At 40.1% G+C, this 72,089-nt stretch overlaps 1 long non-coding RNA gene across 1 annotated transcript; it reads right to left on the reverse strand.

Annotated features, from left to right (window-relative positions):
* Positions 1 to 24,482: 24,482 nt before the first annotated feature.
* Positions 24,483 to 36,582, reverse strand: LOC309387255. Its single transcript, XR_014174567.1, has 4 exons — positions 36,246 to 36,582; positions 34,922 to 34,976; positions 25,845 to 25,916; positions 24,483 to 24,906 (listed from the first exon to the last, which is right to left on the reverse strand). It is a non-coding gene; the product is annotated as an uncharacterized lncRNA (long non-coding RNA).
* Positions 36,583 to 72,089: the final 35,507 nt, after the last annotated feature.

Below are 72,089 nucleotides of genomic sequence, written 5' to 3' on the forward strand. Positions count from 1 at the left end.
GAAGCTGGAAAAGGAACTATGCGTGGAATTGTTTGATTCAGTGGCTAAGACACTGAGCTTGTTGATCAGAAAGGTTGGTAGTTTGGCAGTTCAAATCCTAGTGTTAGCGTTCCAAATATCATGCAGAATTAAATCAGAGTCCAAGGCAAAACTATCCTTAAAGTTCCAATTTAATAAGTCAGACATGTTGGCAACAAACTGTGGAATCCCAAATCTGAAAACCTCCCAGGATTCCACCCAGTTGAAAGTTCATGATCTTTTCCCCACACCCATAAATCCATCACATGGTCCAATCTTCTTCGGCCACGCTGGCATCTCCACCCAGCTGGTTCCGGTCAGGTGCAGAAGTGCAGAGACAAAAGATGACCTTGGGCTTCTAGAAAAGAATGACAACAACACATTCCACAACTCTACTCCATTCTATTCCCCCCTCCCAATTACTACAGTAATGAAACAGCATAATGAAATAATAGAGAGTGTGGCAGGCCAAAGATCCTAAAAGGAACATAACTACAGGCCTGACAGGCGGCCTTTCCTCAGAAGAAAAACGTTTCCTAAAAGGGAATAACATAAAAGTTAACATAACAAAATTAACCACCTCCCCCCCCCCCCACCCCCGGGATCCTTTGGCTTATCCGGAAACTTCTCATGGAATTGTTTTACTAACTTCTCCACTTTTAGGTTCCAATTGTTCACCCAAGTAGCTTCAGACAAAGGGTAACCCTTCCAATGCACTAAATACTTTAAGTGACCCCTATTCAGCCTGGAGTCTACAATTTTTTTCACCTCAGATTGTGTTTCCCCTTCTATCACTACAGGAGGAGAGAAAGCTTGGGTGGATGCTCTTATGCTGGACCCAATTACTGGTTTCAACGAGCTACAATGAAATTCTGGACCAATTTTCCCTAGACTTCTGGGTAGACTGAGTCGAACTGTAACTGGGTTAACTATCTTCACTATTGGAAATGGACATAGAAATTTTGGACCAAATTCCTTGCTAGGCATTCTTAATGTCATGTATTTGGTAGATATAAAAACTTTGTCCCCCACATGGAAGGGGGTTTGGAGCGAGCAATGTTTATCAGCTTGCTTCTTGTAGGCTTCTGTCACATCTGCTAGTGCCTTCTTTGTATTTTCCCAACCTTTCTTTAGTGTGTCCATCCATTCATTCAAAGATATGGAGGAGGGAGGTTCTCTAGGCAGCTCAGGCATGGCATCAAATTCCATGCCACTGGTAATCTGGAAAGCCATTAATCCCGTGCTGCTGTGGACCGCATTGTTGTATGCCACTTCGGCGAAGGGTAGCAAGTCCAACCAGTTAATAATAATAATAATAATAAATAATAAATAATAAAAATAATAATAATAATAATAATAATAATAATAATAATAATAATAATAATAATAATAATAATAATAATAAATTTAAATTTATTAGCCGCTCCCTTTCCAGACAGGACTCGGGGCGGCGTACAGTGGAACATATAAAGCATAAAACATGTACAAACACATAAACATACTCATATACAAAGACATACATGCACAGAGGAGGTAACAAATTACATCACATTTAGACAATTAAAAATCACCATTAAAATACCCCATTTACAATAACACAATTAAAAAATTTAAAACTTAAAACAACTGTCAGGAGGAATAAGGCAAAAATTTACGGTTGAGCTAGGCCAGATAATTGAAAGAGGTGGGTCTTCAGCTGTACATGGAAGGATCGGAGATCGGAAATAATCCTGATGTCACGGGGGAGGTCATTCCACAGGGCTGGGCCCATCACAGAGAAGGCTCTGCTCCTGGGTGTCGCCCCCCGACGCTGTTTAGCGGACGGCACCCGAAGAAGTCCCTCTCTGTGTGAGCGGATTGATCGTAGGGATGTATGGGGCAGGATGCGATCCTGCATGTAACTAGGTCCTGTGCCATGAAGCGCTTTAAAGATCATAATCAAAACCTTGAAACGCACTCGGTAGACCACAGGAAGCCAGTGCAGCTCGCGCAGGAGAGGTGTTACAGGGGAGTATCTAGTCCTCCCCATAATCACCCGCGCGGCCGCATTCTGGACCAACTGCAGTCTCCGAGTGCATCTCAAGGGAAGCCCCATGTAGAGAGCATTGCAGTAGTCCAGGCGAGACGTCACTAGCGCATGGGTGACTGTGCGTAGGGCATCCCGGTCCAATAAGGGGCGCAATTGGCGCATCAGGCGAACCTGATGGAACGCCCCCCTTGCCACGGCTGTTACATGGTCATCCATGGACAGCCGGGCATCCAGGAGGACGCCCAAATTGCGCACCTGTTCCATGGGGGCCAGTTGCACGCCCCCAATGGCCAGAGATGGAAGCCACTGGTTGAACCGGGAGGCCGGAAGCCACAGACACTCCGTCTTGGAAGGGTTGAGTTTTAGTCGGTTGCCATCCATCCAGACCCGTACGGCCTCCAAACACCGGGACATCATTTCAACAGCCTCGTTGGGGTGGTTTGGGGTGGAAATGTATAGCTGAGTGTCATCAGCATACAGATGGTATCCCACCCCAAAACCACGGATGATCTCGCCCAGCGGTTTCATGTATGTGTTGAACAGGAGAGGCGAGAGGACCGACCCCTGTGGCACCCCACATGTGAGGGGGCTCCGGGTCGATCTCTGCTCCCCTGCCAACACACGTTGCGTCCGGCCAGAGAGGTAGGAGCCAAACCACCATAAAACGGTGCCCCTGACTCCCAGCCCCTCTAGCCGGTGCAACAGGATACCATGGTCGATGGTATCGAACGCCGCCAAGAGATCTAATAGGACCAGGATAGAGGAACAACCCCTATCTCTGGCCCTCCAGAGATCATCAACCAACGTGACCAAGGCCGTCTCCGTGCTGTGCCCGGGTCGGAAGCCGGACTGGCACGGGTCTAGATAATCATTCTCCTCCAGGTGACGTGGGAACTGTTGTGCCACCACACTCTCTACAACCTTCGCTAAGAAAGGAAGGTTGGAGACTGGATGATAATTGACTAGATCCGTTGGGTCCAGGGAAGGCTTCTTGAGCAGGGGCCTCACAACTGCCTCTTTCAAGGCGGCCGGCAGAAACCCCTCACCCAACGAAGCGTTCACTAGGCCCAGGAGCCAGTCGCGCATAACCTCCCAGGATGCCAGTACAAGCCAGGAGGGACACGGGTCCAATAAACATGTGGTGGGTCGCAGACGTCCACGCAACCTGTCCAAATCCTCGATGGCAACCGAGTCAAACTCCTCCCAAAGCGGTCCCTCAAGACTCGCCATGAGCGTCTCAACTGGACCACTGAAAGGGGCCCATCCCATCCGGATTTGAGCGACTTTGTCCTGTAGATATTTCCCAAACTCCTCTGCTCTGCCCTGTAAAGGGGCTTCCCGCGGTCTCTCAAACAAGAGAGAGCGAGTCACCCGAAACAGGGCGGCAGGGCGGTTATCTGCGGATGCAATAAGAGCGGCACAATATTGACGTTTGGCCGCTCTTAATGCCACAAGGTACGTCCTTAAATAGGTTCGTGCCTGTGCTCGGTCAAATTTGGAACGGGAGGATCTCCAACGACTCTCTAGGCGTCTCTTGTGGCGTTTCATCACCCTTAGCTCCTCGGTAAACCAAGGGGCCAGGGTGGTTCGTCGCCGCAGGAGAGGCCGCAAAGGCGCCACCCGGTCCAGGGCCCCGGTAGTCGCACTATTCCATGCGTCTACCAGGTCCTCCACCCGGTGGCGGGTCAGGTCCACAGGAGGTGGCCCAAGCTCCGTCTGGAACCTATCTGGCTCCATCAGGCGCTTGGGGCGGAACCATCTAATACCTTCCGGTTCCGTCTCCCCGCAGCGGGGGGTAGCACCAGGGAAGTCAAGCCGGAGAAGTGAGTGATCTGACCATGACAGGGGAATAATAGTTGGATCCCCTATTCCCAGATCACTCGTCCACTGGCCAGAGACAAAGACAAGGTCCAGCGTGTGGCCTCCCTCGTGAGTAGGGCCCTGAATTAATTGGGTCAGGTCCATGGCTGTCATGGAAGCCATGAACTCCTGAACCCCCTCAGACGCTTCTCCCATCGACGGCAGATTAAAATCCCCCATCACTAAGAGTTTGGGGGTTTCAACCGCCACCGATGAGATCAGCTCGAGGAGTTCGGGCAGGGCCGCTGATGTATAGCGAGGAGCCAGGTATACTATCAGCAGGCCCAACTGCCTCCCTGGGCCCCATCTCACAACAAGGGACTCACACCCGGATGTCTGTGGCACAGTGAACTCTCTCGGCTCCAAGTCTTCCCGGATAATCACCGCTACCCCTCCGCCCCTTCCCTGGGCCCGAGGCTGGTGAAATGCTCGATAACCTGGCGGGCACATTTCCACGAGGGGTAAGCCTCCCTCGTGGCCCAACCAGGTCTCGGTTATTCCTGCGAGGTCCGGCTCCCCCTCCAAAATTAGATCGTGGATGAGGGGGGCCTTATTGACAACGGACCTCGCGTTGCATAACAGCAGTCTCAGGCCTTGGGTCTGTAGATCCTGACCACCTAGTATGCAGGGGTTGGTACAAACGACCGGGTATGACCAAAAACCCCGGTCTCCCAACCGACTACGCGCTCTTAATCTGTCCTCGCACCTGCCCCTGCTGTTGTCTTGCTGATAGTCCACATAACACCAGATGTATTGTTCCACCACCGCATTGGCTCTCTCTGCTGCGCAGTTCATGCTGGGATGAACCTCTGAGCTCAGTTCTTGCGTGGACCCAATGGATCTCAGGACTTTTCTCCAGAACTTGGCTGTGAACTGGACTCCGTGGTCTGAAATGATCCTCTTGGGTACTCCGTGCAGGCAATAAATGCGTTTCACAAACATTTTCACTAATTTCTTTGCGGACGGCAACCCTGAGCAAGCGATGAAGTGCACCTGCTTGGAAACCAAATCAATAACTGTCCAGATTACTCTGTTCCCACTGCTGTCTGGGAGTTCCACAATGAAGTCAATTGCGACCTCTTCCAATGGTCGGTTAGGGCTGGCCACTCGTTGTAGTAGTCCAGGGGACTTCTCGGGCAGTGGTTTCATCATTGCACAAGTAGCACAGCTTTTTACGTAATTTTCCACCTCTGATTCCATCTTTGGCCACCAAAATTGACGCCTGGTGAGGTGGAGCGTTTTTAGGAATCCAAAGTGGCCTCTTAGTTCCACCTCATGGCTTCGCTGTAGAACTTCCAGCCTCAACCCCGCAGGGATGTATAGTTTGGACCCCTTCCAGGCTAATCCATTTTCCATCGTTAGGATTTCCTGGTTATTCTTGAGCCACTGGTCTGTTGGGAGTGCCAATTTCATAGCTGTCATCACCTTATCCTGGCTTCGGTTACTGTCATACTGCAGTTTTCTCAACAAAACATCCCCCAACAAGTTTTTGGTACTTGTTGGACCCCTGGGGTTTTGGTCTCTGCTGCAGGTGCTGCAGGTTCTGGGCTCTTGGGTTCAATCATCCCTGACTGGCCCTTTTCCTCGACTGGTGGTAGCGGCCCAAATGCAATCATCAATTTCCTACCACCGTCTTCCCACTTTATCGTAGGCTTCCACTTGTCAAGCCATGCAAGCCCCGAGATTATTTTTTCTGTCATCTCTGGAGCCACAATGAATCTGAGAAGCTCATAGTGGCGGCCCACTAGTAACTTCACCAGTTCAGTTATTAGCATAGCTGGGACACCTCCAATTAGTGTTCCATCTACCTGCTCAACCCGAATGGGACAGGCTAGAGCTCTTGTGTGTATCCTAGTTGCTTGACAATTGACATGCTGATTAAGCATTGAGTGCAACCAGTGTCCACAATTGCTTCAACTTCCCCTTCCACCCACATCTCAGGTACTTGGAGGTTGACTTGGAAGGCGAAGGGGTGGATGGGTGCACTCATCATTGGGTCATCTTTGGCATTTTCCTCCTTCGAGGCCTCCCCATTGGTAGGACTCTTCATCCCTCACGTTGGGGATCCTCTTCCAGAGGTTGTTTGCCCTTTTCCTCCTCTGAGGCCTCCCTCTTGGTAGTACTTTTCGTCACCTTAGGTTGGGGATCCTCTTCCAGAGATTTTTTGGCCCAGATGACTCTTTTCTGGTGGCATCTGGGGTCTTCTCTTTATTGCCGTGGCAGTTGGTGCGCACTTTTGTGGCATTGGGGCTGGAGCCAAGCACTCTGACACTCTGTGGCCAAGTTAACAGCAACGGTGGCATTTTATTTGCCCCTACGAGGAAAGGAACCTAGTTACATCTCTAAACTTAGGAACCACCTCTTCACATTGTTCCGTTATCCATCCTGTAGCTTCCCCCTTGGTAATCCCTTCTTCCATTGTTGAGCACCTTTCTCTGTAGGAAGGTGGGGTAAGAACCTGTTGGGGCATTGCAGGTGCACATTTTCCTGCCATCCATCCTGCAGCCTTCCCCTCATTCATCCCTTCTTCCATTGTTGAGAACTCTTCTCTGTAGGAAGGTGGGGTAAGAACCTGTTGGGGCATTGCAAGGGAGACTGGAACTGGTGGGGAGGTCAATCCCTCAGTTGGCCACTGCCCAGTTATCTGCCATGGTGCCATCTGCTGAAGGAGGGCAGATGCCCACTGGTATCCCTTCCATCCATGACCTGGGATTAAGACCCATCCTGGGGTTGCCTGATTCATAGGTTGCACTTCAACCAACAATGGCTGGCAGGGGAGGGTTGTGTGCCAAGGCCCCTTCTGCTGGCTTGGAGGAGTTATGGACCAAGGCCCCCTCTGCTGGCTTGGAGGATTTTCCTATGCTGATGGCCAAGGAGTTGCCCACTGGCATCTTTTCCATCCATACTCTGGGAAGAAAGCCCAATTTGGTGGTGCTTCATTCACAAGCTGCAGCCCAATTTCCGGTGGCTGGCAAGTGAAAGATGCTGGCCAAATCCCTTCTTGCTGGCTGGGTTTAATTTCTCATTTTGATAGGGAATCTGTCTTCAACTCAGTTGCAGGGTAATGGGTCATTTCATTTATCGCTGTTTGGAAGGAGTCAAAATCTCCACTCCAGTTTTTTTTCCAAGCCTTGCTTCCAAGCTGTGGGGGAAGGAGGGGGAGCATGCACTCACGTTTAGTTGTTCAAGTTGATCTGGGACTTTCATTCTCACTCCGTGCTGTGAATTAGTTTCCTCCTCCAATCACATCTTCCCAGATGCTATTTATCTGAAATTTCTCTCTCCCACAAATTCCTTTGCTGCTTGGGAGAGATGTAGAGAAGTGTCTCATCTCAGCTTCTTATCTCAAAAAGCTTTCTCTTAATTGTTCGCTGATATTTTATGCTGACCTGGTCAGCGTTGGGAAATCAGCACCCCCTCACCAGCCCCCATGCCGGGGTGCTGGTGATTTATTTTAGAGAGAGATTTGGGATAATGTCAGCGTTCCAAATATCATGCAGAATTAAATCAGAGTCCAAAGCAAAATTATCCTTAAAGTTCCAATTTAATAAGTCAGACATGTTGGCAACAAACTGTGGAATCCCAAATCTGAAAACCTTGCGGGATTCCACCCAGTTGAAAGTTCATGATCTTTTCCCCACACCCATAAATCCATCACATGGTCCAATCTTCTTCGGCCAACACCCTACCCTGCTCATGCTTAATGACAACAACACATTCCACAACTCTACTCCATTCTATTCCCCCCTCCCAATTACTGCACTAATGAAACAGCATAATGAAATAGAGAATGTGGCAGGCCAAAGATCCTAAAAGGAACATAACTACAGGCCTGACACCTAGTACAGGTCTCCTGCACGGTAGGGTGTTGGACTAGATCAGTGGTGGGTTTCAGTCTATTTTACTACCGGTTCACTCATGCGCTTGCTCACATGCATGTGGTCACGCACGCATGATACTTCTGCACATGCACAGAAGCATCCGGGCAGGTGGGCAGAGCCTCCCACCGCCACCACTACTGGCTCGCCCAATCTGAGGCAAATCGGCAGAAACCCACCTCTGGACTAGATGACCTCCAAGGACCCTTCCAACACGGTTACTGTTTTAATCTCTTTGTAGGCCTAGTGAGTCAATCAGCTCTTGGGGTTTCAACGACAAATGTTCATTTTAAAAAATAGCAGTGAAACAACTGCAGCTGCCATTTTCACTATTTTTTAACTCGCCTATATAAAGAACTGCTCATAAATAATACGGATGTATTCAAAATTGCAGAAATGCATAATATTTAACTTTATAACATATAAAGGCTATATCCGTTCCTGTTTACTTAGAGCAGTGTTTTTTAAACATGGCATTGTTAAGATGTGTGGGCTCTCAGAATTCTCCAACCGGCATGTTTAAAGTTGTCTTTAAGCATGCTTACAATGTCACAGCCAGCACACATCTTAAAGTTGCCATTTTAAAGTCTGAAAAACGCAGACTTAGAGGTTCATTGAAACTTAAAAGGTGACCAGGGGATCCCTAAGCAGCATATTTATATTTTATTTATTTATTTATTATTAGCGTTTATATACCGCCCCCTCTCCCGAAAGGGACTCGGGGCGGTGTACAGTCCGTATTAAAATACAACAGATTACAACGTAGAAATAACTATATAAATACATGTATAAGAGGAGGGTAAAATATGCCAAACTGTACAGCTAATAAATAAATCAATACAAAAGTTAAAATATCAAGTTAAATTTAAAACAATATCCCCCTACAAACCAGTAAGAATGTGTATGCCAGGAGGTAGACGTTAAAATTATGCCAAACCAGCCAGTCGGAACAGGTGTGTCTTCAGTTTCTGTCGGAAGGAGCGGAGGTCAGTAGTGGTTCTAATATCGGGGGGGAGGTCATTCCAGAGGGTTGGGCCCATCACAGAGAAGGCCCTACTCCTTGGTGTCGCCCGTTGGCATTGCCTCGTGGACGGCACCAGGAGAAGGCCCTCCCTGTGAGAGCGGATTGGCCGCAGGGATGTATGTGGGAGAATGCGATCCCGCAGGTAACTAGGCCCTATGCCATGGAGCGCTTTAAAGATGGTGATCAGAACCTTGAAACGCACCCGAAAGACCACAGGTAGCCAGTGCAGCTCGCGCAGGAGAGGTGTTACGTGGGAGTACCTAGTACTCCCCATGACTACCCGCGCGGCTGCGTTCTGGACTAGCTGCAGTCTTCGGGCGCGTCCCAAGGGAAGCCCCATGTAGAGAGCGTTACAGTAGTCCAGGCGAGACGTCACCAGTGCATGAGTGACTGTGTGTAGGGCATCACGGTCCAGAAGGGGGCACAATTGGCGCACCAGGCGAACCTGGTGGAACGCCCCCCTTGCCACGGCTGCCACATGATCATCCATTGACAGCCGGGCGTCTAGGAGGACGCCCAAATTGCGCGCCCGTTCCACAGGGGGCAATTGTTCGCCCCCTATGGCCAGTGATGGAATCAACTGGCTGAACCGAGGCGCCGGTAGCCACAGCCACTCAGTCTTGGAGGGGTTGAGTTTGAGTCTGTTGTCCCCCATCCAGACCCCGACGGCTTCCAAACACCGGGACATCACTTCGACAGCCTCGTTGGGGTGGCTTGGGGTTGAGATGTACAACTGAGTATCATCAGGGTACAGATGGTACTCAACCCCAAAACCACGGATGATCTCACCCAGCGGCTTCACGTATGCGTTGAACAGAAGGGGCGAGAGGACCGACCCCTGCGGCACCCCACAAGAGAGTGGCCTCGGGGTTGACCTCTGCCCCCCAGTCAACACATATTGCATCCGGCCGGAGAGGTAGGAGCCGAACCACCGTAAAACGGTGCCTCCGACTCCCATCCCCTCCAGCCGGCGCAGTAGGATACCATGGTCGATGGTATCAAAAGCCGCCGAGAGGTCTAATAGGACCAGGATAGAGGAGCAACCTCTATCTCTGGCCCTCCAGAGATCATCCACCAACGCGACCAAGGCTGTCTCGGTGCTGTGCCCGGGTCGGAAGCCGGACTGGCGTGGGTCTAGATATACGGATTCGTCGAGGTGACGTGGAAATTGCTGCGCCACCACATTCTCAACAACCTTCGCTAAAAAGGGGAGGTTGGAGACTGGACGATAATTAGCTAGCTCCGTTGGGTCAAGTGAAGGCCTCTTGAGCAGGGGCCTCACCACTGCCTCTTTCAAGGCAGTCGGTAAGGAACCCTCGCTCAATGAGGCGTTCACCAGGCCCAGAAGCCAGCCTTGCGTCACCTCCCAGGATGCCAGTACCAACCAGGAGGGGCACGGGTCCATTGAACATGTGGTGGGTCGCAGCCGTCCACGCAACCCGTCTAAATCCTCGGGGGCAACAGAGTCAAACTCCTCCCAGAGTGGGCTCACAAGACTCACTGATGTCGGCTCGTCCAGTCCACTGAGGGGGGCCCATCCGCTCCGGATCTGAGTGACTTTGTCTTGCAGATATTCCCCAAACTCCTCTGCTCTTCCCTGCAAGGGTGCCTCCCGCGTCTCCTGCGACAGGAGAGAGCGGGTCACCCTAAACAGGGCAGCAGGGCGGTTATCCGCAGACGCAATGAGAGCGGCACAATGTCTACGTTTGGCTGCTCTCAATGCCACAAGGTAGGTCCGTAAATAGGCTCTTACCTGTGTTCGGTCAGATTCGGAGCGTGAGGACCTCCACCTGCTCTCTAGACGTCTCCTATGGCGCTTCATCACCCTAAGCTCCTCGGTATACCAGGGAGCCCAGGTGGGTCATTGCCGTAGGAGAGGTCGCAGAGGCGCAACCCGGTCCAAGGCCCCCACCGTCGCCCTATTCCAGGCGTCGACTAGGTCCTCCGACCGAGTGCGGGTCAGGGCTACAGGTAAAGGCCCAAGCTCCGTCTGGAACCTGTCCGGTTCCATCAAGTGCTTGGGGCGGTACCAGCTTGAACAAACTGGCTCCGCCTCCTCGCGGTGGAGGGTAGCGCCAGGGAAGTCCAGCCGGAGACATGAGTGATCTGACCATGACAGGGGCGTAATCTCTAAATCCCCTATTCCCAGATCACTCGTCCACTGCTCAGATACAAAGATAAGGTCCAGTGTGTGGCCGCCTTCGTGTGTGGGGCCCTGAATTAGTTGGGTCAGGCCCATGGCTGTCATGGAAGCCATGAACTCCCGAGCCACCTCGGACGCTGCTCCCGTCGACGGCAGGTTGAAATCCCCCATAACCAGAAGTTTGGGTATCTCAACTGCCGTCTCCGAGACCAACTCGAGGAGCTCGGGCAGGGCCGCTGACGTATAGCGAGGAGCCAAGTATACAATCAGCAGACCCCACTGCCTCCCTGGGCCCCATTTCATACCCAGCGACTCACACCCGGGTATCTGAGGAACAGTGAACTCCCTCGGCTCCAGACAATCCCGTATAACTACCGCCACCCCACCACCCTTACCCAGGGCCCGAGGCTGATGGAATGCACGGAAACCCGGTGGGCACATTTCCACGAGGGGTAAACCCCCCTCGTGACCCAACCAGGTCTCCGTTATCCCTGCAAGGTCCAGCTCCCCCTCCGAGATCAGCTCGTTAATGAGGGGGGCCTTGTTGGTCACGGACCTTGCATTGCAGAGCATCAGCCTCAGGCCCTGGCTCTGTAGTTGAGAATGTTGTGACATTCCTATTATGCTAGTGTTTTCTAGTCATATAAAATTTGCACTATTATTTAAAGAGAAATAACCATATTAGCTACTTCCATTTTTTAAAACAATGAAGTGTATTTAAAGATTAGAAATAAACGCACTGAGAGAAGTACATGGCTAGGATCCATATTCCTAAGTATTAGGGTTTTTTCCCAGCTTCTTTTGTAACCTCTTGCATATCCAAGGTTCAGCGTTTGATGTGATCTAACAGGTTCGGGAATCCATCCATATACGGAAGCACTGCTGTATAAAATACATTTTATGAAAGATAAATTTAGGATCAGCTTTTGAAATTGCAAATAATACATTTAACTAGTGAGCTGTCAAGAAACAAGGTATGATCACAAAAGTATTATTCACCATATAGGATAATCTTATTTACTAGGGAATTATGATGCTGTTTGCTTGGTCTTGCTAGCAGGATAGGCAAGGCAACTTGGTGTTTTCCAGATGTCTTAAATTATATTGTTATAAACACCACCTAATCTTGCAAATATACAGACATTTGGCAGCTATACTCTAAACATTATCAAGAGGGTATCAGGTTGTCTATCTCTAACACAAAGCATATTCTTAATTCAGATTTTAATCTTGTATGTATGTATGTATGTATGTATGTATGTATGTATGTATATATGTGCTGGTCTTATTGTATTCGGCTCTTTTCCCGTGTAAGATTGAGATTGTTTTGGCAACGTTTCGGTGAGGTCTCACTCGCCATCTACAGGCTGGTGTTTTCGGCTTCATGTTTGTGTAAGTAAAGCGTGGTCAGAGCTGCCGTCTTTCTATAAATCTTGGTGGGGGTGTGTGGAGTGTTGCCTTTGTTTCAGTAAGTGGATTGATTGGCTGTGTAGTTGTATCATGATTAGTAGATTGGTGTTGGCTGTGTGTCCGTTGTTGTTTTGTATTGTAATGGCCTGGGTGGTGGGTGGGGCTCATTTGTTGACTAGGGCTGGTTTCCAGATGTCTGGTAGGAGGGAGGTATCATCACGTTTATTCATGTTGTGGGGGTGTTTCTCTATTTCGATAGCTTCCATAATTATTCTCTTGTTGAAGTGTTCATTTTTGGAGATTAATTTGGTTCCTTCAAAATCAATTTCATGTCCTGTAGCTTTAAGGTGCTAATACGTTTGTGAGAGTGTGTAATCAGTTTTCAGGTGGTCTTTGTTGGCTAGGCATTTGGTTCTGGAGATAAAGGTCTTGGCTACAGAGTTGATCTGTGCAGGGTGGTGATGGGATTGTGATTTTAGGTAGCGGTTGGTGTGTGTTTTTTTCTCATAGATGGTGTGTCCTAGGGAGCCATTGGGATTTTTGTAGATTAGGATGTCCAGAAATAGAGAAACACCCCCACAACATGAATAAATGTGATGATACCTCCCACCTACCAGACATCTGGGAACCAGACCTACTCAACAAATGAGCCCCACCCGCCATCCAGGCCGTTACAACACAAAACAACAACGGATACACAGCCAGCACCAAACTACCAATCATGATACAACTACACAGCCAATCAATCCACTTACTGAAACAAAGCCAGCACTCCACACACTCCCCACCAAGATTTATAGAAAGATGGCAGCTCCAACCAAGCTTTACTCACACAAACACGAAGCTGAAAACACCAGGCTGAAGATAGCAAGTGAGACCTCGCTGAATCGTTGCCAAAACAATTTCAATCTTACACGGGAAAAGACCTGAATACAACAAGACCAGCATACCTACACCCGTGAAAATCTACGAAAACATATATACATACATACATACATCACAGTGCATAAAGTATGTACTTACATGGTAGACATTTATGCACTATACAGCAAATGTTCACACTATCTAGAGAGATCTTATGTCATGAGTTCAGTTGCTACAGTATGTGATAAAAAACGGTATCCATTGTGGCATCAGTTAAAAAACAATACGTTTGATTAAAAGGTCCTCTGAATTTATCCAGTTCCTCCATCACTTAACATAACTTTCATCTACAGAAAAGAAACTTTCTTAGTGAAGAAAGAAGTATCTGAGGTTCTCAGAGAGAGAACTGTCTTTTCATACTCTCCCTTAACAACTGCTTCTTTAGCATCTTTCCTCTCAACGTCTTAAAAGAGCATCTTCATCTTTCTTGATAGTAGCACCTGAGAGAATGCAGCTATACGTAGGTGTGTCCACTAGATGGACCTTAAGATCCTGGATACTTGTTGACCGAGACAAAATGTTTTGTTAATTGATGTGTTTCTTTTTTTTTTTTTCCTTGAAAGAGAGAGTCTCATTTCTTAAATAATTTCTAGAGATAGTTTCCTGATTGGCTTTAGATTTTGGCTGAAGAGACTGCTCAATGCCAACTTGTGATTGTGGTCCAAAGTAGCTATTAATTTGGATAGCAAAGAGAGTACAAAGTTACTAAAGTCTTTTCTGAATTTTTGAGTTTGATATCAGAAAGTGGCAAAGAATCAGACAAATTGTGGGTATCTAGGTTTCAACTGCAACTGTAATCTTGCCAATGATTTTTCACCATTTTTCTATCACTGAAAATCTGAGGGAGATTTTTGAACAGTTTTTTTTTTTAAAAAGGCAAAGAGGACTGGATGGCATGCATAGCATATATCGAACTCCGATGATCAAACTGGTCAGTCCTAGAGGAGATCAACCCTGACTGCTCTTTAGAAGGCCATATCCTGAAGATGAAACTCAAGTACTTTGACTACCTAATGAGAAGGAAGGACTCAGTGGAGAAGAGGCTAATGCTGGGAAAGGTTGAGGGCAAAAGAAAGGGACGACAGAGAATGAGGTGGCTGGATAGAGTCACAGAAGCAGTCGGTGTGAGCTTAAATGGACTCCAGAGATGGTCGAGGACAGGAAGGCCTGGAGGAACGTTGTCCATGGGATCGTGATGGGTCGGACACGACTTTGCACTAACAACAACAAATTTTCTCCCTCCTTCCTTTTTCCCCTCTTTTCCTTTCTGGGCTTGCCCTGAACCCCCACCTGAGCCTCATTTGCTGAATGACTGACTTCAGACCCAGCTGCCTGGTCGTAGTGAGGGCTGGTTGGGAGCCACAGCTGCCATGTTTGGCTCAGCTCTTTGGCAGTATAGCAGATCAGCAATTTAACAGTGGCAGCAGCAACAGCAACAGCAGTACTCTGGAACCAACCCAAACGCCCCATTGAAGCACTGCTTGATGGGCAAGCAGGGGCAGTTTGGATCTTAGCTACTTAGGAGTAGTGGAGCTTGAACAGCAGCTGCAACTGCCATGCTCAGCTCAGCTGCTTGGCACAAAGTTCCTTGGTAGTGACAGTGGAAGCAGCACCAGTGACAGCTTTACAAGGTTGAGACCTGGGTTTGATTTGGGGTTCTGGTTTGTTTGTCCGTGAGGACTGTGGTGGCAGTGATGACAGTGCCCGGTGGAGGAGGATGAAAATTAAAATGACTCCAACTGGACCCAACTTAGAGCCTTTCTTCTGTCAGTAAGAGTGGCAAAACGGCATTATTTCTCCACCCTAATTGTATCTGCAGAATGTTGCCCTGTGGCCCTGTTTTGGATCACCAGGACCTCTTGGGATAGGAAGGCTTGGGTGATCATCTTCAAGGCTATGCAAAGAAATTTGTTCAATACCTGATGGACAAAGTGCCTTGAATTCATTCCTAGTTGAAACAATGCATGGTGGTGATGTATGAGATGCCTGGGAAAAATATCTTGTTCAGGTATCTGGTATCAGTTCGATCCTGTTGGACCTGAGAAAGTGAAAATGGAAATGTTCAGTGTACAACCATCTATCAACTGGATCCTTGACCCTCCTGGTTGGTGAAAACCTCCAGGACTGTGACTAGTAGGTGGGTCTAGGCCATAAGTTCACTACAGGAGGTGATGTTCCCAGGACTTTTTAATGAGGCCCTGGTTCGCCTCCTCCTTAAAAAAGGTTACTCGATGCTACAGTACCTGCCTGAATAATTTTCGTCCAGTTTCCCATCTTTCCTTTTTGGTGATAACATAAAAGGTAATGGCTTGATAGCTTGAGGGGTTTGGATGAAATTATCTGGACCCCTTTCAGTCATGATTCAGGCCCAGTTATGGGACAGAAATAGCATCGGTCACACTTGTGGATGATCTTTTAGAGAGTGGAAGGAGTGCTCCTTGACCTCTCAACTGCCTCCAATACTATTGATCATGGTAGCCTTCGGGGTTAGCTACAGAGTCCGGGGCTGGACAGCAGTCTGGTGCTGGTTTTGCTTCTATCTCCAATGTTGGTCCCAATCGGTGTTCATAAGGAGTGAGAGATCCAGCCCATGGCTGCTCTTTTGTGGCATGCCTTACAACTCAGTACTCTCTCCATTCCTTTTTAACATTTGTAAGAAGCTGCTGGGTGAAATTATCCATCAACATGGGTTAAAATATCATCAGCATGCTGATAACACACAACTTTATATCTCCACCCCTGGTGAATCAAATGATGCTTTCACTGCCTTCGCATGGTTCCTGCAGCCTGTGGTGGCCTTGATTTGGGGGACAACAGGCTTCAGCTGAGCTCTGGCAACACCAAATGACTTGGATATATGGAAGATCTGAGACTTCAATATCCTAAATTCTGGATGGGGTGGCACTACTCCAGACAGACCCAGTCTGCAACCTGGGAGTCCCTGGACTCGTATCTCATTCTTGAAGAGCAGGTGGCAGTTGCAGCTAGTAGAGCCTTTGCACAACTTTGGATTGTGTGTTAGCTGTGGTCTTTCCTTTGTAGACCTTCTGATCAAATCTTCAGATACTCTTAGTGCCAGAAATCAAAAATAGCGAATTGACAGTGATACTCTTGAGTTCTTGGAATAATTTCTTGCACCCATCCCCATTTATTTTCACCTTCAGAAATAGTTGTACAGTAAAAAAAAAAGTTACCTTTGATTAGGTTCTTAGAGATTAGAAATTTCTGTCACATAATAATATGTTAATTTTAAGATGCAATCTTACTATGGCTTTATTTTTGGTATTTATATTTGTAATGCTTTTGAATTTAGTGGAGAAAGAATACACAAATATTTTAAACTAATAAATATAGATTAAGAAAAAAAAACTCCAAAATTTTGGTTACTCTTAGAGCTTGCATATTTATTGAACAAATCCTACTAAAAGAGCTAAAATACATTGAGTGTTAGTGCATTATTAAAGATCACACTGTTACAAAAGCCTACATTTTCAGCAGTACACAATTGCAATTATACATAAATGCCACAACTGCTGAATACTGTTTTTTGTTACATGTATATACAGCACAATTGACTTATCTAAACTACTAGAAAAAAATGTGCACAAGAATGGGGTAGGAGGAAGAGGGAGAGAAAATTAAGAAGTACAGTGCATGCATTGGCATTTAACAGTCAGAAGCTAAATGGTTCTGGACCAAATCTGCCCAGTAAAAGGAAGAGCCGAAAGACAGACGTTATATAAAAAATCAAGGTGGGCTCCCAGACTGTGTCTAACACAACAACATTCCATGAATAGATGACACTCTTTTGTTTTGAAATTTGTTTCCTAATTTCCTGGGAGCAAGAACAAAATTGTAAAATCCACATACTGGAAATACTGTGGAAATATCTTGTCATTTTAAGAGTTCCCATTTCTGCAGGTTTAAAAACAGTTAATTTAATCAGTTTTTAAGATGGTATTAAAAACATGCTAAACCCCCATTTAAAAAATATGCCTAATGTATTTTTAAAAAAAGACAAGAGAAGACCCTTAAAGATCATAAAAAATTATTGCTGTTCTTCAACCAAATTATTAAGCAGAATGGCGGAAACAAAAATTGTAGTAAATTACAGTTTTGTGATTGCTCCCACTATCAATGCAAGATTGTGAGCGTACCCAGGTGGGAACCAGTTCCTTACTTGCTATATTAGGAATTACTCACCCTACAACACTGAATAAGAAAGCCACACTGAAGACACAAAGAAACAAGTCAGTCCAGTCTAAAGAACGAGAACAAAGTACCAACACCTTCTTAGAACATGGAAATTAAAAATAACTCCATCAGAGCTACCTTGCCAAGGAGCATGTTTAAAGTCCAAAATAGCACCATTCATCAGTGTCTCAAATCCCGTGGCAGCATCTCAGTCACTTACCACAAGGAAACCATGAGTTTCATACTACTTCTATACATCAAAAGAGTACATGGATAAAATATAGAGATATACAGACAATTGATGAAAATAAACTACTAGGTTTGTTACATCTAAAATGAAATAAAAGGGGGACTCTAAGCCTCTGCAAGAAGCAGTTAGGAATCATGGAAAATGGAGAGGCAGCAGTTTACCAGTTGCATGTGGTCAGTTGATTTTGGCTAGTGGAAGACATTGCTGTGGTAGAACAAGGCCTGAAGGCCCACCTGTAGTGTTTGTAAACTTGGGTTCACAGTGTGAAATTCTGAGAGCTTTTACTTGAGTCAGAATGGTTAAAAACTGGTTTATGGTACATATATTCCACTGTAATTCTCTAAAGCAAGGCTCAGAGTCCCGTACTTTTCTTCTTATGATTTACAAAAGAAACAATTCCTGATATATGACACCATGATGACCTCATCAACACCCATACACCATATTTAATACAAATGAGGAGTAATGATTAAAAAGAGAGGTAATAGATTTTGTTGAAATGGTGTCCAGAGCCATTCACTGGTGTCAGGAACAGAGCTGCCTCATTCTTTTTGCGGTTAACTTCCTTTGGGATGGGAAGATTGTCCTATATAAGAGGGGGAGGAAGAATAAATTAGTTGCGTTTCTACAAAGCCTCCTCAATATAAACTCATATCTCACAATCAACTGCAACACGTTCTCCCATCCAAACATTAGTACCAACATTAAAATGATTTCCATTTCAAGCATATCAGGAGAATCTCAGCTCAGAATGATCCATTATGAAGCCAGAAAAGATGTTCTTATAATTCCAATTAGAACATTTTATCTATGAAATAGTTTATACAGTTAACCAAAAAAATATGGAGAAGTGCTTTCATATTAATTTTTTAATGTGTTCTTTTAAGTTTTGAACTTTCTGGGTATACATAATGAAGTACTTTCTTCTCATTCAGATTAAGCAAGTTCCTGTAGTATATATGTTTCTTTATTGGAAGAAGATATAGAAGCAGAGTTAAAACTTGGAAGAAAGACAGATAGACTAAAGATTTGGGCAGTATGACAAAATACTGTTATGCAGTTCCTATTCAGCTGTAAAAACAACTGCAATCCTGAAATTCTGCCATAGAATCATGAGATAAAAATCCCATGTGACTATTCTAGGATCTGCAAATACAGTTCTGTTCCATATGGCCATTTATACATGCCTCCTCTGTGAAAAACAAAAAGGGCCTCTTTATCTAAGTTCTGATTTTTAAAAATCCATTTATTATTTTATTGTTCCTTCATAATATGTGGTGTTCATAAAACTGAATGACTTGAGCTGTTTTCAAGAGACGTCTTTGGTCAATTAGTTTCTTTGTATAAAATTTGACCAAACACCATTGATGATAAAGTCCTATTTTACATAGTCTGCTGACAGTTTAAATTGATGAAGTCTTTAATAAAATTACGATAATAAACTTGTTTGTACTTAATGAAGCATAGTGGTGTTATTTTCAAACAAACCTACTAAAGATTGCTTTGTAAGTGTATTAGTTGGTATGAAAAAAGGTTCAGATATCAGAGGGGTAAAAAAAAACCTGAAAGAGCTGGTGATGTTTTCTTCACCTCTTCTAAACACAGGACATCGTCTAGAAGACTGGCTACAGAGACAGAATTACTGGGAATAGTTTAGCTAATTTCCAACTCCTCCATTCTATTATTTGTCTGGTTTGTCCAGTCTAGTTTCTGCAATTTCTGATATCGGATGCTATTCCAACTGTATCTTTTAAAGATGAGATCTTGTTGTGGTTGTCTTCTCAATTTAACCATTATTAATAGGCAGTTTTAAGACATTTCAATTAGTATGAAGAAAAGAGTTTGTGAATCTTATTACTATGTTTGGCATGAGTTCAGGATTGATTCCATACAGCAGAAGGTACAGGGGTAGGATCTACAGTTACACTTTAGAGAGAGGTTAGCTGTGTTTCTTCTTGGAAATTTGATTGTTTAGGATGTGTGTTGGAAGGAGATGTGTTGATTAAAGAGGCCAGGGTGATTGACCTGCCAAATTACTAACACCTGCTATATACTGGGGAGAGAATGGTATAATTGTAAGTCTGCTACCTATGTAAGGCTCTTGGACATTAAAACAGAAGGATAGTCTAGTTGTGAATGGATCTGCAATGGTAAGGCAGGAAATATGAATTTGCCATTACAGGATAAGGGAGACCAGCAAATCTGTGTCAATACACAGTTCCAGCTTAATTTACATCTTATTACTTGGCTTACTTGGCTTACTTGGCTTACTTTACATCTTATTACTTGGCTTACTTGGCTTACTTTACATTTTATTACTTGGCTTACTTGGCGTCAAACTGTTGTTTGTAAATGCCCCCAGGTACAGTAAGTTTTTTTAAAAAAATTCACCATTTGGTGGTAAACGAATCTGCAGATTTGGCGTCTATTACCGTGTTTCCCCAAAAATACAACAGGGTCTTATTTTCTTTTTATTTACAAAATATGGCCTTGGGCTTATTATAGGGGAGGGCTTATTGTTTTGGGGTATCCAGGTGGCTGCTCCCTTGCGAACTGGCTCCCGAAGAGCCGGGCACAGCCTCAGGGGCGAAGCAGCCATGAGGTGACCAAGCTCATGAGCAACTGCCCGGCAAACCCCCTCTCCAGCCGGACAGAGTGCCATTCACTGACCTAGGTGGTATCCCTAAGGCGCCAAGCCATGTGGCGCTCTGCCCGCTCCCCAGCTCCTGCGGCTTGGCACATTCGGGATACCCCCTAGGTCAGTGCAAGAAGTTCTGCCCGGCTGGAGAAGGGGGTTGCACAAGCGCCTGTTCCACCCCCAGCAGGCATGCCTCCTAGTCTCAACATGTCCGGGCCCAGCTTTCCCTGTAGTAGGCACCGCTGCCGCCAGGCTCCGAGTATAACATCTTCTCCAGTTCCAAATTCCCAAACTTGGCTGCCGAGTCTTCCAGCAACGGCCGCTCTAGGAGTGCGCTCTGTGGTTGTGGGTTGGCTGCTGGAAGACTCTCTTAGAGAGTTCCAGCAGCCAGCCCACAACCATAGAGCGCACTCTTAGAGCAGCCGCTGCTGGAAGACTCGGCAGCCGAGTTTTGGAGTTTGTAACCGGAGAAGACATTATGCTTGGAGCGCGGCAATGGCTGCTGCAGGGAGAGCTGGGCCTGGACATGTTGAGGCAAGGGAGCAGCCGCCCGGCAACTTCCCCCTCCAGCCAGGCAGAACACCACTCCCCAACCTAGTGGTATCCCAAAGGCGCCAAGCAATGTGATTGCCTTCCCCCCCCCAGCTCCTGCGGCTTGGCGTCTTCAGGATACCGCTATGTCGGTGAGCAGTGCTCTGCCTGGCCAGAGGGGGGTTGTCCAGGGGGTTTATTTTTGGGGGTGGGCTTATATTTTTGCCCACGCGAAAAATGTGGCAAGGCTTTATTTTCAGGACAGGTCGTATTTTCGGGGAAACACGGTACTGAGAACTGGTTGGGTACACTCACTGAAATCTGTTCTCACAGGCTTTGATCCTTTATTAGCCTCAATGCCAGAGCCAATGTGTGTTCCTCTTTAAAGACACTGTATTTGAAGCCAGGGAGGGTGCTCTTGAGAAAGTGGGATGTGAATATCTTAGATTAGGTCAGAGGGACAAGCTAGAAATGGTATTAATATATTGGCTATTCTACTTCCCAGAAGAATCCTTGAACTATTTGACGAGGTCTTTGGGCTAGATGCTAGGTCAGGAAGCACTCAGGAGTTTATGGCCTCCATGAGAACTGTAGACTTAGCCCAACTAATCTTTAGCATGAACCATGCAATTCCTATCAGCTCTTTACTGTGGTCAAACCACCTTCTGATCCAGAAAAGACAGGTGGTTGCCACTATGACTGACTTGGACCAACGACAGTGATCTTCCTGAGTCACCTTATTGTTTCTGGTAGGTACTTGGGGAGTTTTCCAGTAAACCTATGAGCAATTCAGAAGCTAATAATGGAAGGGAATCCAGGACCTTGGTGAGCTTGCTCTTAAACAGTCTCTCTCCATACCCTAATCCCAGTTGACACATTAGTTTCTGGGATTCTGGGAGATACAGCAACAGAAGCGATGCCTGGAGTGTAGTCTGAGGGAGACAAGAAATGAACAGATTGACTATTCATTTTTCATTCAGGCACAATCAGTGGCTGTAAGAGAAATTAACTGCCATTACTTTTCTTATTTCATTGGCAGGTTGCATATATAAATAAAGTAACCTGTTATATAAATAAAATTTTGTTCATGTCGCTGGATCCTTTCCAACCCTTATAATCTCTGATTCTGATTCAAAGGCTGCATTTGGAGAAGATTGCTTGTCCAATTTCCCCAAGATTCAAAAGTCATTTTTGTTGCCCTGTACACTAAAGGGAAGTTGCAGCAGCTAACTGTCCCTGGCTGATTTTCAAAAAACTAAACAGGGTCATACCAGATGAGTATTTGGAAGTGACCATTCAGAAACTATAGTACTTGAAATTGAAGACAATCTGGAAGAATACAATGGAAAAGCATTATGATACGTTGACAAATTAACTATGTAGACCCCGGGATTTATGCTATAGAGAGACTTTATCTTCTCTGAATGGCAGATGTTGCCTAGAAACTTTACTGTATACTCAAAACTTATAGGTCATTCCTTTGAATTAAAGCTTTAATTCTGACATTACTAGGCTCATCTGTAACATAATTTGCCTGTGGAGCCTAAGCCTTAATTATGGAAGTGTAACTGAATTCCACAGAATTGTTGCAATGGTAGCATTCCTCATTTACCCATCCTGAAGAATAGACACAATTAGAGGGAGGGGAAAAGGAAGCTGAAAAATCACAGAGAAACAGTAAGGTAGTATACAATTGTTTTTCCACTCGGTTAATCCAGAAGCATGTGTGCAATGTGATTTTTAAATGAACCTCTTAACCTCTTCAAAATACGACACTTCAAGGAGTCCAATCCTGAATAAAATAATAAACTAAGGAATTAGCATGACTAGAAAGCCTAATATAAATTGGGCAAGACAGGTGGAAGGAATTAACTCTGAAGCTCCTCACAGAGGAAATGTTGCCTTTTTCCTGCAACTATAACCATAAGTGGTACATGACTCATTCATCTCCTGCTCTTTTAAACATATTCTATAAACTAAAGGCAAGAAAACAATGCACAATACTTAGAATCTAGGAACCATCTGTTCTTCCTTTACATTCCTGATGCATCATGCCAAGACATAACCTTGCTGTATTATGATGGGAAGGATCCAATAGAGTCTTTATCAATGGCCATTTTTGCAGCCAGCATGAAATCAGGCCTGTCAACATAGTACATTAACTTTCTTATGTCCAATTATGTCAAATTTCCAACTTAAACAAACGTAAGGTAATCTGATGCTTTATAAACCATATTAAGTACAGGTATTCCTTGAGTAATTACCACTCATTTGGCAACCATTCAAAGTTATGGCAGGTATTTTATGTCCTATCACCAAAGTTATAGCTGTTGCTGAATTCTGGGAGTTGAAGTCCACAAGTCTTAAAGTTCCCAAGTTTGGACACACCTGGTTTATATAGTCAAAGTTTTCTCTTTATATAGGAACGTCTGGCAAAGAATATGGAGAACTGAAGATGACGATGGTGGGATGAGGAACCAGTGAATGGACCAACTCTTCACAATTCCTCTCAGGGCAAAGAGAGAACCGGGATCACGCACATTAATCCAGTTTTTCCTTACAAGGAGACTACAAAGCAGAGTTCTCCTGCACGTTAGAACTCTGGCAGACGAAGGATCAGTATTGCAATCAAAACCACAATTTGGTGCCTTCCAAAGTATATGCGTCACAAACTTCCTTTCTTAATGGTTTTTGGAAACTGCTTGTTAACTGCTTTTTCCATATTAGGAACCTTTATAATGACAAGTTCCACCATACCAAATGAGTTTCCTTCAAAGAAGTTTTATATATAGTTTAAGGAGTGTTTCTTTTTCTTTCTTTCTTATCATATTTTCAGACTATAAGACGCCCCAGAATATAAGACGCACCAAGAATTTGAAGAGTTAAATTTTAAAAAAAGGTTTTGCACTCTGCAGGCCTCCCAAACCCTCTGGATGCCTCATTTTTTCTGAAAAACTGGGTATGCAGAGAGTTTGAGAGGCGTGCAAAGTGCTCCTGGGGGTTGGGGGGGCGGGGCAAAAATTAGTAGAAAATGGCCCATTTTTCACTTATTTTTGCCCTCCCCAGCCCCCAGGAGCACTTTGTAGGCCTCCCAAAGCCTATGCGCATCCATTTTTGCGAAGAGGGCAGGGTTTCGGAAAGGCACAAATGCTGTATTCAATGTATAAGACGCACCGAGATTTTCACCCTCTTTTTCGGGGGGAAAAGGTGCGTCTTATACTCCGAAAAATACAGCAATTTGTTTTAACACAAAAGAGTGATCAGAACATTGATTTCAGAAAGTTACAAACACACTAAAAAACCAAATGTTTTGAAATAAGATTTTGAAACAAATTGTAGGAATCCTTCTCATGAGAAGATGTTGTTGTTTTAAAAATATGATAAGATGGGTTTTGGAAGATTCAACACTAGAGGGTGGAGAAAACCAGAAGGAACTAAAGATTACAATTGAAGAAAAGCACTTGCATTTGATTTTCTAATACAAAATAGAGCAAATACTTTAACATTGATTGCACTGAAGGATATTTGTGAACAATGGACCCACAAGTTCATTTGAAAAATGTCTACCAATATAAATAGATGGTGTGGACTACTGAATAGGACTAATACTGATTTGAAAGTGGGTTTAAAAATCATGAAGTATGGGAATAATGTGAAAAGAGTAACCACACTACACATACAGATGAAACCAGTTGATGGCTCACCAAATCAAAACAGTGACCTGGATAATTTTCTTATTTTGGATTTACAAAAGAGGATTCTTAAAAGTTTTGAAGAATTTTGTGAGACGAGACAAAGAAAGAAAGAAAGAGAAGAAATCCAGTTTTAGGACATTATTTATGGGGATTAATGATCAGGATTATTAAAAGTAAAGGAAATGAATAATAAAGTTGGTTTATGTGATGATTAAGGTTAAAATAGATAAAATATTATCTATGGTAAGCCTTAATGGATTTTGGCTGAACAGAACTGAATGACTGATGCTTTAAAGATTTGTTTATAGATACCTGTATGGTAAAAAAAAATGAAACACATAAGTGCTTTTAAAAGAAAGTTGAAGATACAACAAAAGAAAAAGCAAAAAAATCATTTTAACAATAATTAAAATTCTATACATAGTTTTCTAATTTAATTATTATTTAAGAATATATCTATCTATCTATCATCTATCTATCGATCTATATATCTATCTATCATCTACACACAGACACACAAACACAGACATACACACTCTTATATAACTATCGTTTGTATTGGAGTCCTCATATTTCATTATATTTGTCCATATAAAGTCTACATCTATAATCTCCTCATAGGTGACAAGGGCAATCAGTCCTCATCCACTGAGGCCCATACATTTATCTTTCCAAAATGCAAAATTAACATTTTGGCATAAGGGCACATAGAATTCATCTACATTATCCAATTGTCAAATCTGAAGTACTAGTTATGTAGTTCGCAAAAAAATGTATCTTTTGTTGCAGTTATGTTTATATAATAAATAAAATGGAGTCCAACAAATGCTAAATATTATTTTTTGTTGTTTAAGTCATGATTTTAGATTTATTGACACTTTTTCTATGGAAGTTAAAATACTTTACCTTTGTCTCTTCATACAATACATTTAAAGTTACCCAGAAGACTAATAGTTACTATTCATCTATAATACAACCACAAACCTATGTTTTAGTATTACTAAGATTTAAATTGGTTATAGATAAATTACTTGAGACCAATTTTAATGGTAACATACAAATATGCAGTTTTCAAAAATGTTTTTGAATTGTTTATACGTGTAGTTGTCCATGTACATGTATATGCTTACACGCGCACACACTTTCAGCATTCATTCTTTAGAAATCATAAAATAATCCCAACTAATACTACACTTTAAGGCTTTTTACTTAATGAAAGATTTTAAGTAATATATAAACATTATAAATACCTTAATAAATCCTCCATGTCCATGGCTCATTGGAATATGTTTCAGGCTGACTGTGAGCCTTGGATGATAAACCTATAAATAATGACATAAAACAAGCAGTTGTCATGATTTGGATAATTGATCATTAAAAGCACAAAGATAACATCTGTAAGGGCCTAGCCCTAAAGGATATGTCTTAGGCACTAAGTGTTTGATTCACACTTCTCATGCAAATACCAATGCTTTTTTGTTTAACTTGGTCCTGTTTTTCTCTAATTTTTCACTAATCTATAAACAGGCTAAGGCTTTGCATTAAAGCATTAGTACAACTGATGCTTTGTATCCCAGGTTCAAATAAGTCACTCGCAAGTAGAGCTGAGATAGACTGACTTGAATCCTGGACAGCTGTTGCCAGTTAAAGTAGATAATATTACATAAATCTACAGACATCTCACATCTTGGACATACACTTTTTTAACTCCTCCCCTCAGGACACCACTATAGGGCATTGCATCCAAAACAACTAGACAGTTTTTTCTCTCATGCCATCACTCCTAAACACCTAATTCCGACAGCACTCTCTTATTTTTAAGAATATTTACCCTAGCAATAGGGCTGCATTACTATTACCTTCTCATCTTTCCTATTATCTTCTACTATTGCTATCTTATGATTATAATGCTTTGTTATCTGTTGTTTGTATGTACACTGACAGCTTATGCACCAGAGACAAATTCCTTGTGTGTCCAATTACACTTGGCCAATAAACAATATTGTATAATTAAAAATTACTGTTTTAACCAACATGCTTTGTATAACCCAACAAACATTTAAAGCCAGAGTTGTGTTCCTTATCCATTCTTTGCTTTGGGAACATTGAATATTAATTTATTTTAACTCTACTAATGACTTTTAGAAAGCTAGCTTGGTGTATGATTAAAGGGAACAAGCTAACACACCACATAAACATAAGGAAGCAGGGGAGACTTGTAACTTTCCCTGTTGGCTTCCCCACTGATTATGCTTGGGCAGGGCAAGAAAAGCTGATCTGTTTTTTATATCAAAAAGCCATAAGGAGAAAATTAACATAGTAAAGGGTTAAAGAGAAATGTAGTGGGGAAAATGGAATTGTCCTTCCAATGTTTACAGGATGGAGATTTCAAATGAATCCTGAAGTCCTTTAGTCCATTATAGTTGTTTGATTAATATTCTGGGGTAAACTACAACACATCCTGTAGCTCTATGTGCTTCAAACATCTTCAGTTACCCAAGAATTAGCTTACAATACAGCAATAATGGATTGATCTTCTTCTAGTCATATTCATCTATAACCGGTGTCATAACTTAAATCCCTCTGTATGGTATATTCCTGAATCTTCATTTTTTGTTTTGTTTAATGAAATGTATTTCATGCTCTAATTTAATATTGCTTTCAAATGCAACTAGGAAATTTATTTGACATACACATAAATATAGCCATCTATCAGAAATGTTCCAATTTATCTTTCAGTCCTATGATTTATGTCAACTACTAGAGGGGCCTAATTCTATTTCTATAGTCATTCAGAAGAATCCAGAGCTAGAACTTCATTGACTTTTCTTCACTGTCATCCAGCTAGATGATAAAGAAGAGCTTTGCCAGTTTGGGGAAAGTAATTACAAAGAGTAATAATACACATCTTTGTTAATAAAAGAACTTTAGACTTATAGATGTAGGCTGCCATGACACTATCCTATACTGACTTCACTTGTTGGAAATTGCTCTTTTGTTCTAGTTCTGCCCTCTACCTTCTCTCTAGAGCTTCCGAATGAGAATCCCAGGGAGACAGGGAATTAGGCTTATCTTTCAAGTGCTAGTTTGGCATCCATGGATGTGTTCTGGTAGTCTGCCTGTCTATCCTATATAATGGTTGTAACATACCTTACCCCTAGGTTGTAGATAACTCCTGTTTTTTCTTCTTGGGCTAATGGTTTAAAGATTTTGGAGGGTTTAGTTGGCTTGTTTTGTATTATAATGTCATGTGGTTGCAATAGTCTGTTGTTGTTTTCTGAGGTGTTTTTGATGTACAGCAATGTTATCTTTTTCATTGCTTGTATCTTGTCATGCTTAGGAAGAATACGCAGTATATGCAGTTCCTGAATTAAGTATGTAATCCATTTCCTATGTCTGTCCTTAACTCACATTTTAAGTCAGAATTCATACTTACAAATGGGCTGTCTATTACTGAAAATAGGGAACAGATTTCTCCTCCTCAAGCTGATGAACCCCTAAAGCTGTGCAATGTTTTCATGAACCTCTGAAAATAGATTGTATATTGAAAATATGCAGCTTGTTGATATATCAGATGTTGTTAACCTGGGAACTGCCTGTAGTTCAACTGTAACAAGGAGTTAGTACAGTAGATAATTATCAGTTGATTTCAGTTTAGATCTGGAGGCCAACAATCCACAATTGAGTACCATCTATTGTATGTTCTTAATCTATTGCTTGATCTATTCCTATAAGGTAGTCCTCAACTTATGACCACACTTTCTATCCTTAAGTTCCAATGATTACTAAATGATTGGTCCTGAGTCAAGGACTAGTTTAAGCAATTGCCTAAAATAGCTCCAAAATATTAATCTAATATTAATCTAACCTGTGACATTTAAAGTTCAAGGGCCTTTTTTTGCAGAAGGAAACTTTATTTTGTTTTATTTAATTTTTAAAATCCACCAAAAGTTTAGTGGTAAAGCTGTGTTATTTTTGCTCCTTTTAGGAACAGAGTTTGAGATGCGGAGAGAGATGCAATACTGCAAGATAATGGTAAAGTCGTTCTTGACTCTAGGGGGCTGTGCTCATCTCCATTTCAAAGCCGAAGAGTCAGCGCTGTCCGAAGACGTCTCTTTAGTCATATAAGCCTGGCATGACTAAACGCCGAAGGCGCACAGAACAGTTTCTTTCCCACCAAAGATGGTTCCTATTTTTCTACTTGCATTTTTTACATGCTTTCGAACTGCTAGGTTGGGAAAAATGGGACAAGTAACGGGAGCTCACTCCATTATGCAGTGCTAGGGATTCAAACTGCCAACCTTTCTGATCTACAATTTCAGCGTCTTATCCACTGAGCCACCGTGTCTTATCCACTGAGCCACCACAATACTGTAAAGATGTCTAAAAAAACAGTTACAAAACAATCAGAGCAACTCATTCTGTAGATCTCAACTCATATGTTGGCAATCAAGATCATAATTAATGGAACAGAGATTATAACTTTCTTATAAAGGCCAGTTAAAAGCCACTCTCTTTTTGAGAGTCAGGTACCTCATTTAGAACATTTTATAAAGTGGTAATCTCAGCAAAAAATTATCCTGTATTTGAAATTGGTAAGAGATCTCCTCCAATACTAATCTATACCTTTCCCCCATCCTCAATAACCTGACTATATCTGAATATTGAAAGGTTCATTTTCTTGTTATTTATTTTACACTGCATATAGTCTGTTTCAATCAGATCTGATTCTAAGGCTCAGATTTAATCAACTGATGAATTAAATTAGACAAGGCAAATAAAATTATCTACAACTTCAGTGTGTCTGTATTTACCTATGAGCTGATGGTAAACTTTTAAGGACAAGTATGCTTTCTGATAGTAGCTCTCCTTAGTAGAATTAGGCCATTGTACCTTTTGGCTCAATTCTGTCTACTTTGTAGTAGCAATCAATGCTCAGCAGCAAGTGGCTAATCATTTTTGGACCAAAAGAGTGAATGCCATTGCAAAATGTCTCCATGATGAATGCTTGTTTCATTTCCATTGGTTCCTCTTCTCTGGCTCTGCATTTTCGCTTACATTTTTCTACTATATGGTTTTTCTTGCTTCTTTGCATCCAATATTTGAAGTCACGAAAAATCCGTATTATCAGACTGGAAAAATTCCAAGTAATAAAACCAGTATACATTTCCCCTCAATCTCAAAAGCATCATTCATATTTTTTGCATTTTTGTTTGTTGAATGTGAATTTCTCCAAATACTGCATGTTAATGTGGTCTTGTGTGATGGACAATTTCCAATGGATCAGGCCTATTGAGAACCAAGACCGATCAGGTTTTATTAAAACCAGTCACTAAACCTAGCAGTATATGTAGTTTTACTGGCAATCAGGGTTTGGATATAAAAACGTGATTGAAGAATATTAGACCAAAAAAATACCAACACCAAAGAATAGCAGCCAGGGATGAAAGTCAAACCACAGACAATCCACATCTGCATAATTGGAAAAAAGGGTTAAAGCTGCAGACTAAGAACTGGAACACAACACAAACTCGGGTGAGTCATAAGTTAAAGCCTAAGATACATAGTTGCACAAATGTATCTATCATTTATATGAGATTGGAGGACCTAGTATTTTAAAGCATAATCTTTAATTTCTGGGAAGAAAAAAATACTGAAACCTGAAAGCAAAGCATTATTGCTATTAGTACTTAATGAAGATTGTTTAAGAAATGTATTTTATATATCAAAGTCTGCCATTAGTACTTGTGTTTCTGTCCAAGAGCACAAGATGAAATGTATGAATTGTGTACTACTTTGCTTTGGATGCTTGTTGAAATTGTTGTGTCTTTCAGATAAATGCAAAATAAAACCATGTCAAAAAAATCAAAGTACACTTTTGCATTAATATCTCTACCAGACAGAACCAAGAACGGCAAGGAAACAGTGAATTTATGCCAACGCTTGGGCAGCGGCAAGGCTCAGCAATTAAGACACCGGGTTTGTCGGCTTGAAAAGCCAACAGCTGGGGCTCGAGAGCCAATTGCTGCATGATGGGGTGAGCTTCCATTCTCACCCCAGCTTCTGCCAAACTAGCAATTCAAAAGCATGCAAATGCAAGTAGATAAATATGTACCACTTCAGTGGGAAGGTAACAGCGCTCCATGACATCATGACGGTGGAAATGTCTTCAGACAGCGCTAGCTCAATGACCTTGATAGAGATGAGCATGACCTCCTAGAGTCGGCAATGACTAACAGAACAAAATCCGCAGGGACTCTTTTACCATTTTTTATACCAACACTTCCACCTGCATATTAGGACTTCCTGTATTTTCTTTTAATTGAACTATATAATACAATACGCTGGCCTAGGAACCAAGAGACAATGAGTTCTATCCCTCCATTAGGAATGAAAGCTAGATATGTGAATTTGGGCCAATCGCTGTCTCTCAGCCGAACCCACCTTATATGATTGTTGCTGTGCAGAAAATAAGAGGCAGCAGTCTTAGGTATATTCACTGCCTTGAGTTACATATAAAATAATTTCTGGTTTTTATAAATAAGTCTAAGCCTTGTTATTTGGGTGGTTTGAACCATTTGATCCAGAAGGTTCCAGGCTCCTCCTGACCGTGAGCTCAGCTACCGATGTTCTGGACCCATGTCCCTTCTGGTTAGTTAAGGCCTCCTGGGAGGTGGTAGATCTCTTGGCCCATATTGTTTCTAATACTGCCTGCCTTGAAGAAGGCAGTAGTGTACTTCTTTCGCAAGATGCCTTCCTTGGATCCAATAGGGTTAGAAAATTTTCATCTAATCTCTAACCTCTTCTTTATAGGGAAGGTTGTGAACATTGGTAGTTGGTGCTCAGCTCCAAAGGGACCTGGATGAAACCAATTAACTGCACTTTTTTGCCTGGATACAGGCTAGATCGCAACACTGAAACGGCATTGGACATGTAGATGACTTTTGGAGCTCAGGAAGGATATAATGCAACTATTCCGGCCTTCCTGGCCTTCACAGTGGCTTTCAATACCATTTACAATGTTATCCTTTGGGACCAGCTTCAGGGGTTGGGAGCGAGAGGCACTTTTTGCAGGCGTTTCAGAGCTTGAATCTTTTGTCTTTCTTTTTAACATCTACATGAAATTTCTGGAGCAGCTCAATATGCTGATGATACCAAGCTATATATTACTCCTTGCCAGGTAGGTGATACTGTCATAAAACTGGACAAGTGCCTGGAGAATGGGCAGAAAGAGCAGAAACTGGCTTCAACTCAACACCAGCAAGACAGAGTAGCTCTGAATCTTTGGCCTCCCACAGTTAGGTAATATGTTAACTTTTGACTGTGGATTGGGTGGCACTACCCTAGACTAAGCTGGTCTGCAATTTGTGGATCCACCTAGACTCATGACTCCTAAGCAGGTAGCAGGTGTAGATAGGCAGGTCTTTGTACAGTCACCTTTTGCTCCAACTGTGTCCTGTTCTGGATTCTGATTCCTTGCTTATGGTAACTCAAGCTTTGGTCATGTCCTATCTAGATTGTTGTAATATGTTCTATATGGGGCTGGCTTTGAAGATCATCTGAAAGTAACAACTGGCCCAAAATATTGCAGCATGATAGGTACCTCCAGGTTCATCCATCTTACAATCCTGTTGCGCAAGCTGTCCTGTCTCCCAGTTTCCTTCTGGGTGCAGTTCAAAGTGCTGGGTATTAACTTTAAAGCTTCATATGGCACAGGACCAAGTAATTTGTGGTGCTGCCTTCCCTAAGGACACATGCCCATCCTACTAGATTGAATAGGGTGGGGACACACCCAGTCCTCTTCCTTAAGCCTTTTGGGACACAGGAGGTATGCTTTCCCCATAGCAGCCTTCTCACCACTTTTAACCTTTTGAAAAGCACTGAAAGCTGTTTTTTCTCTCCAAGCACCGGGATAGGGTGAGATTGCTGAGATGAATTTGTGGGCTGCATGGGAAAGTTTAGCTATGGCCTTTTGGTTTTAATATTTTTATCGTAAATATATGCTATTTTATTGTTTGGTTGTGAGTTGCCCAACGTTTGGTACAGGTGACTGTATTTAATTAATTAATTAATTAATTAATTAATTAATTAATAGCAGGATTTAAAAAATCTAACAACTGTAATAAATAAGAACAATAATATGGCTCTCACAGTGTCTTGGAGATGTTTCTGAATTCATCCAGATTTTAGGAAATGTCTATTAGGTGAAATATGGACTAATATATGAAGAGATCCTCATGAATTCTAGTGTTCCTTGGTCCTTTGGAGGCAACTAAACATTTGCATGAAGTTTTTGTACAGATAGAGAATAAATTTGCTGATTGATGACCAAAATAAGAAGAAACTTGAGCTTGACATAGAATTAAAAAATGTGAATAAGATGTCAGGTTTAATAAACTAGGCAATTTTATAAATTCAATTTTTTATGATGTAGAATTAAATTGGAACCCTGAGATTATCTATAAATAATTCTAATGCAATAGGTATGTTCTAGTTCTAAATAACTCTTTTTAGGATATGAACATTTCTTTTAAAGAAAAAACTGTTCTACAAAAATAAATTCTTGAAAATTGTATGGCATTAGCTAATATGCAGCAATGTCAGGACAGATACATAGCTGTGGTTAGTTTTATTACATGCATGTTCAACTGACATTTATTAACTCCTGGTGGGTAGTTGAGATTTTGTCATCCCAATTTTAATTCTTAGTAGCCATTTTGCTTTCACTAAACTAAGAATCTTGTCTAACGGGGTAACATAAATCCAAAAAATGTAAACTGAAAGAATTTTAAAATAACCATAAAATATATCTAACGTCACCCAGTGGAATTCTGTTTCTGCAATTTAAGTTTTACTTATACTGTTCCTCCTGCAGCTTCATTAATTCCCAACAAATAAAAAAGTGAATCTTTTTTAGGGAGTGGGAGGAGAAGCATTGAAAGGCAGTGTGAATTAGAATTCCAGCTGCCAGAGGTGCTGACACCCATTGGCAAACAAACTTAGAGATAACTTAATATTCACAGGCAAGTTTGATTTTCAGTTTTCTATTGAAAAAATGTATTAAATGATAAGGAAAAAACCTCCCCAAAACGGAAAGAGCATGTACAAATTCTTGAAAAGTATTCTTCATTATGTTTTCTGTAAAGTTGGACCTGGAAAAAAAAATCTACTACATTTTCTTAGTTTTATTACATTGTAGCACAAACCAGTCCAGTTCCTATTTGTTAAGAAAACAAGTGTTTCAAATATGACAAAAGTGAAGTATGCATATAATTGCAATGTCATTCCTACTTCACATAAAAATATTTTTAAAATTCCTTGTTTACCTCTATCTTGTATAAAGTTTTGTGACAATACAAATACAATACAAATGCAATACAAGTCAGATTTAATCTATTTAGCTCATGGCAAAAGTAAGTTAATTTAATAGTGTCTTCTTCTGATGCTAATGACATTATCACTAAACAATTAGTTCAGCAAAAAGATTGGCTTAGCACTTCCAACTTTTTCCAAAATGGCTTACCAAATTTTATAATAGGTATTCCCTTACATTGCTATTTTTACAAGGAAAGTAGGAAAGTGGACTATCTATACCATTAGATAATTTATATTACTGATATTTCATTCAATTACATTGATTAGTGCATATGATACTAATTCTTGGGCCACTTTGTTTTGATTTTATTATTAATATATAATAATCAGAATCCTGGCATCAGAGATTGCAATAAAAGTTCCTTATGAGCACCTATTTAATATGAAAAAATATAAAAAAGAAGAAATAATCTTAGTAGTATTGCATTATAGGAAGGGAAAGCACATTATAAATGGTATATTTTCATACAAACATTAATACACCATGCAGATAATTTAGTCTACTTTGGAAATTAAAATTCATTTTTTACAAAAGTATGTCAAATATTTCTTGTCAAAAGATAAAACAATTCTTTTCAAAAGATAAAGCAAATTGTTTTTAGCAAAATCATCATATATCAGATATTTCTGTTGTCAACTATGATTGTTTTAAAAAATGTACTGTACCAAATATTTATATGCAATTTAGGTTTTTTTTTAAAAAAATAACCCTGTTGCATGTTTTAATGCATATGATATATTGAAAAAAATCCCCTTCTTCAAAGACCCCTAATTTTAGGAAGGTAGGCTGCAAGTTTCCATTCCTAAAAATGAAAAATCTATTCACAAGGACTTTTCAAGTACATTATTCATTGTATGGTAAGTCCCCAAAACCTCAATCCATGCATTTTAAATATGTCTATTAAGATGTGTTAAAATAATATGCCAATTTATTTTTTTAATTAAAACTTACCATTCTTGCACTCTTTTAAGACTCAGAAATTCACTGTCAGCAAAATGAAAATTCTCTGCAAAAGATTGAAAGAAGAAAGAAAAAACTCAACTCATGCCACCAAATAGGAGGCAACTTGTCCAATGACTTAAGAAAACATAACCTACTAGTTAAGAAAAAAAAACCTTATAAAATTCTTTGCTCACATATCCTTTCTCCATCCTGATCCCTTAGTATGAACTGTATAGTGGATATTCCACAGGTTTAAACATAGCACAAAGGAGTTCAGGCTATCTAGATCTGCAAAAATAACCCCTCCAACCCAAAATAAATGTGTTATAGTTAGCATATTAGACCCACACTTCTTTGAAGTACAGCATGAATTTAAATTATATCTACTTGAAAAAAACAGAGAAGGCAAAAATAGTGCTTTCTGTGTCAGCTGCATAGCTTCTCCATTGTTCTCAGACATACTACCAGCTGTCTTCCCCCTCATTGAAGATTGCAGGATTACAGTCACACTTTCAAAACATAATAGCCTAGAGAGGGGATATTTTTGGAAATGGCACTGCATTACATAACCTACCTCAAACCCTAAATACATGCTTACACCTTTTCTCTGAGAAGACTATGAACCTCAACAAAAAATTTGCCTCAGAATTCATTAAATTTGCTGCAAAATAATCAGCTGATTTACAATTTGCAGAATAGTTACATTGACCTCAAAGTGATTTTCCTTTTAAAAAGTAACGTACAGTCTGAAACTTCTATTTTATCATATCCAGTTTTTATTAAGCAAAAACCTAAACGGGCTTGAACAAATGAACATAAGGTTGGTGGGTTTTATTAGAAGAAATGGGAGAGGAAATTCTACACCAAATGTGTTTTCATTAAAAAATCATATTGATTCTGATCACAATTCATGGAATCTGCACTAAAAATGCATAATTGGGAAAAAAAAGAAGTATTCCAGACTTTACTGCTGCACATTCAAATTTATAGAAAGCTGTTGCAGGAAGAATTGCCTGTTTCTAAAAATACACCTAAGGCAACCATTACTATCCAAGCTTCTAAATCCTCCCTTTGCATAGAAAGGCAAAGAGTTAAATCTACATATGTTGTACTTTCCCCTTCTTTATATAGCCTTCTATGGAACCACGAAGCAAGCAAAGAATAAAAAAGGGGAAATCCCAACGGCTCCACTAGAGTCCCAATAAAGTAGAGAAATGGTAGAAAGGATATTCCAGAAAGGAAAGGAAACCAGACAAAGAAAGGGAGGGGGGGAGAAACAGGGAAGAAATCTTTTCAAAAAATTCTGCATTGGGGATAAAATGCACATACTTACGACAAATTCCCCTTCTCACTTTCTCTCCTTTCTACATGATCTGAAATACAAATGTGAGTTTAAAAGGGGCAGCATGCTATAGAAAAGAATTTATAGAAGGGGGAAGAGAGAAGGCTGGGTAAGGGGTGTGGGAAGGAATGACTGCACCTTTTTCTGAGTGCAGCCTTGGAAAACGGGGGAGGGGAGAAACGGGGTGGGTGCAGCAGCAAGAGGGGAAAATCTCGCTCTGTTTCAGGATTTGGTTGTCTATGCTGGTTATATTGAACAATGAGCTAATTCTGATGGTAGCTGGCCCAGCGCCAAGCTGTCCTCTGCTCTCTAGAGCGCGCGCCCTTGTACACACCCTCCCCCTTCCTTTCGCTGCTGCTGCAGAGCCAGACTGCTTAGTCTGCAATAATCTGTATAGCCTCCCCGTCCCTCCTTTCCTTCTCCTCCTCCTGTCTAGCAGCCCTAGAGCCACCCGACCAATCGCTAGGCACGGACCAGGGAATGCGCAGGGCAAGGTTGGAAGAAAGGGGGAGATCTCGAGCCTAGGTCGCCTTCCCCCCCCCCCCCCCCCACTTCTAATTATTGTGTCAGAGGCCCAGAACTACCTCTCTACCCGAGTCCAAGGCTGGGTCAAAAAGAGAACACCCATTGGTGAACGTCGCTGTCCATCAGCCCCCTAGCTCCCCAAGCCCCTACCCCCTTCGCCGCTGCCGCCGCTGCTTTCCAGACAAATAATAAAGAGCAGAGCTGGCCGGAGGGCTGCCAAGCATCAAGCCCGGCCAAAGAGCTGCACAGCCACGGCTCGGCGCCAAACCTGAGCTGGAGGGGTGCGGGGAGAAGGGGAAAGAGGCGGAGGAGCACGGCCACATACTGTAATAATAAAGCGGCGGCGGCGGCGGCGGCGGCGGCAGAGGGCATCTGAGGAGACCGGGAGAGAGACCAGAGGCAGCATGGGCTGCCGTCTTGCCTGTTTCCCTGACTGATATAAAGGGGGGGAAATGGTGCCCAAGACGGCTGGCCGGGGGCGGGGAGAGCAGGCGGAGCGGAGTAGATTCGGCGCACTGACCCAGAAACGCACCGGATCGTGAAAGGGAGACGAGCGGAGAGGGAAGGGGCGCACAGACCCTCACACGGGGGGGGGGGGGGGGAGGAGGCAGAGAACGTGCATAAATTTCACGCGAGATTGCATGCAGACCAGATTCGCGCGGATACGGGGGAAGGGGGATTATTGATTTAACTTCAGTTCGTTGAACAAGCCACAGTGGTTGGGTTTCCACACAAAAGCCATAAACCAGGTTTGGCAAAGGCTTTGTTCACATAGCACCCTCCAGTAAAGCAAAACAACGTTTTTTGTAGTCCACAGTGAGAAGTGCATACCCAGCTGTAGATTGGGTTAGACTGACATACATTCAGTTGCCTTCACCAAAGTGATCAAGAATCACAACCTAGGTTTTCCAGGAGGTAAAGGAAGCAGCAGAAGAAGAGCTGCCAAGAACTGAGGCGAATTTAAGGGTGAGCTCCCGTTATGTGTCCCAGTTTCTGCCAACCTAGCAGTTCGAAAACATGTAAAAAATGCAAGTAGAAAAATAGGAACCACGTTTGGTGAGAAAGTAACAGCATTCCATGCGCCTTCGGCATTTAGTCATGCCGGCCACATGACCACGGAGACATCTTCGGACCGTGCTGGCTCTTTGGCTTTGAAACAGAGTTGACCACCGCTCCCTAGAGTCGGGAACAATTAGCACATATGTGCGAGGGAAACGTTTACCTTTTACACTATGCAATAGTTTGGGTGGGAACATTTTGCTATTTCAAGAGTAGGCAGTTTGGCCACAATTTGTGCATGTACAGTGCACTTTTCTTGTTCTGTTGGCATTGCCAGATAAATTATGTTTTTGTGATGTCATAATGGGATTTACATGTCGAGCAACTATCAGATTAAAAAATAACAATATTTTTTATTAAATATGCAGGTAATTAAAGGATACTATCTTTAAAATTTGTCTTATTGTGCAGTTGCCTTGCCGTGTTCATGGAATTTCACAGGTGTGCAAAGATGTATTTGAATTTTAAACTTCTGAGTGAATTCCCACTGCCTCCATTTTTTTTTCTGCCTGCCTCGGAAGCTATTTAAAAAAAAACAAGAAACACAACAACTTGTAGGTTGTTTTAAATCTGAAAAATAATTAGGGAAGGGGTGACTAGTGCCCTTTAGAAGAATCAAAGACAGCAAAGTAGAGGAGAAATGGTTCTAAAGTACATATGCCAAGAGAATGCAATTCTCCACAAAACGATAGAAACCAAAATGATGAATTTTCCTGGAGATATGCTACCCAAATCTGAATATGAGCTTTCTACCTGAAAGCTATTATGGTCAGTATTTAAACTTGATACAGATGAATATTTGAAAATACTGTGCTGCAGTATATTCACTGTGGTACTTTCAAATAAGTTTATGAGTTTATGACAGAATACACTTGATATACCTGAAGATTCTGAACTAATAAAAGTCACATACAAGTAGTTCTCAATTTATGACCACAATTGAGCCCAACATATCCATTGCAGCTGTTAAGTGAGTTTTGACCCATTTTATGACCTTTATTTCCACTGTTGTGAAGCAAATCACTGCAGTTGTTAAGTAAATTTGGCTGCTCCCATTGACTTGGCTTCTGGAAAGCCAGTTGGGAAGATTATAAATGTGAATCACATGACGACAGTGCAGCTGTCATAAATAATGCCTGAATTTTTATCATGTTACCATGCACTTGCTGCAATTCTTGTAAATGTGAAAACCATAAGTCACTTTTTCTAGTGCTGTTGTAACCCTAACCAAATGAATGGTTGTAAGTCAAGCATTACCAGTATACATAGAGATATAAAATATGCATTTCAATAGTGAGCCAAAAAGTCATGCAGTCAAAAAGTGATAGCTAAGAGAGAATATGTGATCTTTCTGTCCATGATTGATTGATTGCATGCCATAAAATTATTGTTGAATTTTAGCAGCCATATAGTTAGATTTTCTCTGTAATGATCAGTCCCTATCTTTCAAATTCCCAGTGGTGCACACATTGCTGCTATGACTGACTCTATCCATTTTGCTGCTGGTTGTCTTTTTCTTGTCTTTCCTTCCACCTTTCCCAACATTAGAGCGTTCTCCAGAGAGTTAGGTCTTTACATAATCTGTCTGAAGTAGGATAATTTGGGAGCCTGGTCATTTGTGCCTCCAGTAAAAACTCTAGGTTGCATCTTCTCTATCACCATCAGTCTCTACAAAGCTCAAACCCACACAAGATGAGCATTTGGATCATTTACAAGTACAGGTAGTCCTCAACTTACGATCACAACTGAGCCCAAAATTTCTGTTGCTGAGACATTTGTTAAATGAGTTTTCCCACATTTTATTACCGTTCTTGCCACAGTGGTTAAAAGAATAGCTGCACTTGTTAAATTAGTAATCCAGTTGTTAAGTGAATCTGGCTTCCCCATTGACTTTGCTTCCCAGAAGGATGCAAAAGGTGATCACACGATCCTTAGCAGTTGTAACTTTGAACGATCTCTAAACAAACTTGTAAGTCAAGGATTACTTGTATACAAATTGAAAACAATCTCTCTAGAATTTTATGCAGTTCACAACAAAACAGTTAAAACATTGTTCTAATGCAACACAAAACTAGAACACAATATAATGTCCAAATAATATATTTATAATAGCAAAACAAAGATATGACATATTTTACACTGAACTACAATTATTCCAGAAATAATTTTATACCAAAAGCCACTGACGTTCACCACAAGAGACACAAATATAACATGACAGCATATAATGCTTAATCATAATTGTTAGCTAACTTTAAAAGATGGAATATCGTACAGATAGAAGGTACCACCAACGTAGGCCTTAAATTTTCATAAATCCCCTTCTTTAAATTTCTTTATATTACTGGTCAGAGCAGTTCAGAATCTCACAACTGGACTCAAAGATAAGAGAAAATAATTGGAAGTGGTCTGAACAATTGAAAGCCACCACTGAGGCTTTTCTTTCATGCTATTCTTTTACACCACTAGTAGAATGCCAATGTCCCATTTACTGGCTGTTTATTAGAAATATACCAGTGTGAGCTCAATTTTTGTTTTTTCTTTAAAAAAAATATGGTATTTTTTCCTTAGAAATAAATTGTAATTACTGCCATCATTTTAACAGCCAAATTGTAGCATTTATCCAGATCATGCAAGGGGTTCTTCTGAGATTTTTTAAGCCTACATCTATATGCTTTTAGCATTTAATTTCAGTCAGATACCAGAGCATTACAGCACTTGGAATGAATATATATCTATTTAAAATACATTTCCAGATTATTACTTAGATATTGTGCAACAACAATGTAGCTATGACTCATTCTTTTCATAAAATTAAACCAGAAATTTCAAAGGAAAATTTTCTGTTTTAAGATGTCCATGTAATTTATTAGTATTTATTTGTTATATTTATATCCTGTCTTTGTTTAGGAAGTTCAAGGAGACATACTTAGTGCATCCTCCTATGTTTTTCTATATAGTGTAACAACAACTATGTAAAATAAATTGGGCCAAGAGGTAGTGACTGCTCCAACATTATCTTCTGAACTTTCATGGCTGGAAGTGGATAACATAGGGATCTTCCTAATGTCACTCCAACAATTATGCTACTGGCTCTGAAACTGAATTTCACAGTTATTACCTTGTGAAATAATACTTCTTTTTCTAGGTAAGGATATCTTTGTGATTTAGAGTGCTCTCTGGAATGGACTAAGTATCCTAGGCAATGTGTAGTGTTTTGTACCATCACTGATGCTGAACAATGCAACCCACCCCCTCACTTCCCAACCTGAAGCCAAAGAATGGCTCTATAAAAAGAGAGAATAAATGTATGAGTGGTATGGAAAGTGAACTGAGCAGTCTTAGTTAGGGCAAAGGTGAGAGAATTCCTTTCTATATACAGGCAGCACACATTTATACTATATGTACAGATAGTCCTCAACTTACGACCACAATTGAGCCCAGAATTTCTGTTGGTAAGTGAGACAATTGCTAAGTGCATTTTGCCCCATTTTTACAATCTTCTTGCCACAGTAGTGTTGTTAAGTGAATCAGGCTTCCCCATTGACTTTGCTTATCACAAAAGGGGATTAAATGCCCCCAGGACACTTCACCTATCATAAGTATGAACCAGTTGTCCAGTATCCAAATTTTGATCACGTGACCGTGGGGATGCTGCAATGGTCGTAAGTGAAAAATGGTCATAAGTCATTTTTTTCAGGGATGTTGTCACTTTGAACAGTCACTAAATGAACTATTGTAAGTTGAAAACTACCTGTATAAGAGCTATAAATTAGATGAGTGGTTCTTAAACTGGTTGACCCAAGTACCCATTGTCCTGAGCTGAAAAAATGGCATTTCTTCCACAGAAAAAGTAGACTGCTGTTTTCACAAGCACTTCAGCAGTGGCAGGAGGAGGAGAAGAGGAAGAGGAAGAAGAAACAACTTCATAACAGCAAGTTTGATAGTGGACAGAAGTAATTGCCTCCCACTCTCTCTGGATTTGTTCAGATGGAGATTAAATGATTCCTCAGGATATGTTTTAATGTTCCTTGCATCAAACAGAAAGTTGGATTAGATGCCCTGAGATGATCCCTTATGACTGATTCCATATTTATTTATGGAATTTATTGAATGTATTCAAATATGGGTATCGAGAGAGGGTGACTTTCAAATTATAATTGGAAAGCAGAATTGATAGGGATAGGCACTGTTTGAAATTGATTCATAATAAATGACTGAAAACAACTTTTGGACACTTCAAGACTTCCATTGTGAATTTACTCCTGAAAACAACATCTTGTGTGTTTGTCTATGTGTGTGTGTGCGCACACACCATTTCAGACAATCTCGTCTTAAAAACCATAACAAGGACCATAACACTTACTCTGAACTTTTGTGAAGTTTGTTCAGTGACAAAATGCATTGTATTCCTTCTGAACTTGCCTCGGGGAAAGTCTTATTTTTCTATGATGGGCTGATTTTGAGTCAGTCATTTGGTGCTATGTCCTAGCAAATCCCAGCTGACCTCCCACTCCCAGCTTCTGCAAAAGTAGTTAGGGAGAAATATGCAGTTGGAAACTCCTGTTTCAAAACTAATGCATAGTCTGGCTCAAATTTCATATTTTTTCTAGTGCTGTGCAGTAACACATAATTACCACAATTCCTTCAACTGTTGTTATTTGAAGTCAAACTTTAAAACAGAGAAAGGATATTAATAATTGTAAGTTATCAAGAGCCACATAACCAAGCAATGAGCACTTATTTTGGCTTTGGAAAAGCACTCCATGAAGTTTATAAGTGTTTTTAATTGTACAGAATAGCTGCCAGAAACATTCCAGGAAACTTTTCATGCCAAGAAATTAAGATCTGCTCAGTTCAGTCAGTCATGTGCATTCTGAGCTATAAGGACCAGTACTGGAACAGAGTTCTAGTTAGTGCTTTATGGTACAAACAAAGACCATTTAAATGAATGATGTATTTAGCCTATTTAACCTTTTCCATCAGAATTCCAAAATGTTCTGGCTACAAGGCTAAACAGTAGAGATGGATGGCAGATGGGAACAACATAGATAAGGTGCCCTCGTTCAAATGAGAGACAATATTGAGACAATATCCCATTCTTCAGAGTCCTAGAAAGCCCAGTAAGAATATAGAAATGAAACAACAGTTAGATCCTTGGCCATTTGGAGATTCTTCTGTGCCAGAGGAAAAGAGCTTGTTCCAGCAGCACTTAGGCTATCTGTGGCCAAAACTGAGGATCGAGAATCGATCTGCTGAACCCGTTGACAGCCATCAGTCAGCAGAAATAGCCTGCAGTACTGCATTCTAACCACTGCGCCACCACGGCTCTTCATAATAAGTGACTGAAAACAACTTTTGGGCACTTCAAGAGTTCCATTGTGAACCTATTCCAATTAAAAGGAGAAAAACTAACACAAAGTAAAAAAAAGTGCAGAAATGAAAAGATGAAAATGAAAAATAGAAAAGAAAAATAGGAATATAGTAAAAAAAAGAAATATATAAAGAAATATTTCCCCCTTCATAACAAGTATAAACAATTTTAGTAACATCACTTTCTCTTAAAATACACTATCTCTTCTTGTTATATTCTATCCTTTATCTATAAATAAATCCTTCAAGTTCAATAGTCCTGATCAGCAAAAATCCATTAAGTGTTACCAGTGATAACAACATATCTATTTTAACTTTGATCAAATAAGCCAACTTTATATTCCCTCCTTTTACTTCTAACAAATTTAAACTTTAGTCCCTTCAATAATGTCTTAGAACTTGATTTCTTTTCCTTTTTTCTTTGTCCCTTCTCACAAAATTCTTCAACGCTTTAATGTCTCTTTTGTAAATGCAACATAGGAAAAATGACTATACCAGTCATTCTCTTGACTTGTTATTTGTATATACCTTTTAATTATTAAGACATCATCCAGTCTCTTTTTTATGACTAGTAAAGCATCCTTTCATATCATTCTTTTTTATATAATTAAACCATATTTTATTACTGTTATAAAGCTTCTACATATTGATTTATATTTTATCACCAAAGATAAAGTACAAAACAGAAAAAGGAAAAATAGATTAACAAACATCCAACGCGAACCAAAAAAAAAAGATTTTGTGTACAAAAATGGGGGGGGGAGCCAAATATCAAATAGATATAACATTAAACATTTAAAAAATCCACTGGATGAATGCTGAAAGATACATCAAAAAATAATATGTTCTTCTCCTGTTATGTAACAGGTCTACAAATTATTATAAATTTTCCCATCTGTTTAACAAAAATGCTACATTAGATAAACAAATATCCCAGATGTGGAAATCAATTTGTCTAATAATCAAATTGACCCAGTATCTGTTGATGATATATATGTATAAAACCAGTCAATAGATTGCCCTAAATGTAAAACTAATCTTCAAATCCCTCTATTATATGTATATCCCTTTTAATTGTTAAGACAGCCAGAATTTTTTATGGCTAGTGAAGCATCTTTTTTCACATGAATCCTAAAGCCTGTTATTTTTAAATCCACTTTCAGATCAGTCGCAATCTTGTCTGGTAAAACTTGTTCCTTAATCATCATATCTTTGAAAAATCTATAGCGACAGACACTCTAAAAATTAACTTCTAGATCCATTGTTCAAAAATATTCTTCAGTATTTCTAATTTCAAAATATATTGCTTCATTCTCTACTAGTGAATCAAAGAATTTCCCTTTAATTGTAGTCTGTGGTTTCTTCTGATTCCCTCTCATGGCCAGCCTTCAAAGTCTCATCTTATTATTTTTTTCCGAAAGAGATTTCAAAACAAAAGCATTTTCCCATGGGAATTTTTTTTATAATTAACTCCAAAATCTTTTCAAATCCATATGGGACCTTAGTCCAGGGAGCCATGGTGATGTAATGGTTAGAATGAAGTATTGAAGACTGACTCTCCCTGTAGCCAGGAGTTTGATCCTGTCTAGCTCAAGCCTTCCATCCCTCCAAGATCAGTAAAATGAGGACCCAGATTGTTGGAGGCAATATTCTGAATCTTTAAACCATTTAAAGAGAGTGGCCCCAAACCTTTTGGGCACCAGGGACCAGTTCCATGGAAAGAGGGTTTTCTACGGACTCGGGGGACATGGCTTCATGTGGATGGGCTTTGCTTATCTGTGTGGCAGGGGTGGGTTCCAGTAGAACCGGTTCCAGTTCCTTCCCCCTGCCCGTCCGCACCACGCTTGCCCCGCCTGCTGCTCACTGATTGACTGGCTCACCAATCGCCCCACCCGCCTCTAGGAGTCCTATCTAAACCTTAAAGCCTTAAAGATGTCAAGTTTGAACATCCCTGGGGTTTTTTTTCTAAAGGGTTAGGATTGCAAGGGTCTTGTAACTTGACAGCTTTAAGACTTGCACACTTCAATGCCAGAGTTCCTGAGCCAACATGACTGGAGGAGGAATTCTGGGAGTTGAAGTCCACAAGTCTTAAAGCTGTCAAGTTTGAACACCCTGGTTTTTTTTTCTAAAGACATTTAAGTGAATTTTGCCCCATTTTATAATCTTTCTTGCCACAGTTGTTAAGTGAATCACTGCAGTTGTTAAGTTAGTAACAGGGTTATTGAGTGACTCTGTCTTCATACACAACACTAAATGTCACCCTGGATTTTCCTGTCTCCAAAGTTGCCTTCCCTCTCTTTAGAGGATTGTCTTATACACAGTGACGTGCAGTCAGGTGAGGCAAGTGAGGCACAGCCTCACCACTCTCATCATGAAAAAAAAAAGTAAAAGGAAAAAGCTGAGCTAGTTATTGCCTCACCGTGGATGATTCTGCTTAACTGTTAAAAAAAAGCTGGAAAAGGTACGTGTGGGTTGGAGGGAGGGGGAGGACTTCAAACTTCATCCTCCTGGTGCTGTGCAGGGCTTTGGGCAAAGGCTGGAGGGAAGGACCCTGGCTCGCTTGTGCTCTCCCTCCCCAAGAGTAGTTTGATTGCAGGCAGAGCCACGTTGTGGGGCCAGTGTGTGTGCTACAGCATGGCTCTTTGCCTGGCTTCCTGCCTCCTCCTGTGGTCTCCTCACTGGTGCTCTCCCTCCCCAAGTGTAGTGACTTCCTCCCCAGGCCCCCATTCATTTCTCTTTCACACACACACAGAGCTGGATAAAACTATATAAAAATCTAGCCCAGCTTCACTGATTACAAGTTTGAAAAGGCAACGTGGCTCCGCCTGCAATCAAACTACACTTGGGGAGGGAGAGCACAAGTGAGCACTGAGGAGACCACAGGAGGAGGCAGGAAGCCAGGCAAAGAGCCATGCTGTAGTACACACACTTCCCCCCAGCCTCTTTCTTTTGGAAGGCTCAGATCGGCTCCCCTCCGGCTTCTCTGCCTCTCCTCTCACCCCAGCCTGCCAGCAGGAGGAGGTGGGTGGGCTTTATTGCGTTCCAGGCATTTCCCACCCAGACAGCAGGCTGCATTTGCAATGGTGGAGGTGTTTGGGAAAGGCAGCAGGGGAATGGGGGTGATGGCAGAGGAGCTGCTTTCAAGCCACTGGAAAAGATATCCAATCCAACTTTTGTGTGTGGGGGAGTTTGTTTGAGAGTGAGTGAGAGAGGGAAGGGGTAGGAGAGATGGTCCAATCCAACTTCTGTGTGTGTGTGTGTGTGTGTGTGTTTGAGAGAGGGGGAGGAAGGGAGAGAGGGAGGAAGGAGGGGAAGGAGAAGAAAAAGAAAAAGAAAGAAGGAGCAAAGGAGAAAAACAAATGCTGTCACTTTAAATTGGAACTGAGCATGCCTGGCTGTGGAATTCTGGGAGTTGAAGTCCACAAGTCTAAAAATATTTGAAACCCAGCACTGTGTCAGTGCCTCACCAGTCATAAACCTCACCGCACGTCACTGCTTATACATGTATTGTGACAGCAAGAACTATAATTTGTGTTATCCTGCCTATATGGCCATTTGTGAGTTGCAGCTACTATCATTCTGCTCCAGTTTTGAAGTTACAAAATAGCTTTTAACGTAATAAAAATAATAAAAATATTGTCTTCAAATCTTGCCATATTTACATGTTAACATTTGTCTGTGTGATGCTAAGGGAGAGTTAACCTATTTCACAATATAAAAATAACTTCTAATACAGATTACATTTATGCAGATTATTTATTTATTTATTTAAAAATTATTCATCTGTAGTAAACTCTATAATCAGTCTGCCTTCCTAACAGCCTGTTGTGAATAGGAAGATGCAGTTCAATTTAACTTTTTTATCCTTTCTTGTCATGTGTCTGTCATGATTATTTGGCAAACAGAGCGTGCATGCAAACACACACACACCCCGCTTTGCATTATTATATGCTAAATCTAATTGACCTTGGTTATCTGAAAACATAAAACAGGGTTGGACCCAATTTATATTTGGAGGAGAGATCACCAGACTAAAATAACTTGCTGAAAAAAACAACTCAGAAGTAAATTGCAAATTATTTTTCTACCATTCCAAGAAAACAACGGGATATACATATCCATTTAGTCATCAGGAGTTAAAATTGAAGGTCATCTTCCTATTTTTTCCCCTTTCTTACAATTTTGGATGATGGGAGAGAATCATTAGACAACAAAGTTGGTCAAAAGTTTTCCCTCTTGAAAAACTATAATGACTGTATCATATAGGAATCTTGAGAAATATGAAATTAGCTTAATGATTATAATGTATTTCTAACGTGCTACATAAGTTCAACAGGGCTGAAAGTGTTTTGCTTTATTTGTTTATACGCAATGTTCGATGCATCTCACTGCAGTATCCAACAATAGTCAGCCAGCATTGATGGATTCCACTTGTCTTGATATTGTTTTCTCATTGGGGCAATGTCCTGGTGATATCTTTCACCATGTTTATCACTAACTGCACCTAGCTATTCAGGAGAGAAGTTGAGGTGTGAATGCAGAAAACAAATCTTCAGTGATGGGTTGTACTTCATGGTCTTCTATGTTGTAAGAGGTTTGTCAACTAGTTGAATGTAGTTTAATACTCTGTAGTTGCCATTCTCAACCTTTTTTTATGTTTTCTAGGCAATTTTCTCTGAATGCAGTATTCCAAGTGTGGCCTTACCAAGGCCTTATAAAGTGGTATTAACACTTCATGTGCTCTTGATTCTATCCCTCTATTTATGCAGCTTAGAACTGTGTTTTAATGTAATGCAACTCTCCTGCAAGGCTACCCCATTTGTATATGTAACAGCAGTACTTGGTATATCTGAGTTGCATTCCAAGCATCGGAGTCACTACTTTTAGATCTCCACAGCTATTCCAGTTGTACTTGGTACACTGGACATACTTCAACAACATTTCCATGTTTTTGTATTTTTCTTTTATGTGTGCAATGCAGCCAACAGGTTCTGAAGAGTGAATGTTGCCATTGTGATTGAAGATTTCTATAAAACAGTACATGATAGGTTAAAGTACAGGTTATTTATTATCAAAGTAATAGCCAAAAGCCAACATGGATTTGTCAAAAACAGATCATGCCAGACTAATCTTATTGCATTCTTTGATAATATGACAAAATTAGTGGACCAGAGGAATGCCATCGTTATAGTTTACTTGGACTTCAGTAAGGCTTTTGATAAGGTAGACCATAACCTACTACTAGATAAAGCTGGCAGGAATAGCCAACACTCCAGAAGATAGGCTTAAGATACAGAAGGATCTTGACAAACTTGAACATTGGGCACTATCTCATAAAATGAAATTCAATGGTGAAAAGAGTAAGGTTCTACATTTAGGCAACAAAAATGGAATGCACAGGTACAGTATAGGTGATACCTTGCTCAGTAGTAGTAACTGTGAAAGGGATCTTGGAGTCCTAGTGGACAACCATTTAAATATGAGCCAGCAGTGTGCAGCAGCTGCCAAAAAAGCCAACACAGTTCTAGGCTGCATCAACAGAGGGATAGAATCAAGATCACGTGAAGTGTTAATACCACTTTATAATGCCTTGGTAAGGCCACACTTGGAATACTGCATTCAGTTCTGGTCGCCACGATGTAAAAAAGATGTGGAGACTCTAGAAAGAGTGCAGAGAAGAGCAACAAAGATGATTAGGGGACTGGAGACTAAAACATATGAAGAACGGTTGCAGGAACTGGGTATGTTTAGCTTAAGAGAAAGAAGGACTAGAGGAGACATGATAGCATTGTTCCAATATCTCAGAGGTTGTCACAAAGAAGAGGGAGTCAAACTATTCTCCAAAGCACCTGAGGGTAGAACAAGAAGCAATGGGTGGAAACTAATCAAGGAGAGAAGCAACTTAGAACTGAGGAGAAATTTCCTGACAGTGAGAACAATTAATCAGTGGAACAGCTTGCCTCCAGAAGTTGTGAATGCCCCAACACTGGAAGTCTTTAAGAAGATGTTGGATAGCTATTTGTCTGAAACGGTATAGGGTTTCCTGCCTAGGCATGGAGTTGGACTAGAAGACCTCCAAGGTCCCTTCCAACTCTACTATTGTATTATTGTATTGTATTTTTGTGATTAGCAGCCAAAAACCTATAAGGTACACCAAATGTGTTCAGGAGACAAAATCTTTATTGTCCACTGATAAGCTCTGGATTATTCTGCATCTCGGCACTGAATATATTTTACATTTTAAATTATTTAAATTAGATTTATATACATTAATATTTAAACATGGATGTGGAAATTATGAGAGAGCGCTAGTTTGGTGTCATAATTAATGGCACCAAGCCAGAAACCAGGAGATTGTAAATTCTAGTGGTATCTTAGGCATGAAAACAGCTAAGAGATCTTAGCCAAGTCTCTCTCAACCCTAGGAAGAAGACAACAGCAAACCACTTCTGAAAAATGTTGCCAAGAAAACTGCAGGAACTTCTCTACATAGTTGATAGTAAACTGATTCAAAGACATACCACAAAAAGTTATGGAAAGGTTAGGTTTTAACCCCAGATTTGCTATTTTGCATTTTTTCAAAAAATTGGAAACTAAAATGTTTAGCATATGTAGTGTAATAATGTAATGAAATTTGTTTTGTGACGTAAATTGAATGTACATCAGCAAAGCCTTCCTGGATAATGAATTTTTTGAAAATTGTAACATTTTTCTTAAATATTCAGTTGCAGTTTCTTGCTGCACTTTCAGGCATATTCTCTAAAATGTTATTTTAGAAAGTGAGTTTGTTCGACTGTTGCTATGACTTTCCTCTGAGCCTGCAATCTCTAAACTGGACTATTTTGGGACATAGGTTTAGCATTCTTTCAAAAATGTGCTAGACTCATATTCAGAAATTGTCTGATTACTGGTAATTAGATTTTTGTTCAGCCTTCCTCTATTGAAGCGTGCTTGAGGGATTAAATTCAAGAGAAGCTTAAAGCTGTTTTTCCTACAAATTTGATAGAAGTGCTACTTCTTTTCATACATATAGAAAGTATAGAAAAAAACCTAGTGTTTCCAGGAAAAAACATTATAATTAGTCACCTCAATTCACACTGAAAGCAAGCCAGGCTATGGGCCAATTCTTTCCATAAGACTGACAGATGTGAAGATATCTAGTATAATCAGCTTTGCAAGCTTTTCTGAAATCCATAACATCACATTTTACTTTGGTTAACTTATTTAATATATTTAAAATCAGGAGAATGTGTATTTATCAGGGCTTTCTGAGGAGAAAATATTTTGTCTACCCTATGAATGATTCATGGATGTTTTCCATAGAAACCATAAAAGAAAGCAGCTGCAAATGAACATAATTAAATTGAGCTTTTATACGTTTTACATAGAAAAATTTAAAATGGAAAGAGTTATGTTCATTATAGTGTTAACAATGGAACAGCAAAAGGTCAGTTACAAACAACAATCTCTCAAGTTTTCAGGGGAAAATTTTTCTTAACATTTTTTTTATTTCTCTGTACACAATTTACAAGCCCACTTCTATCAAACCTTTAAAGCACTAGAATGTCTGGGATTCCCGTCAAGTCTAGACTTCACATCAGCTCAAAAGAATTTCAGTGTAATGTAATGATTCAAGGACTGCCCAACCATCAGTATTGCATTGACACTCTGCAAATGAGTTCTAATCTTGATCATGTTCATTATTCGTACAACAGATAAGTCCTGTAAGTACTTCCCTCCCCTTCATACCAGCAGGAAGGGAAAAAATGAGATCTTTCATGGTTTGCCCAGGATACTATTAAAAATTCAGAAACTTAAGTTAATTACATATCATCAAGCTGGGATCAATCCTGGTATTCCATTTTGACCTGCTTTAGATGTTAATTCTACCTTTTTTGTTGTTATTGTTATTAGTTGCAAAGTTGTGTCTGACCCATTGGGACGCCATGGACAATGTTCCTCCAGGTCCTCCTGTCCTCCTGTCCTCTACCGTCCTCTGGAGTCCATTTAAGCTCACACCTACTGCTTCTGTGACTTCATCCAGCCACCTCATTCTCTGTCGTCCCCTTCTTTTGCCCTCAACCTTTTTTTTAGGATATTTAAAATGCTGTCAAAATGTATATACGGTTCCATTAAGATCTCAGAGAGGGAAGATACATGTGTTGTATTATATCATACCCCCCCATACACAGCCTTCTTGCAATGTGATGTGGATGAATTTATTTTTACACAATATGTGTCTTGTGTAGAATTTTTAGTTACAATGACCATCAAGAAGCACTAGCTTATGAATTTCATTTCTACTGATTCTTCAAACACAGCTAGCCAAAGTTATTCTATGGGGTTCATACCCTCTACCAAGAGTTGAACAGAGCTTTCTAGAAGTGATCTAATTCATCTGCCACTTCCATTGACATCTCCACCTCCTGCTTCACTGAATCTGAACAAGCATATATGTTTTTTGTAGGCCATTTTGTTCTCATATTAGACATTATATGTCAGCTTTTTTTGCAGAACATCACCTCAAAAAAATAATGAGTCTTCATTAACCAGGACTGATTAACTGATTCTTCTTGCAATCCATGGAAACTCTAGTGTTCTTCTCAAAATCCACAATTTGAAGATGTTTTTGTTTTTTTACTTTTTCTCAATTTCCTGCTTTATCAGCTGTTTCTTATGATAAAGACAATTACCTGAATTATTATCCTGACCTTAAATTATCTTTATTCTAATCGTTGAAAAAAAAAAAGAAAATATAAAATAAAATAATTATTCTCTTATTCGTGGCTACTGAACACTTAAGAACAGAAAAATCTGAAATTTTAACCTATGCACATACTACAATATATATCATTCCAGTGACGTGCAGCCAGGTGAGGCAGGGGAGGCACAGCCTTACCACTGTCATCATGAAAAGGAAAAAAAATGTAAAAGGAAAAAGGCGAGAGCTGAGGTCAGGCTGAGCTAGTTGCTGCCTCGCCGTGGATGACTCTGCTTAACTGTTTAAAAAAGCCTCTAAAAAAGTGCCCTCTACTATGAGGCAGGAGAACTGCATGCCTCATCTAGTCTGACTTTAGGTGTTTTATGATCCCTCGAGCAGAGTTAAGCAAGGGTTAAAAGCCTAAAAATTCCTGATGTAGGTGAGGCATGTAAGTGAGGCATGCAGTTCTCCTGCCTCATAGTAGAGGGCGCTCATTTGGGCAGGGCTTCTTCAGAGGACCCGAGGCAAGAGAAGAGTTGAAATCCTCTCTGAAACAGCTGGAAAAGGTACGAGGGAGGGGGAGGAATTCAAACTTCATGCTCCTAGTGCGGGGCTTTGGGCAAAGGAGGAGGGAAGGACAGAGTCTTCTGCTCTCCCTCCCCAAGTGTAGTTTGATTGCAGGCAGAGCCACGTTGCCTTTTCAAACCTGTAATCAGTGAAGCTAGGCTGGATCCTTTCGGGGCTGGGGGAAAGTGTGTGCTCCAGTATGGCTCTTTGTCTGGCTTCCTGCCTCCTCCTGTGGTCTCCTCGCTGGTGCTCTTCCCTCCAATCCAACTTTGTGTGTGTGTGTATGTGTGTGTGTTTGTTTGAGAGAGAGAGAGAGAGTGAGAGAGGGGGGAACGGGGGGAGGACAGATAGTCCAATCCAACTTCTGTGTGTGTGGGGGGGTGTTTGAGAGAGGGGGGAGGGAAGGAGAGAGGGAGGAAGGAGAGGAAGAGAGAAGAAAAAGAAAAAGAAAGAAGGAAACTTATTTCGCAAAGGAGAAAAACAAATTGGAACTGAGCATGCCTTGCTGTGGAATTCTGGGAGCTGACCTCCACAAGTCTAAAAAAATTTGAAACCCACTACTGTGTCAGTGCCTCACCAGCCATAAACCTCACCGCACGTCACTGTATCATTCACTTGACATTGTTCCAGTTCATGACTACATGGGGGAACAATCCATGCATTGCAAGAAACTTTACATAGCCAGTACATCCCTGAATGCTTCTTGCAGCGAAACGTTGTTCTACATTCATAAAGTCAAATCACTCAGTTCTTGAATTGCTATTCCTAGATTCCTAGAGAATCTGATAGGCTCTTTCTTGGTCAGCCTAAAAAGAGCAGTCATAAAACTGTGTCCTCCAACCCAAGGACCCAGAATTGGAAATATCAGACAAAAAGTAGACAAAGAGTAGATTAAAAAAAACTATAGAAAATGTATATACATAGGAAAATTTTATATTTGAACTATTTGTACAGTATCTCCTCAATATGTCCAGGTATCATTTCCAAGAGGATAGCAGAAGCCATTGCATCAATCACTCTTCTTTGCCCTTTCATATCTATTTGTGTGTTTGCAGCTTTCAGTGCTTTCAAGCAGCTGCAGCTCATTTCATTATGCCAATTTTGCAAACCATTTGAATCTCACTGTAGATACATCTATTTTTATGTTGGTTGTTTTAGCTATTTTTGCAGCTCTAGGGAAACAATGGGACTAAAATTATCACATTCAAAGAACACACAATGAAGGCATACGTTCTATTTAGTAGGTAGTTTACAAATAGTTGAAACAAACAACCCGTAACAAAATTAAACTGTAAAAGTAAATTATTATTATCAATGTGTGCAATGTTCAGGAAGATGTAATAGGAAAACAAAGATGTATGAAAAATTTTCAAAAAAACATGGCCAAAAAAATTAATTTTATAATAATCAATGTGGAAATTAAAGGGCAAGAATTATTGTGAACATACACTGGAAAGCAAAATCTGCGTTATTGCTGGATGCAGAATGGGTTAACAATGCTGCACTTGGGATGCATTCTGCTATGATGTAGCCAAGCCACAGAAAGATCGTTGTTGTTTTTAATCCAATGTATAATGCAAGAACTTATTTCCTTGAAGTTGACCCTGCAAAGTGGTCCAGACAAGAAGCACAACAAGCTGTATCTTAATTATTAAGGTTACACGAAAAGAATTTTCAGATACCGATGCTTTATTATCTTCTCCAATTCTTTGTCTTCTACTCAGCTATCTCCTGATATTGCCATATTAATTATCCACACTTTTTCCCCCCACCACAGTTAAACCTGTTGTGCTATGAGCCAAAACATTATCAGTTTGTATTCAGAAAATCCACAGCATTATAACCCGCTCATTTGGACAATTTCTTTCAATTTTATATTCCCACCTTTTTTCAGTAATGACACATGATGATTTTTATGGATATTCCAGTTCATTTTGGCAAATGTATTAAGTTTATAATCAGTTTCTGCAATCTTCTTGCACAAGCTAAGTATATGATCTATTCTTTCTTCTGATTCTTGGCACAGTCCGCACTTTGAATCATGTAACAATTTTTCAGTTCTGGTCTTTGATTGCATTAGTTTGAATAGCTTGTTCTTGCACAACCAAAATCAAGCTTTCAGATTCTTTTAATAATCTTCCAGTCGTAAGCCATTGCCAGCTTTTATCTGTATCCACTTGATGCAGATCTTTTCCTTGATCTTTTGTAGAAATTGACCCTGTAGTGCTTTTCTTTACCAGCATTCTGTGTTTCCGTTACTTTATTTTGATGTCCATGCTTTATTTTCTGTACATTCAATAAGTTCTGATTTTTAACTTGCATCAATGTTTGTTCTTGGCTGTTTTTACATTATCAGCCAATGCACACTTTTCTTCTTCTACTAAATTGAAATAACCTCTGTCTCAATTCTGTGGGCAGGTATAATGTATCAATATCACTACCAGGATGTAATGCCTAGTGACTACAGTAGATATTAGCTTTCTTATTGTTTATTTGTTAAATTTGTATATTTCTTGCTTTTTAGTCCAAACTGTCCAGTTCACTTGTGTCCAGTTAATAATTCCAGCAGTATATTGTACAGGTACCACTTTGGTGAAAAGGTAACAGTGTTCCAAGTGCCTCATATATTTATGCTGGCCACATGACCATGGAAATGTCTTCAGACAATGCTGGCTCCCTTGGGTAAGAAATGGAGATGAGCACTGACCCCTAAAGTTGGAATCAACTGGGCAGGAGAAAACATTCCCTTTTTATTATATGGCCCAGGTCTTCATGGCTTGGGGTGGTGTTTCCTCCATTCAGTTTTGTTTTTAGCACTTTTCTCACTGTTTCAATGTATTCTTTATTAATCACACTTTAACTTGTCCATGCTTGACATTATCCAACTGTAAAATGCTCAGATACCTGTATGCTTCATCCTGGTGACCCCTAATAGATTGGCCATCCAGCATTTCAATTCCATTACAATTTGTGATTTTACCCCAATTTATTGCTAATGGAACACATTTCTCTAGATAGAATTCCACTGGTATTTCTATGCTAAAATTCTTATGGTATTTGTCAATGACTGGATTTTGATTTCTGATTTTCCATAAAGCTTCAAATCATTCATATAAAGCAAACATGATATTTTATTATTGTTTGGTAGCCAACATTTGTTTTCTTGAAAACCAGTGGAAGTGGGATCATAGCAGACAAATAGTAAGGGTGATAATGAGTCACCCTGGAAAATACCTATTCTAATATTGACAAATCTGTATTTTTTTTATTTCCTACCATCAATTCTGTCCTCCATTGCTTCATTATTTTTTTCTAAAAACATTCCAATATTTTTATGGACACCAGTTTTTTCAAAATATTTGATGATCAAATATGTGGTAATGAGTCAGATGCCTTTTTTCAGTCAATTCAGACCATATGTAAATTGGTTTTTCATATTTTATAATTTTCTAAAACCATTTTATCAATCAGAAATTGATCTTTTGTATCTCTATTCTTTCTTTTATTTTCCTTTCTGTTCTACTGGAATAATATGTTCTTCTAAATCCGGGATGTCAAACTGGCAGTTGGCGGGCTGGATGCGTCACACACAGGCCACGCCACCCCAGCTCCATGAAGGGAAAAAACGTTGCAAAACACGTGATGACAATGTGACACCGTGAGTTTGATACCCATGTTCTAAATAATCTCAGGTGTTATCTGATATTATACATGTGAGCAATTTAAACATCGTAGCCAAGCATGTTATCAGCCTATAGTTTCTTAGTGTGGTCCTTTTCTGGGTTTTTGAATGAGACAAGCTTTGCCAGTTTTTAACCAATCACTGATATATTGTTTATGCAATACTTTAATAAAGTTTAAATTATTAAAATAGTTTAATAATTTTACTGTTGTTTTGGGATCTTCTCCTTTCACAATTTTTCTGAATTTCTTCCAGTTCTGCAATCCTGAGTGCTTTTTTTTTCCTGCAAATGAATCTGATCTTCTAATCACTGTTCAGTGATATATGAGTCTGGATAAATTATATGAGTGATATAAGAGTCTGGATAAATTATTTTCCATAGCTCAAACATTTGCTTTAATCAGTTCTGTTTTTTTTTGGTTCTGATTTATACTAATGGTCCATAATGATGCAATTTTCAAAATTGCACTTTCAAAATTATTTCTCTTTTCCTTTTCCACAAAGTAGCAACGTTGCGATAACACATAACAGCTGATTATAATGAGGCATGCACTCTAGGATAACAAATAGCTTTTGACACAGAAAATAGGCATGAAGAAAACATCACTAAAATTATGAGTACAGTATAATTCATACAAGAGAGAAAGAATTCTTTAGGTTTGCTTGTATCAAAGGAAATAAATATAATTTTTTATGTAGGAAATTACATGGCGATAGGAAATAAAGTTACTTAAACAATAGTCAGTAGTGCCCTTTCCTCAATTATGGAGAAATAATGAATCAGGAAATACTTGAACTGCACAGCTCAGAGTAAAAAGTGAAAGAGGAAATGAACAGAGACAGGAAGTGCTGAAAATATCAACAGAAGGCATACTACATAAAGATCCACAAAATAGGTTTTTTAGGTTAAGGAAATAAGATACAGGCAGTCCTTCACTTATAACCATTTGTTTAGTGACCGTTCAAAGTTACAACACCACTGAAAAGTGACTTATGACCATTTTTCACATTTACAATTGTTGCAGCATCTCCTTGGTCACATGATCAAATGTCGTGCACTTGGCAACTGGCATTTATTCATGACGTTTGCACTATCATGGGGGTCATGTGATCCCCATTTGTAAGCTTCCCAGCTGGTTTCTGACAAGCAAGCTCAGTGGGGCAAACCAGATTCACTTATCAAACACAGGATTCACTAAACAAATGCAGTAGTTCACTAAAGAACTGTGGCAAGAAAGTTGTAAAATGGGGCAGAAGGCAACTCACTTAACAACAGTCTTGCTTAGCAACAGAAATGTTGGACTCAATTGTGGTCATAAGTCAAGGACTACCTGTAAATGTATAGAATCCATCGGCTAACTGCCTTTATATCTACTATCCCTGTGATCAATAGGCTTATAGGAACTGAAAGCCATGTATACAAAGCAGAATTTCAGGAGAAAATTTTAACTTTTTTATTTGACATATAATACCCAGGATTTGTAAATCCACTATTGTTAAAACACACTTCATCCAACACCTACTTTGGAAGGTGGAAGAAAGCCACTGGTTCTTAAGGATATATTATATAAAGATTCTTCTATATTATATAAAGATTCTAACTCTATTAAAGCCAATTAGTTGTGGAAATCTGATCTAAACAAATAATGTTTGTACAATTAGAATAGGAAACATATCTTAATATTCAATTAATTTTGGTTATTTGAAGAAATCAGTGAACCACTATTATGCTTACCAACTTTATTTTAAAGCAAATTCTCTATGAGAATGCAACAGAGATCTATGAGGACATTATTGTCTAAATGCAGCATGAATCATAGAAGTGTGTGACAATTTCATTGTGGAAAGCTAACACTTTCCACAAATTCAGTGTAACAACACTCGCTTTTTGAAATTTAAACATCTACCTATAAATTAATCTATCATGTAGCAAGCTGAAGATGGCATCCACAAGATCTGATGCTTTCATCAAAACAAGTATCAAACCATTACAAAGCCAAATTCAGACCCTAACACACAGCTATGTGTGTTATGATGATGTCAAAATAAAGCAACATACAAAAGAATGGATATATTTCTTAAATTTCTACATCACCATCTCATGGAGTGAGCAGGACAGGTGGCTTACAAGAACGTAATAAAACCATAAACACATGACTAAAGCACAGTTAAAAACAGAATTAAGGACAAGATTAAAATGAATAGATTAAAAGTTAAAAATCAAAGTTACAAAAATTAACAAGGTGGAAGGAGTGGTCTCAAGCAGTGACGTGCGGTGAGGTTTATGACTGGTGAGGCACTGACACAGTGCTGGGTTTCAAATATTTTTAGACTTGTGGACTTCAACTCCCAGAATTCCACAGCCAGGCATGCTCAGTTCCAATTTAAAGCGACAGCATTTGTTTTTCTCCTTTGCTCTTTTTCTCTTTCTTTTTCTTTTTCTTCTCCTTCCCCTCCTTCCTCCCTCTCTCCCTTCCTCCCCCTTTCTCAAACACACACACACACACACAGAAGTTGGATTGGACTATCTCTCCTACCCCTTCCCTCTCTCACTCACTCTCAAACAAACCAGCCCCACACAAAAGTTGGATTGGATATCTTTTCCAGTGGCTTGAAAGCAGCTCCTCTGCCACCCCCCCCCCCATTCCCCTGCTGCCTTTCCCAAACACCTCCACCATTGCAAATGCAGCCTGCTGTCTGGGTGGGAAATGCCTGGAACACAATAAAGCCCACCCACCACCTCCTGCTGGCAGGCTGGGGTGAGAGGAGAGGCAGAGAAGCCGGAGGGGAGCCGATCTGAGCCTTCCAAAAGAAAGAGGCTGGGGGGAAGTGTGGGTACTACAGCATGGCTCTTTGCCTGGCTTCCTGTCTCCTCCTGTGGTCTCCTCAGTGCTCGCTTGTGCTCTCCCTCCCCAAGTGTAGTTTGATTGCAGGTGGAGCCACGTTGCCTTTTCAAACTTGTAATCAGTGAAGCTGGGCTAGATTTTTATATAGTTTTATCCAGCTGTGTGTGTGTGAGAGAGAAATGAATGGGGGCCTGGGGAGGAAGTCACTACACTTGGGGAGGGAGAGCACCAGTGAGGTTAAGCAGAGTAATCCACGGTGAGGCAGCAACTAGCTCAGCTTTTTCCTTTTACTTTTTTTTTTCATGATGAGAGTGGTGAGGCTGTGCCTCACTTGCCTCACCTGACTGCACGTCACTGGTCTCAAGCCCCCAACCATCTGCATGCTTGAATCACATCGAGACCCTTATACTAATTGAAAGAGCTAGGTCCTCATAGTCTTCCAGAAAATCAGAATAGTGGGGACTCATCTCACTTCTGCAATTAAGATATTCAAGGAGTGGCAACAATAGAGAGAGCCCTCCTCCTAGATCCTGCCAGTTAAAATTCTTTGTTGTCGGGATTCACAGCATGCCCTCCCTGTTTCACTGGGTGGGATGAGTCAATGTAATAGGGACAAGACAACTCCTCAGGTATCCTATGAAGGACATGAGACAATGATGCTCATCTCATCATTATGCACAAATACACACCTACCTGCCTCAGAGAGCTGACACTAGATGTTAAACCCAAAGAATGAAGGAGACAAAGTGGGGCATTGTGTGATTCTTTAAATGCTTGATTTCCCCCTTTCTGTCTTTAGAGTCAACAGATCTATATTTAATCCAGAATATAGGTTCCGAACACTTTGCAATTGAAGGAAAGGGGGAAATGATGAGGAAAGCAATGACTAGCACCAGGATAGCTCTTCCTAAACCCAAGTTAACATTTCCCTCATTTCATAGCTTACATAATTACTCATCCAATTTCTTTATGTAATTCAGAAAGTTGCAGCATAGTTGGCAAGTAAATGAGCCTGGTGCAAATTGTAAGTGTTTGCAATGAGAAGCTAGGAAATCAGTTTGGCTACTAAAAATCTATTTGTACAACTCTTAATTGGAAGGAGTGAGAAGGAGAGAAACGGGAACTCAAACGTAAAACATATGATAAAAAGAAACCTCTAAGCCAGGGGTGTCCAAACTTGGGAACTTTAAGACTTGTGGACTTCAACTCCCAGAATTCCGCAGCCAGCCATGCTGGCTGGGGAATTCTGGGAGTTGAAGTCTACAAGTCTTAAAGTTCCCAAGTTTGGACACCCCTGCTCTAAGCACATAAGGATATGGCTATGTATTGTATGCCAAATCATATTTTCGGGACTTGCAGTAGAAAATTCAACGAATTTTGCTTTCCTCTCCAGGAATTTTGGGGCTAGTACTCATGTAAATATTTGCAATTTACACATCCCACATTTTAAAAATAGAACTGTATCCTAATGACATACCAACTGCATATTTTTGTAAGAGTCACACTTTTTATCAGTACAAACATTGATATGGTTTGTTTGCTTGTGTTAGGTTTGCTAAGAAAGGGTTCAAGGACAATTGTGAGGAAAAATACCAAAAAAGCACTAGTTGTACACTTTTTGAAAAGTTCCAAATCAAAAGACTAATGTGAGAATACCTCAATTTACAGCTGTGCTAAAGGAATAAACCAGATGTATAGTATTTTTCCTTCTTGATTTTTTTCTTTGAAACCCTTCTGTAAGTGTATTTTATCAATGGGATAAAAATGGATTTCCTTTCAATCATTCTCATGTAAAAACTTTATGAACTACTTTGTAAAGCCCGGCTCATTAAAGAAACTTCTTGACACATTGCCAATCAGCATATTTAGATATATAAACACACTAAATAGGGCGACACTGTATCATAGTCACAAAGGAGGCAATGCTGAATTTAAATTTTGCACTTTCAAATTTTGCTGTTTTAAATACATCTAGAACCATAGGCATCTGGTGGAAGATGACATTGCATCATTGCACAAATGACATAAATTATTTAATTTGCATCTGAGCTTCATGCATTTAAGCATGAACTCTAATTCATGCTTAAATTTACTTTTAGCCCAGGGGATTACCAAAATGTAAATGCCCAAATGAATTAATTATCATAAGTATCCTCTCTTATTCTATTAGAATTATTCAAAGGCAGCTATGGGAATCCCTTTAATATGACACCATATTAGCAGAATATGGCAGAAACATCATAATAGCTGCTGAAATATCATGTGATCATTTAAAACAGGAAGGAAAAATTACTGGAGAGGCATCGTGTCATTTCTAATTGAGGTTAAAATATAAATTCCTCTAAACATAAGGGTATAATAATTGTTTCCTGTGGAAAATACTGTAGCTATTCTCAGTGCTGGGTTTCCAAATTTTTTACTACCGGTTCGCTTGCACATTCACGCACACTCACAACACATCTGCGCAGAAGGGTCCAGGCAGGTGGGTGGAGCCTATTACTGCCACTACTACAGCTTTGCCCAATCCAGGCCGAACCGGGAGCAACCCACCTCTGACTGTTTTGCAGATGTAGTTCAGTTCACTCTAAAATAAGGTCCAGAGAAGGCAACATTATATTATTGTATTACTTCTATTATTACTTCTAATCTGTTTGTCTGTTGTTGGAATTCCACAGTATGATGTATGTGAATTTAAATATATCATAACCTATCTTAAAATGAGAGATGTTCCATAAAATACCGGTAGGAGAGGATTGCTCCATGAGTATTTTAAAAAAAAACAAGAGTAGTGAGAAAAATTTACTTAGTAACTACTATTGTAGAATTATTGCATTAATGTGGTCTAAATAGCAATAGACTTGTATACCACTTCACAGTACTTTACAACCCTCTAAGTGGTTTCCTGACTCAACCTATTGCCCCCAACAATCTGGGTTCTCATTTTACCGACCTCAGAAGGATAGCTTTGGAAACTGACTTAAACTTCCCTGCTAGAAAGAGATAAGGATCATACAAATTTCACATTTAAATAACTCATGAGCAGGAAAGTAGGCATATAAGCACACACACACAAATAATACATATCCAAATTATGTACATAGTCAACATGAATAAGAAGCAGCCTATGTAATGTGAAGCACTATGAGAAAAAATATTTGCCTGAGAGACAGGATAACTAATTGCACTTTAAACACAAACACTGAAAGTCTAGGTCAGGGGTTACAAACTCGATTTCAATGAGGGCCGCATCAGGGTTATGTTTGACCTTGGGGGCCATGGTGGGTATGGCCAACTTGACATCAATTGTGACGGTGGCATCTGTGGTGGCCTGAGGGGTCTGCCAGCAAAAATGGGCTCCTCAGCTCCGTTTTCAGCCATTATGCCCTCTTGCAGCCCTCTGCCAGCAAAAACAGAGCTCGGGTGGCCACATGTTCCCCCCCAGGCCCCATTTTTGGCCACAACAGCCTCCTTCAGCCCTCTGCCAGTGAAAACGGAGCTCCATTTTTGCTGGCAGAGGACTGGAGGACATTGCAACCAAAAACAGTCTGGGAGGGTGGTGCGGGCCCTCCAAAGCTCTGTTTTTGCTGGCAGAAGCATTGCGGATCAGTCCTTTGCTGTTTCCAGGGTGACCCCACGGCCACATCTAAGCACCCTGTGTGCCAGATCCGGCCCCTGGGCCTTGAGTTTGACACCCCTGGTCTAGATGCTCTCGTAGAAAATGCTTAGAATTAGAAAACTGATTGGATTTTTCTCTGACTATAAAAGCAAGACTAAACTGATTGGAGAGCACTTAAAATATAAATATGCCCATGAGTGCATTCTATACAGCTTGCTTAGCCAGCAAAGGCATTGCGACCTTTTAACCTATTTTTTGTAGTTCACTAGAGGGCAGCAAAATCTCCAGGAAATTCCTTAGAGTGGTACAGATTAAGCTGTGTCACTTCAAGATATTTCAGAGAATACAACCTCTTTCCAGAAGTTGGTTCAGGGCATTTTCCTTCCTTCAGGGAAAGTCAAAATGGCTTCCTTCAAGTGCTTTCAGATTTCCGCTACAAAGTTAGAGCTATAAACACAATTGTTTGATGTAGTAGCAGCAGGAAAACGATCGTTAGTCAGGGAAGAGCTTCCTTATACAATGGAGAAGACAGTGACATGGCAAATATCTTGAGCAACAAGTCATCTATAAATCATCTTTTACATAAGCAACAGGAAGGAATTCTTATTCTACCTTATTCCTGGTAGCAAATCATGTTATTTAGCATATTCTGATTGAGAAATAGAAAAAATGACAACGATTTAGGGTCAGCAAGAAAAGACATTTCCAACTAAGCCTTTTTGTCTCCAAAACGTATTATTTGAGTGAAAATGTACCAAAAATTGTTTGAAAATGTATTCAAATTTGTTCCAATTATGAATCTTTTTTAAAACAGATATTTGCTACATTCCCTCCCTCCCTCATAAACTCAAGTATATATTTTGAATGTTGTTCATTGTGTCAGTTGTTTTTAAAATATTTTTTAGTTAGCAGTTTTAAAATATATTGGATTCTACTTCAACTATATGATTCCATGAATGAATGCCTTTCAAATAATATGTGTGGTCTATAATCTTCTTAACCTTTGAATATATTTTTTCTCAGTATGCCTAGTTCTCTCTACTTCAGCAACAATATTTTACATGTTCGCTTGACAAGCATCTTTCATGCAAATACATTCCCAGACACATATCTCAAGTAATATTTGATTTCTCCAGTTGAAAATCAAATAATAAATTATAGTACTGATGAAAGAAATGTCCTTCTGGGTTCGGCTCCAAGTGGGGAAAAAGACACTGGAGACATGGAGGCTGCTTGGAAAGATGGTTTTAATGGTGCACAGGACCACATGGCTTGAGTCCTGAACAGAAAAGGTGACCACATGCTTCAATGTTGGTGGAGAAAAAGAGAAGGAAGGGCTGAGATGCGGAGTCCCTGGTTTTATGCCCTCTCTGGCCTTTGATCTTGAGCTTGTACTCTGATTGGTTGTCAGACTCCCATGGAGCCATGCAGGGGCAACTCTCTAAGCTGCGTTTTGAATCCAGGTTTGGTTGAGTTCTCAGAAGCCATGTAGTGAGTTGGGTAAAGGACCAATATTATCATGCCTTAATCCCATCCCCCTGGAGCTGAAGGGGAGAACTTTGTATTATGTAAAGGGACTAGCTTGGCCATCTTAATGGCCCATTGACAAAGTGGGTGGGGGCAGGAAGCTGCAGGGAGCTATTCTTTCTTTAAACATGTTTCTTCCTTTACATATCCAGGGAAATGTAATATTCTGCCATTAAATATTTCCTAGGATATTTCATTTTTCTGGGAGAGGGCTGGGTGATAACTTCCTACAGTGCCTTGGAACTATTTTACTATAATACTTTTATGTTTAATGGTGAAAAGCAAGGACCAAATACTTTAATAGTTAATACTTTTTAATTCTTTAATACTTTGATTGACCTCTGAGGGAAATTTGCTTTTCTTTACATAAGTTTCCACTTTATGCGAAGTACATTTTGTGATCATTTCCCCAAGATTTGGACTCATTCCTAGTATACTTACAATGCCACAATTTACTCAAAAGCATTGCACAAGCTCCTCCGAGACCAATATGTTAAATGATTAATCTACAAACCAACTGATGATAGTATGCCATCTTGCCTTTGAGTTAGATTATTAATCATCTTCCATTTATAGAATAAAAAACACAGCATTTGTACAGAGAATACTAGTTAAGACCATCAATTTGTGTTGATATTAACATAGATTTTAATTATAGACTAATCTTGTGTTAGGAGTTTATAAAAAACTATAGCAACAGCTGAGTCAATGAATGATTCAGATACAATTTCCACTTTGTGACAGCATCTTTTATTTATAAAACTTCCTAAATTTAAATTAGGGTAAACCAAACAGTTGTCTTAAACAAAATTATACTAAACAATTATCTGCTAATCTGTCATCATAGATGTCGGACCTGGAAGCCATCTTTTACCTTTAGGACTTCAGGCCTGCCACATTTTCTACTGTGGGAAAATGGGAGGGAGGATTATACAGACTATGGGTGATATATAGCCATAATTACATTCTTTCTCAGAAAATCAAGGTCATCTGACCCTGCAGCTGCAAAGAGGTGACTGGGAATCATCTTCTGTTTTGGATGATACAGTAACTAATTGGATCATGTGATGGACATATGAGTGCTGGGCAGGGACTTGAAGTTTCTTTTGGGTGGGGAAAACCTGGAAACCTTCAGATTCGGGTTTTCCCAGATATGCCAATATGATGTCTCTCATAAAATGGGACTTTGAGGAAACTCAAGCCTCGGAATCTTCTTTAGTTAGGGGTGTTCCTTGGAACCCTGACAATAGAATTATGTTGAATGTTAATTCTTCATCTGCACATTATAGACAGCCATGAAGACTAGCAACAATTGTATCAGTGAGTCCTCTGTAATTTGCAGTACATCTTCCATAAAGAATCTAATCATGTCCAGCCCAACTGTCTGGATATTATGATGGCCAGAAACCTATCTGACAGAGATAATAATTTCAGCTAAAGGCTGAAAAAATATCAGGAAACTGTTTTGTGCTGCTTTTATTTATCAAAGCTAGAAACGGCATATGGTATAAACATCTTGCCCTGTAATTCTACTGTATTCTCAGAATTCTCAAACTATTTCCTCCATTGGCTGAGAGTCAGAACGCAAGTTCAAAAGGCAGTGATTGACTACAACTCTCCACAAGGCTGTGTTTCTTGTAAGCTAGCAATTAAATAGAAATAAAAACAGCAGATTGAGGCCTACAGGGGAAGGAATTCTACACAACGAAGACACATAGCAATAGGCAAAACATTTTGGTTTTGTTTCTGTGAGTACACACATAAACCCTCATCTTCTAGGCTTCAGAAAGGAAATGAGGTGGGTAAATTATATAGATGAGGACTGTGGATCAAATATTCTTTCCTTTTATTTACTTATTAGACCATTAGTAATAAAATACAAGCAAATAGATAACCTTTTAAAAAAAGAATAAAACAATCCAGATAATCACAATCGTGACATCAAATGGTTATTTCATGATTGTTGCTTGAAATCTTATATATAATTTATTTCTGCATTTATAAAGATGCAGAGAATGGCTTGCAAGGTAACACAATCCAAGCAGTAAAGGAAAAGCAATGACTTGGCTATGTATATTTTAACTCTGCCGCAGTTCAAAATAATTGAATTACCATAATAATCCCTTGACAAATTAATCTGGCGGCATAGCTGATCAAACAGACTTCTTCATGCAAAAGAAGCAAACTGTATTAATTAAATTCAGAAGAGTCTTGATCTTTGATTATATTCAGAAAGCAGTGAATTATGTCTTGCCTTGCACAACTGCCTGGACTTAAATATATTTACAGGATTACTTGAATGTCTTGCAGCCCAATCTCACCTCCCTTCCTCCCCTGTTCTGTGTGTCTACATAGGGTGCAACTTGCTGCATTCGTAGCAAGGAGTTGTTCAGATGCAAGGTAACTTTTGTCCCAGGTCAGCAGCTAGCAAAGTGAATTATCCAGACTTCCTCTGTTTTGTTTCCATGAGGTCTTGTTTCAGGAGGACCTACCAGTACAGGTGAATAAGATACAAGAAAGACAGTTGGTAGTATTGGTGAAAGTGGTGGAAATGGAATGACAGCCATGGCCATTCAGTAAATGGTTTGATGTATAGCCACGATTATCTTCCACTACACTTATGTGAGCATCTAAGAGAACATTTGTAGCAGCAGATGTGGCAAATGCTGTCCAGCTATGTTCCCTTTGCAGCCTGCTGTGATCCTGGGTAGCAGCATACAGCTCAAAGGCTGCTACAATATGTCTGTGAAATGGTCTGCAATGCTATTTAGGGGACTGACACAATCAATTGCAGAGCAGGCAGAAGGGATTCAGGAAAGATAGCATGGGAGTGTTAGATGCTTATATTTATCAGCACCTGGCTTCCTTAGTAGTGAGCAATTTGCACTCCCCTTTACAACCTGCAGCAATGGTGGGTGGAAGTGGAAAGGTTTGGCATTATAATCATGAAATGGACTAACATATAGCAGTGAGGAGCTCTCTCGTGCAAGCATCAAGAACTGCAAATACTGTTCAGCTATCTTCCCTCAACAACAGCCCTGGTAGGGGCCAATCCAGATTGTTACAATAGAGGCAGCAATTATGAATGGAGCATTGTACCACTGACTGAAAAAAAAATGTCTACCGGTAGTATTTGTAGCCTATCATTATGGCTGCCCAAAGGCTAAGTCCATGACATAAATGGCCATTAAAACAAGTGTGGTGTGCTGCTCACTAGGAAATCATTGTTTTGACTATTGGCAAATTGGAAGTCAATATCCCATCATTTATCTTCCTGTCCAACATGTCTTGCATTCTCGCTATTTCAAGTACTGTCTCCATGCCTCTCTGGGGAAGGGAGGAGAAATGTGCTCAGATAGTAGGCCTGTGGCTGACCCTCACTGAGAGGCAATTGGTATGTTGCATGATGGCTACATGTTTTGATTCAACTTCAAAATACTTGTCTGCTGTCCAGGATAGCTCCTTGCCTCTTTATGACAAATGCTGGCAAGTGAGGGGCATGAATAGCAGCACCGTGTTCTCTCTATTAGGAAGATTAGTAACAAGCCACTACTAACTTGTAATCATTCTGCTGTTTTAAGGAATTATTCAAAATATTCACCATCAATTGTCGTTTACATAATTTTTTACAGTGGGCTTTAGACTGTACAATAGACTTTCCATGCTGAAGTAGTTATGTGGATTATCCCTTAACCAACACAGAAATCATTTTCCTGAACAAATAAAAACTGAATGATTTCTCTTATTTTTATTGCACAACAAAATTATGGGTAAGACAAAATGTATATAAAAAGTAGCTGTTACAAAACACATTCTCACATCATTCTCTTTTTTTTCAAAACAAAGTGTGTGAAATTATTTAGTTCAAATAAAGAGAAATTGTGTAGTGTTCAAATGTGAAAACAAACATACAATTTTAAAATAATTTAAAAGTTAATTTTTCAATATTCTTTGCAATGAACAATGAATGTTTGATAGAAATGTACTATGTATATGTATTTAAACCTGAAACCGCTAAGTTCTTAAATAATTTCTGCATTAGTAATGCTTTGTTATTGCTCTTTAGTTCTATAATGTCATGTTTCATTATCAACCATCTGAATCTGTTACTTAAACCAGTAAAAATGGTTTTTTTAGCCCACGTTTAGCCCCTTTATTATAAATCACTAAAATGAGCCCTTTGGACATATGAAATGCAAGATACAAAAAAGACCCAGTTTATTTCCATCACTCAGTCCAAGTAGCACCATTCAGTTGAGCAGCCTGCAGGCTAAGCACCACAAAAAAATCTGAGTTTTAGTTTCCATTATAATCTTCCAAATGAAAATTACGTTTAATTCAGTGAATAAAATCTGCCGTGTAATGTTTGTAAAAACAAAAATGGAGTCAAAATGGGACAAAGGAGAAGTGGCGTCAAGGTTGTTTTTATCAAAAAAGAAAAAAGGGAAAGAGATTCACAATACCACCAGTCATTTGCTCAAGTCTAATCATTTGAATATATAAGAGAACCTCAAGAAGATTTAAATTTAAAAGAACAAGTTGTACCTAATGTGTACTTAGATTTTACACTGATGTCATTTTGGCTGTACTAAAATTATTGGTTGATAGCCAAACAGTGTAATTCAAGGACACTGGAATAAAAAAGAAGGGCAGGAAAAATGTAAAGAAAGAGTATACATATATTTAGTCATTGAATTGTCATGGGGGTTTCATTCATGCAATGAAAAATAAGTGAGGACCCATCACAGCTCTCCCCTCCCCCGAATGAATGTTGAAGGAGAGAAAAGAGAGATGGATAGAGAACAGTCCAGATTGTTTTAATGGTTTTACTTATGATGGCCCAGGGATAGGGAAGAAATACATATGGAAACACCTTTGCCTTTCTTATGAATGAAAATACTGGTAAATATGTTACATTTGAAGAAATATGAATGTGACATAACATTTATTGAGAAACTGTAAGATAATGAAAAAACACATTGCACATTTGTCAATTTAGGGAAATATATGATAGTAAATAGGCTTGGATTTTGAATAAATATGAAGTTGAAGATTGGTTGCTGATTGCATTAAGAACGGTGTATTGTGAAAAAGCAGGAAGTAATATAAACAGAATCTTTAGCAAATAGCTCAACATTCAGCAAAGATACGACAACAATATGTGATGTCCACTTGAGTGTTTAATATTTTTAAAAGATATAAGCAATGTTCATGGTGATAGTAAATGAACGTACTTGTACTTTTTAATGAAAAAAATGCTGCATTGTGGGCTGAGAACTCAAACGATTTGTAGCATACATTACATACGGTAGATGGTACTATGGGATGTGGGCTATGGATATGAAAATTAATGTATTGAAAATCAAAGTAGTTGTATCTGACAGGGAACCATCACAAATTGTACATAGATAGTGGGCAATTAGAACAAATAGATATATATGTATACGTTGGAAGAATGTTTATCAAAAATAAAGAGAAGGAGAAATTTTAAGATGTGCCAATAGAAAGATAATGGGTTAAGAATATAATTGGTTTAAGAAATGAATGCTCCTTCCTTCCTTTGGCTTGTGATTGCTTGCACTTTTCTGTAATGTAATGTTGCTTATCCCCAAAGGGAATGCCATGATGAGTATGTATGACTGTGCGTATTTATTTATTTATTACATTTATATCACAATGAAATAATGCCTAAGGCAAAATAGTACATAAGTTGCCCTTCCAGTTTTACTGAAAGAGTGGCTGCTGCTACACAAATGTGATAAATAAATAAATAAAACCAAGGGAAAGTATTATTTTGTAGTTACCTTAATGGCAAAAATGAAATGGAAACAAAGATGATACATCTGACACTCAGAGGGTTATGATAAATATATTCCATGAATAAATAGTAGAAGAGAAACAGAAAGCTGTTTATAAATCCCAAGTTACAATCTTTTTGGAGGTGTGGGGAGACATCCAGAACATGAGTCTGGAGACTGGAGAACAAAGAACATATCTGTAAAAAAAAAAATGGTGGGGGAGAATTGTGAATGAGGCTTGCTTCTGGAATAGGAGGAAGATTTCCAATAGTTTAGACTTGTAGACTAAAAGATCTGTTTAGGGGAAAAAGTCAGCATGTGATAACTGTTAGGCAGAATGTTTATGTCTTATTATTTCATGGGCAAAAAGCATTTCTTTCAACATATCCTAAAGGTATCGATTTCTTACCATTAGTTCATTTGATTTATATCTTGCTTTTCCTCCAAGACACAAGAGACCTTTTCTCTAAGAGATTTACATAGCTTACATGGTATTTCACTTAATTCATCCCAGACAATACAGTAATAACCCTGTGAGGAAAACTGGACTGAAAAAAAGTGAGTGGCATAGGATTGACTGACAGGATCATCTGGATCCTAACCCATCATATCAGTTACTACTAAGTAAAATAAGTAAGGCCTAAATCAATCATAATTAAACAGGGATTTGAATATGGAACTGCCTAGACTTAGTCTGAAACTCTAATCAATACAGTACACTGATTTGGAAAAGTTGCAGGCCAATACTGTGTTGCACTTCAATTAGCTGCAAAGAGTTAAATCCCTTTCTGCTAATTTTCTATTGATAGTTCCATAATAATTGCCCTTATGTTTATGAAATGGGTTGTTAGCTGCCTTGAATATATGAATCAGCAACACTGTTAGTTTCAAGGATACAGTTAACTTGGTCAAAGAATTGGCAGTGAACACCACACAAATTTAGGCATAGCATTAGCTAGAGATTATCCAGCATAGTTGTAAACCAATGGGGATTTTTAGAACCTGACCATACATATTATTGTTTGTAATGTGGCAAATCCACATTCATTTTTGAGACCCACAATTTCCAGATGCCTTACAGAAGTTGTCCCACCGCATTACTGTATAATGAAAAATAGTGTACACTGGGGAAAACGTTATGGATCCCCCTCGGCTAGCTTGTTCATTTTAACATGCCTAGCTCTGCATGGTAAGTCGCAGCCTCTTTTCTCTGAAAAATAAGACTGTCACCTTCTGAAACAAGATTGTAATCTTGGCTTTGATACAGGACTTCAGCTGTGTGATTCTACAGAAGCTCCCTAGTTGGAGTAATTAGGAATGGGGAATTAGCAGACCTCCAGATATTACTGAACTACAACTCCTAATCTCTTCAATATCAGCCATGCTGGCTAGAGCTGCTGAGAGTTTGATATCACAGTGTCTGCACAGCCATAGATAACCCACTTTTATATAACAGAAAATCAATAAAGTTTGATAGTGTATAAACACAATTATGTTGTCTACAGTTTTGATTACCACAAAAGATGTGAGGCGCTAGACTAAGACGAAGAGTACATTTCAGTGCCCCAGCTACACATGGCTTAACTTGGCAGTTAATTTTAGATTTGGATGAAGCCTCATAGGGATATGCCACTGTGTGGTGGCTAGATAAAAGTCTTTACTACAAATTAGAATGAAACTACACTTTACAATTGATTAAATTCTGTCACAATGATAATGCAGCTCCCTTCTTATGGCAGTTTAAACTTGTTGCCTCTTATTCCTGTCCTCTCCATATTTCAAAAGACCTTTGCCTTACACTTCATGACCTTGAAGTTGAGCGGTTAGCTTCGTACATGTCTTCCCTGCCCACTGATCTAATAAACCTTGTTTCAAGTTTCTTAGAAATCATGGGCACAGTCTTAGACAATCTTAAAAAACCATATAATCTTCAATCATGTAAGATAATTTTAAACAATGATGTGATCCCTGAAAGTGATTAAGAGATGTTTTCTTGACAATATGTAAATGGAGTGCTTAAAGGAAATCTTAGCATAATCTAGTTATGAAGACCTTTATTTATTATTTATTTATTTTATCTATTTATTTACTGTGCTTCTAGACCGCCCCATTTCCCAAAAGGGACTCGGGGCAGTGTACAG

This window comes from Natrix helvetica (assembly GCF_964273705.1).
Source record: "Natrix helvetica genome assembly, chromosome: 2".
NCBI lineage: Eukaryota > Metazoa > Chordata > Lepidosauria > Squamata > Natricidae > Natrix > Natrix helvetica.